Source organism: Eubalaena glacialis, chromosome 13, assembly GCF_028564815.1.
Source record: "Eubalaena glacialis isolate mEubGla1 chromosome 13, mEubGla1.1.hap2.+ XY, whole genome shotgun sequence".
NCBI classification, from domain to species: domain Eukaryota; kingdom Metazoa; phylum Chordata; class Mammalia; order Artiodactyla; family Balaenidae; genus Eubalaena; species Eubalaena glacialis.
This window is the reverse complement of record NC_083728.1, coordinates 90635229-90694065: the sequence shown is the minus strand read 5'-3', so window position 1 is coordinate 90694065 and position 58837 is coordinate 90635229. Positions and strand designations below refer to the sequence as shown.

The following is a 58837-nucleotide window of genomic DNA, read 5'->3' as shown; positions in this document are numbered from 1 at the left end:
TTAAATACATTCATAATGTTGTGCAACCACCATCACCATCCATCTCTATAGCTCTTCATTTTGTAAAACCAAAATTCTATACCCATTAAACAATAACTCCCAATTCCCCATTCCCCCCAGCCCCTGGCAACCACCATTCTACTTTCTGTCTCTAGGATTTTCACTACTCTAAGTACCTCATGTATGTGTGATCATGCAGTATTTGTCTGTTTGTGACTGACTTATTTCACTTAGCATGGTGTCCTCAAGTTTTATCCATGTTGTATCATGTGTCAGAATCTTCTTCCTTTTAAAGGCTGAATAATATTCCATTGTGTGTATTATCACTTTTTTTTTATAAATTTATTTTATTTTTATTTATTTTTGGCTGCGTTGGGTCTTTGTTGCTGCACGCGGGCTCTCTCCAGTTGCAGCAAGCAGGCTCTAGGCGCGTGGGCTTCAGCACTTATGGCTCACAGGCTCCAGAGCGCAGGCCCAGCAGCCGTGGCGCACGGGCCCAGCTGCTCCATGGCATGTGGGATCCTCCCACACCAGGGCTCGAACCCATGTCCCCTGCATTGGCAGGCAGACTCTGAACCTCTGCGCCACCAGGGAAGCCCTATTATCACGTTTTGTTTATCCATTCATCTGTCGATGGACACTTGGGTTACTTCCATGTTTTAGCTATTGTGAATAATGCTGCTATGAACATGGGTATCTGACATTCCCATCAACTGTGCACAAGTGTTCCAGTTTTTCTACATCTTTGCCAATACTTGTTATTTACTGTTTTTTTTTTAACATTACCCATCCTAATGGGAGTGAGGTGGTATCTCATCGTAGTTTTTTTTTAAAAATAAATTTATTTACTTTATTTTTGGCTGTGTTGGGTCTTCATTGCCGCGTGCGGGCTTTTCTCTGGTTGTGGCGAGCGGGGGCTACTCTTTGCTGCGGTGTGCAGGCTTCTCATTTCGGTGGCTTCTCTTGTTGTGGAGCACGGGCTCTAGGTGCGTGGGCTTCAGTAGTTGTGGCACACGGGCTCAGTAGTTGTGGCTCGCGGGCTCTAGAGCACAGCTCCTAGACCAGGCTCTCCATGCTCCTCAGCATATGGAAGCTTCCCGGACCAGGGCTCAAACCCATGTCCCCTGCATTGGCAGGCAGATTCTTAACCACTGGGCCACCAGGGAAGCCCCAGTGTCATAAAGATTTTGCTGTGTTTTCTTCTAAGAGTTTTATAGTTTTAGATCTTACATTTAGGTTCATTTTTGTATATGGAGTTAGATAAGGGTCCAACTTCATTTTTTGCATGTGGATATCCACTTTTCCCAGCACCATTTGTCAAAAAGACTGTCCTTTCCCTCATTAAATGGTTTCGGCGTCCTTGTTAAAATTCATTGGACCAAGTATTTGAGGGTTTATTTCTGGACTCTTTTTTTTATTCCATGTCTGTCTTTATGCCAGTACCATACTATTTTGAGTCCTGTAACTTTGTAGTAAGTTTTGAAATTAGGAAGTATGACCCTTCTAGCTTTGTTTTTGTTTCTCAAGATTGCTTTGGCTATTCGGGGTCCTTTGAGATTCCATATGAATTTTAGGATGGCTTTTTTCTGTCTGTAAAAAACATCATTGGGGGACTTCCCTGGTGGCCCAGTGGGTAAGACCATGCGCTCCCAATGAAGGACCCAGGTTCAATCCCTGGTCAGGGAACTCCATCCCACATGCTTGCCACAACTAAGAGTTTGCATGCTGCAACTAAGAGCCCACATGCCGCAACGAAGATCCCATGTGCCACAACTAAGACCCAGCACAGCCAAAATAAATGATAAATATATATAAAAAATCATTGGGGTTTTGATAGGGATTGCATTGAATTTGTAGATTGCTTTGGGTAGTATTGACAGCTTAACAATACCCTTTTCCAATCCATGAACGTGGAATATGTTTCCACTGATTTATATCTTCTTTCAGCAGCATTTTGTAGTTTTCATTGTACAAGTCTTTCTCAGCATATGCTTTTCAGTTTCCTCTATGTTGTTTATGTGTGTTAAAGGTTTATTCCTTCTTATTGCTGCATGGTATTCCATTGCATGGATGTATCATAATTTGTTTATTCACTCACCAGTTGATGACACTGAGTTGTTTCCAGTTTGGGGCTATGATGAATAAAGCTGCTATGAACATTAAAGTACACGTTTTTGGGTGGATATGTGTCTTCATTTCTCTAGGGGTGGAATTGCTATGTCATGTATTAAATGTCAAACTATTTTTCAAAGGAGTTGTACCATTTTACTTTCCCACTGGCAATGAATGGGAGTCTCACCAGGTGCTCCCCCTTCTCATCAACAACCTTTTGAATTTTAGCCATTGTAATGGATGTATAGTGGTATATTGGTGTGGTTTTAATTTTCATTTCCCTGATGGCAAATTATGTTCAGCATCTACTCTTGTGCCTGGTGGCCTTTTTATATCTTCTTTTGTTCAATTTTTGTTCAATTTTTTTGCCCATTATTTAAGTTGAGCGGTTCATCTTCTTATAATTAAGTTGTAAGAGTTCTTTTTATATATTTTTTAAAAATTTATTTATTTATTATTTAGTTATTTATTTTTGGCTGCATTGGGTCTTCTTTGCTGTGTGCGGGCTTTCTCTAGTTGCAGTGAGCGGGGGCTACTCTTTGTTGCGGTGCGTGGACTTCTCATTGCGGTGGCTTCTCTTGTTGTGGAGCACGAGCTCTAGGCACACGGGCTTCAGTAGTTGCAGCACGCGGGCTCAGTAGTTGTGGCACGTGGGCTTAGTTGCTCTGCGGCATGTGGGATCATCCCGGACCAGGGCTCGAACCCGTGTCCCCTGCATTGGCAGATGGATTCTTAACCACTGTGCCACCAGGGAAGCCCTCTTTTTACATTTTTGATGTAAGTCCTTAGTACTGTGCATATTTTCTTTCAAATCTCATACCTCTTTGTTCTCTCTTAACTTTTTTTTCTCTTGATACTCTTTGGAAGAGCAGAAATTTTTAGTTTTGATATATTTCTTAAAATTTCCATTCAACTTAAATATTTTGTTACTTCTCTTGTGATCTCTTTGTTGACTCATGGATTATTTAGAATTGTGTTTTAAATTTACTATTTGGGGGAGTTTTCTAGATATCTTTCTCTAATTGATTTCTAATTTAATTTTTTGTGGGTAGAGAGCATATTCTGTATGCTGTCAACTTGAGAAAATTTATCAAGACTTGTTATATGGCCAATGATAGGGTCTATTTTAGTGAATCCATGTACATTTGGAAAGAATGTGTATTCTTTTGTTCTTCAGTGGAGTGTTCTGGTCATGTCAACAGGGTCAGCATTAAAATCTGGATCCTTACTGAGTTTCTGTCTCTTTGTTCTTGCAGTTAGGGAGAGGGGAAGTCTTGAAATCTCCAACTAAAACTTTGGGTTTGTTGACAGCATATGTTGGGTCTTGCCTTTTTATCCAACCTCACAATCTCTGTCTTTTAATTCAAGTGTTTAAACCATTTTGATTTAATATAATTATTTATATGATTGGGTCTAAATCTACTGTCTTGTATTCTTGCTAATTGACCCTCTTATTCTTTGTTCCCTTTCCCTCTTTTTCTGCCTTCTTTTGGATGTAACTGAGTAATTTTGAGATTTCCATTTTATCTCTACTGTTGGCTTATCAGCTATTCCTCTCTGTATTAATATTTTAATTATCTCATTAAGGTTTATAACATGTATACTTACCTTATCACAGCCCATCTTCTAATAATGTTGTACCCTTACAATCATATACTTCCATCCCCCACCCCTGTCTTTTATGCTTTTACTTCCACATATAATTTGAACCTCAATTCTACTCTTTCCAAAATCATGCCCTACAATTTCTGGCTGACTGAGTTTCCTTGAGTCCTGATCTTTATCTCCTGCACTCAATAAGGGTCCTGGGCTCTGATTAGGTCTCCCCTCCTTGTGCCTATGGTCCGGAAATTGCTTCTGGGCAGAAGCTGGGGTAGTTATAGGGCTCATTTCCTTTGTTATCCGTCTCTCAGGCATCCAGTCCTGTGCTTCATGCTGTCCAATGTCTGGAAACTGCTGTTTCATATATATATGTGTTCAGTTTTCTAGTTTTTTACTGTGGGAGAATGACTCTGGTTCTTGTTACTCACCAACATAGGAGGTGGAAAGCTCAGCACTACTTACTTGAATCTTCTCCTGATTGATAATGTTTTTGAAATTATGGATTTTTTATGGTCCTTATATTATTTATATTCATTTAAAAATAAGTAACTATTAACATGCAAACATGTGTCAATTAAAATAATTTTGCTTAGCACCAGTGGTATATGTACCTGCTTTGGAAAACCCTGAGCCAGTCTAGTCTCAAAGTGTTATAATAGGTGGAAAACAGAGGGTGAGTGTCATGCCCAATGTCACACAGACTGTTAATTTCAGATTCTGATCTAAAACTCAGGAGGGAGACTTCCGTGGTGGCACAGTGGTTAAGAATCCGCCTGCCAATGCAGGGGACATGGGTTCGAGCCCTGGTCCTGGAAGATCCCACATGCCATGGAGTAACTAAGCCCGTGCGCCACGACTACTGAGCCTGCGCTCTAGAGCTTGTGAACCACAACTACTGAGCCTGCGCGCCTAGAGCCCATGCTCTGCAACAAGAGAAGCCACCACAATGAGAAGCCCGCATACCGCAACGAAGAGTAGCCCCCGCACGCCGCAACTAGAGAAAGCCCACGTGCAGCAACGAAGACCCAACGCAGCCAAAAAAATAATAATAAATAAATAATTTTTTTTAAAAACCAAAAAACTCAGGAGGTTTTTCAATTTCTAGATAATTTCTACTGTACACCCCACCCCCATTGCATTTTCTTCTGCTTTCTCTAGCTCTTTCCACATCCAGATTTGAAAAGGAAGCTTCTAGGGGAAGAATCAGATTCTACAAACATGTACTGAGTACCTACTCTTTGCTTAGTCATCATTCAGTCATCATATCAAATGTAATTTTTCTCATGAAAACTTTTTCTGACAATTAAGGTTAGATCAGTTTCCCCTTTGAAACATTCCTTCATAGCCCATTTACAATTTGTAGTTATGTATGTATTAGTGTGATTATTTGATTAATGTTTTCTTCTCTACTGTGGTCACTGTATAAGGACAGGGGGGCCAGGTCTGGTTTTTTTTTTCTTTTTCTTTTTTTAAACTTTTATTATTATTTTTTAAATATTTTATTTATTTATTTATTTTTGGCTGCTTGGGTCTTAGTTGCAGCATGCGGGCTCTCTAGCTGAGGCGCATGAGTTCAGTAGTTGCGGGCTCAGTAGTTGCGGCACGGGCTTAGCTGCCCTGCAGCATATGGGATCTTAGTTCACCCACCAGGGATCGAACCCACGTCCCCTGCATTGGAAGGTGGATTCTTAACCACTGGACCACCAGGGAAGTCCTTTCTTTTCTTTCTTTTTTTTTTTTTGCTCACCACTCTTCCTCTAGCGCTCAATGCCTAGAATGTAGAAGGCACTCCATAAATATTTGTTGAACAAATATAGTAAAAAAGAACATCAATAAAGAAGCTGTAAACCACTCAAAGACTCAAAGAAGTGCCTGTATAAGATCTGATCCAGACTTCCTGGTTGGGCTCCAGAAAGCAAAAGAGCTGGAGAGCATGTCCCCAGATTGGTTGAAGTGGCCCCACTATGTGGGGTTTTGTCCTGTAGGCCCCTCCAGTGGAGATGTTGCCAGCTGCCTTTCAGTCTCCACCTTGGAAGAATGCCAGGGCATCCTCAAGGACCCCTAATTAGCCAACATCACCAGGGTACCTGAGCTTCAATATTGACCTGAGGACTTCCCTGGTGGTCCAGTGGTTAAGACTCCGCGCTTCTGAAGCTGTGGGTGCGGGTTTGATCCCTGGTCGGGGAACTAAGATCCCACATGCTGCTGCATGGCAAGGCCAAATATATATATATATATATATATATATATATATATACACACACATACTTGAGATCCAACCATCACAGATGACCCATCAGAAATCTAAACTTGTGAGTATCATGGGACTCAAGATGAGGGGGAAAAAAGATTAAGAACAAAAGAAGCAATCTTTACACATACTGCTAACCAGCAGATGAAGGGGTAGTCTCATCAAAGAAGGGCCACAGGGATTGGCATCCTGATAGCAATCCTGGGAATTTTTCTGCTCATCTGCTGTTGGTATTGTAGAAGATGTAGTGGATAAAGAACCTTGAAGGACAAAAACCTTCTTGCTGGTACTCAAAGTACCTTGACAGGAAGAAGCCCACGTGATGGGCTTGCCCACCAGGACAGCAAACTCCCTTTTCAAGAGAACAATTGTACTCCTGTGATTCCCAATGATCTACCTGCCCATGAGAAACTCTGAAGAACAGTTGCCATCACCTTATTCACCTTTAGAGCCAACAAGTCACCTCAGAGGTGCTGACCTGATTTCCTTCATGCTTTTGCTTGAATTTAACACAGGTGTCTAATGTTCTTGATTAGCCTTTAAAAAGGAGGAACAATGTATATCATCTCTAATAATAAGCTTAGTGTCAGATTCTTAGTAGGGTGATGTTATAGGCAGAGTTGTGTTCCCCAAATATCCATATGTTGAAATCTTAATCCTCAGTACCTCAGAATGTGACCGTATTTGGAGATAGGGTCTTTAAAGAAGTAATTAAATTAAAATGAGGTCATTCAGGTGGGCCACAGTCCAATATGACTGAAGAGGAGATTAGAACACAGAGGGAATTGGGTATCTCCCTTCCTCCATGTAGAAGGCTAGAGCCAGCTGGAGCTGGTATTTCTCCTTCCCCAGGTCACTTAGACCCTGATAAAACCCCAGCCGGTTAGGCTCTGGTTAAGCAGTTTCTCCTGAGAGCAGGTCTTGTTAAGAAGAACAGAACTGTCTGGTGTCTTTTAAAAGGGTTACTTTTCCTCTCCCCCTGCAGGAAGCATGGGGTTTGGGGGGGGGGGTCTCTTCTATATTCACTGTGAGAACCTGGTCAGGATCCTGGAGGTAAACTCACAAAAGCGTGGGGACCCCCACCCCCATGATGGGGTGTCCCTGGAGTTTTTGACTCTCAGACTCATCCACACTGGAGCCTCCAGCAATTCATCAATTACAGTCCAGGTTTTCTTGCCCCGGAACTGGCTTCCTTGGAGGTTTCTGCTTGTGGGTTTCTGCTCTGGTAAGTTGTGATTCTCTGTATTCACCCGACTGTCTTTCTAATTTAGAGGGCAGTGGCTTGCCCTGTGACCTCACTTCTTTGAGAGATCTAAGAAGAGTTGCTGATTTTTCAGTTTGTTCAGTTTTTTGCTTGTTAGGACGGAGTGGCAACTCCCAGGCTCCTTACATGTTGGACCGAAACCGGCGAAGTCCTGTCCATCTGTTGTTTTAGGCAGTTTGTCCGCCTTTATGTGAATCTGCAAGTTTGTGGGGATCTGATGGAGTATAGTTGGTGGATTGTTTCCTCATTATCCTTGTTGGCTTTGTTTGGTTCTTTAGAAGTGGGAAGATTGAAAACCAACCCGTCACCTTGCTCCCACCACATTAAAATATATATATATTTCAATGTCTAATGTATGCCAGGAATTGGGCTAGCCACTGGTGATGCAGCAGCAGATAAGAAAGACCCTATCCCTCCCTCCTGGCATTTGCCTGCCCACCTGGAGGGAATCCATTCATTCTTTAAGTGCCAACCTCAAATGTTCCTTGCTTGCTCTGTAAATCTCAGCTGATCATATGCTTTGATGGGGAGACACCACCCTGCTGAAGAGTTCTTGGTTCTGAATTATACCAAGGTGCATCCAGAAGGTAGAGCAGGACTTCCCTGGTGGCGCAGTGGTTAAGAATCCGCCTGCCAATGCAGGAGACACGGGTTCAAGCCCTGGTCCAGGAAGATTCCACATACCGCAGAGCAACTAAGCCTGTGCACCACAACTACTGAGCCTGCGCTCTAGAGCCCGTGAGCCACAACTACTGAGCCTGCACTCTAGAGCCGGTGCTCCACAACAAAAGAAGCCACCGCGATGCGAAGCCCGCGCACCGCAACAAAGAGTAGCCCCCGCTCGCCGCAACTAGAGAAAAGCCCGCGCGCAGTGACAAAACCCAATGCAGCCAAAAATAATAAATAAGTAAATAAATTAATTTTTTAAAAAAGGTAGAGCATATACCAGAAAGAGGTGTCACTCCCATCTTTGCATGTCATATTAAATTACCCTCTGACCAGGAGAGCTGCTGTGAGGCCAGGAGCTGAAGGCGTTTTGACTGAAGAGAAAATACTTTCCTGTTAGAATCTGCAGCTCCAGGTGATAAAAGAGAAGTTCATTCCTTGTGTGCCAACCTCAGAAGTAGACGGATGATACAATCTCACTTATGGAGACACATAAGTGATAAATGAATGAAGGGTGCTTGTGTCAACATGTCTACACTCGTCTCTGGCCAACTCTGCTTCCATCAATCAAACAACCCCCCTTTGTTCCTAATCGTGTAGAACAAAGCTTCAGATTTGAAATCAGCTTCAGAATCAGCAGCCACAATGGACACTCCCAGGCTTATCCTACTTGTATCAACACTCCATTATAAATGATATAAACAAATGATGGGTACAAGGATATGAAGGCTATCTGAGCAGTAAATGACATTTTTTTAAGGTTTTGTTTTCATTTCTGTTTTAATCTAAGGGGTTAGATTAGTGAGCGCTATTGCCACCGGGCTCCAAAGGATCATGATTCTGTGATTCTGTGTTGCTATGGGGATGGGATTATATGACTCAAATGCACAGCATGTTCCGTTGCTAAGGTAATTATGGGCATCTTCACCCTCTTTATCAGGTCCTGCTTTGTCACAGATATTAGCCATGGGATAAAATGAGCTTGTGGCCTCGGGTGCCACGAGCGAGAAGTGAAAATCAGCTCTGTGGAAGGTTTTAGAGGAAGTGGAAAATTCCATTCGCTGGTTGACTTGGCTGGCCTCTTGGTGACAACCAGCAACATGGATGGCAAGGTTACTACTGCCTTCAGAAAGCTAGTTCCAGGGTAGGAGACAGTGATTGCCATTTCCCAGGTGCCTGGTGGTATGATGATTAAATGCCTTCCTCAGAGCCACCGGCAAGTAGGGACCCAGAAGGCTTGAGTGCTCCAGAAGATATCAGACTTGTGGTGCGAAGGGGGGTGAAGATTGAGTGAAAACGGGCTGAGGGAAACTTTTGTACTAATGGACAATCGTATATCCTGCTGGGTTTTATGTATCTGTAAGGACATGTATCCACCATTGTAGCATCATATGGAATGACTTCACTGCCCTAAAATTCTTTTGTGTTCAGTCTAATCATCCCTCCCTCTTCCCTAACCTCTGGAAACCACTGATCTTTTTACCGTCTCTGCCTCTTCCAGAATGTCATATAGTTGCAATCACATCATACCGTAGCCTTTTCAGATTGGCTTCTTTCACTTAGGAATATGCATTTAAGGTTCTTCCATGTCTTCTCATGCCTTGATGGCTCATTTCCTTTCAGTGCTGAATAATATTCCCTTGTCTGGATCGACCACAATTTATTTATCCATTCACCTACTGAAGGACATCTTGGTTGCTTCCAGGTTTTGGCAGTTATGAATAAAGCTGCTATAAACATCTGTGTGCACATTTTTGTGCAGACGTAAGTTTTCAACTCCATTGGGTAAATACCAAGGAGTGTGACTGCTGGATCATATGGTAAGAATATGTTTAGTTTTATAAGAAACTGCCAGACTGTCTTCCAAAGTGCCTGTACCACTTTACATTCCCACCAGCAATAAGTGAGAGTTCTTGCTGCTCCACATCTTTGCCAGCATTTGGGGTTGTCAGTGGTCAAGATTTTGACCATCCTGAGATGTGTAGTGGTGTCTCATTGTTGTTTTAATTTGCAATTTTTTTTTTTTTTTTGGGCTGCGTTGGGTTTTCATTGCTGCACGCGGGCTTTTTCTAGTTGCTGTGAGCAGGGTCTACTTTCCGTTGTAGTGCGTGTGCTTCTCATTGCGGTGGCTTCTCTTGTTGTGGAGCACGGGCTCTAGGCGCACAGGCTTCAGTAGTTGTGGCACATGAGTTCAGTAGCTGTGGCTTGTGGGCTCTAGAGCGCAGGCTCAGTAGTTGTGGCACGTGGGCTTAGTTGCTCCGCGGCATGTGGGTTCTTCCCGGACCAGGGATCGAACCTGTGTCCCCTGTGTTGGCAGGCAGATTCTTAACCACTGCGCCACCAGGGAAGTCCCAATTTGCAATTTTCTAATGGCATATGGTTGCAGGGCAGGTCTAATCACAACAAATTCCCTCAATTTTTGTCTGAGAAAGTCTTTATTTCTCCTTCACCTTTGAAACATAATTTTTCAGGGTACATGACTCGAAGTTGGTGGGTTTTTTTCTCTTGACACTTCAAATACTTTACTCTTGCTTGCATGGTTTCTGAGAAGTCAGATGTAATTCTTGGCTTTGTCTCTCTATAGGTAAGCTGATTTTTTCCTCTGGTTTCTTTCAGGATTTTGTTCTTTTATCTTTGATTTTCTGATGTTTGAATATAATATGCCTAGGTGCAGGATTTTCTTTGTTTTTTGTCATTTGTCCTGATCGATATTCTCTCAGCTTCCTGGATCTATGGTTTGGAGTCTGACATAAATTTGGGGAAATTCTCAGTCATTATTCCTTCAAATATTTATTCTTCTTTCTCTCTTTCTTCTCCTTCTGGTATTTCCATTATTCATATGTTATGCCTTTTGAAATTGTCTCAGTTCTTGGCTATTCGGTTCTGCTTTTTCATTCTTTTTTTTCTCTTTGCTTTTTAGTTTTTAAGGTTTCTGTTGAGATATCCTCAAGGTCAGAGATTCTTTCCTCAGCCATGTCCAGTCTATTAATGAGTCCATCAAAGGCGTTCTTTATTTCTGTTACAGTGTTTTGATCTCTAGTATTCCTTTTTCGATTCTTTCTTAGAATTTCCAGCCCTCTGCTTACATTATTCATCTGTTCTTACACGTTGACTACTTTTCCCATTAAAACCTTTAGAATATATATATATATATATTTTGTATCTAGTCATTATTTTTTATTTTTTTTAACATCTTTATTGGAGTATAATTGCTTTACAATGGTATGTTAGTTTCTGCTTTATAACAAAGTGAATCAGCTATACATATACATATATCCCCATATCTCTTCCCTTTTGCGTCTCCCTCCCTTCCACCCTCCCTATCCCACCCCTCTAGGTGGTCACAAAGCACCGAGCTGATCTCCCTGTGCTATGTAGCTGCTTCCCACTAGCTATCTATTTTACGTTTGGTAGTATATATATGTCCAATCGTAGTTTAAAAAAATTCCTTGCTGGGACTTCCCTGGTGGCACAGTGGTTAAGAATCCGCCCGCCAATGCAGGGGACACGGGTTTGAACCCTGGTCCAGGAGGATCCCACATGCCATGGAGCAACTAAGCCCGTGTGCCACAACTACTGAGCCTGTACTCTGGAGCCCGTGAGCCACAACTACTGAGGCCCGCAGTCCTAGAGCCCATGCTTGGCAACAAGCGAAGCCACCGCAGTGAGAGGCCCGCGCACCACAACAAAGAGTAGCCCCCGCTCGCCGCAACTAGAGAAAGCCTGCCCGCAGCAACGAAGACCCAACGCAGCCAAAAATAAATAATAAATAAAATTAATTTAAAAAAACACAAATAACCACCCCATATTAAAAAAAAATTCCTTGTCTGATAATTCCAACATTCCTGCCATATCTGACTCTCCTTCTGATGCCTGGTCAGTCTTCTTAAAGTAGTTTGTTGTCTTTTTTGTTTGTTTGTTTGGTTAGTTTTTGGTTTGGGTTTTTTTGTTTTGGGGGTTTTTTTTTTGCCTTTTAGTATGCCTTGTAATTTTTTGTTGAAAGGTAGATATGATGTACTGGGTTAAAAAACCTGCTGTAGGGAATTCCCTGGTGGTCCAGCCATTAGGACTCTGCACTTTCACTTCGAAGGGCCTGGGTTTGATCCTGGGGAGCTAAGATCCCACAAGCCCTACAGCACGGCCGAAAGAAACCCCAACCAAATGAAAAAGTAAACAAACAAACAAAAACCTGCTGTAAATTGGCCTTTAGTAATGTCATGGTAACTGTGGAGGGAGGAGAAGTGCTTATAGTACAGTGATTAGGATTCAGTCTTTTTTTAAAAAAAATTATTAGCACCTTTAATTATTATTTATTTATACATTTTTTTGGCTGTGTTGGGTCCTCGTCTCTGTGCGAGGGCTTCCTCCAGTTGCGGCAAGTGGGGGCCACTCTTCATCGTGGTGCGCGGGCCTCTCACTGTCGCGGCCTCTCTTGTTGCGGAGCGCAGGCTCCAGACGTGCAGGCTCAGCAGTTGTGGTTCACGGGCCCAGTCGCTCCGCGGCATGTGGGATCCTCCCAGACCAGGGCTCGAACCCGCGTCCCCTGCATTAGCAGGCAGACTCTCAACCACTGCGCCACCAGGGAAGCCCAGGATTCAGTCTTTTGATGAGTCTGTGCCTCTGGACGGTGAGCCTCACAAGTGGTTTTTAGCCCCTCCCGCCTCACCTCCTTCAGTGGGTTAATACAATTGGAGGGGCTGGAGTTGGGTATTTCCCTCCCTTGGGTCAGTTAGGTTCTGATAAGACCCAAGCAACTTAGGCTGTGGTTAACTAGTTTCTCCTGAGAGCAGACCTTGTTAAGGAAACCAGAATGCTCTGGTGTATTTAAAAATGGTTACCTCTCCCCTTCCCCTGCAGGAAGTATGAGGTGATTTTTCTCCTGTATTCACTGTGAGAACCTGGTCAGGCTCCTGGAGGTAAACTCACAAAAGCGTGGGGAACCCCCCCCCATGATGGGGTGTCCCTGGAGTTTTTGACTCTCAGACTCATCCACACGGAGCCTCCAGCAATTCATCAGTTACAGTTCAGGTTTTCTTACCCTGGATTGGTCCATATGGAGGTTTCTGCTCTGGTAAGTTGTGATTCTCTGTATTCACCTCTCTTTCCAATTTTGGGGGGCAGCTGTTTGCCCTGTGACCTCACTTTTCAGATGAATCTAGGAAGATTGTTGATTTTTCAGTTTGTTCAGCTTTTTACTTGTTGTGTGGATAGAGTGGTGACTTCTAAGCTCCTTACAGCTGCCATGTGTTTTTCAGATAAACAGTTGACTTGTTGGGGTTTTGGAAAAGTGGGAACACAATAGCCTTGGGGGAGGATTAATCCACCTCTGGAGATGTCGAAGGAAACATTAGTTTTAATGGAAGACAGTGCAGGTTTTAAAAGAAGGAAGGCAGATTTTTATCTAGGCGCCTGAGACCCACAGGAGTGGGGTTATGCAGAGTTTTTTCAAGTTAAGGATAAGAGATTTAGCTATTTAAATTTTTCTAAGAGGAGATTTCATTATGGGACATTGATTTCTCAGTTGAAGCTTAATGATAACAGGGGTTCATATAACTGAAATCTGGGGCTTAATAGTGTTGGCATTGTGTTATTTTAACTGTGCTGTCATTGGTTAATCGTTAAATTGTTATTGTCTCAAGAAAGTATGGGGCTACCTTATCATCTGGGTGAGTTTCCATGTTTGGAAAGAGACTTGAGACCGAATGTGAGATTTGGAGCTGCTCTCCTGGGCAATATTTCTCAAAGAAATGAGTGAGAAACCCTGTTGGTTTATTTGCTTGTTTTGTATTATAATTATTACAATTTTTGATAGAAGTATAGTTGATGTATAATATTATACAAGTTACAGGTGTACAATATAGTGATTCAAAAATTTTAAAGGTTACACTTCATTTATCATTATTATTAAATATTTGCTATCTTCCTCATGTTGTACATTATATTCTTGTGGCTTATTTTTTACTGAATAATTTATACCTCTGAACTCCCTACCCCTATCTTGCCCCTCCCCCTTCTCTCTTCCCACTGGTAACCGCTAGTTTGGAGAAACCCTGTTTAATAGTTGCTTTAGGGATTCCAAGTTCAGCTCTCCAAATGGAGATGCTGAAGGAACCCCATCAGTTCCCGTGGAAGATGGCCCAGTTTTTGGCTATGAGTAAAGGAAAGCAAACGCTACCTTGCAAGCCATGTATTCAGGATTCAAGTTGCCTATTACCTAAATCTCTAGTCTGATGAGGCTGTAATTCCTTGCCCAATTTACATAAGCTACTGGATTGGATTAAACCAGAGGTTCTTAACTGGGGGCAATTTTGCTTCTTCTCCCTCCCCTGAGGATATTTGGCATCATCTGGAGAAATTTTTGGTAGTAAAATTGTGGAAGGTGCTACGGGCATCTGGATGCTGCTAAGCTTCTGCAATGCACAGGACAGCCCCCAGCCCCCAACAAAGAATTATCTGGCCCCAAAAGTCAATAGTGCTGAGGTTGTAAAATCCTGCTCAGTGGTATATATCTGAAGGTGGAATTGCTGGGGCACGGGGTATATGCATGTCCAACTTCACTAGAGAATACCAAAATGTTGCCCCACGCAGTTGTATTAATTTCCTCCGGTAGTTAGTGTTCCAGTGATTTTACAGCCCTGCTCATCCTTGGAATTGCCAGTGACAGTCTGGTGTTTATAATTTGCATTTCCTTGATCATTACTGAAGTCGAGCACCTTTTTGTGTCCTTAATTGTCCATCTGGGTTTTCTCTTCCTGAAAGTGCCTTCTTAAGTTTTTTTGACCTCTTCTTTTTTCTATTGCATCATCTGCTTCTTTCTTATTGATTTGTAGGCATTCTTAATTCTGCAGATGTTCTTCTAAGTTATACATATTATTGATATCTTCTCCGACTCTATGGCTAGTTCATTCATCCTCTTACCGTGTCCTTACGTTTGATACAATCTTACCAATCATTATAGTTAATGGTTTTTCTGTTTTTCTTAGGAAATTCTCTTCCATATTCTAAAATCATGAAGATATTCTCCTATATCTTCAAAAAGTAATATAATTTTGTCATTCTCAACTAGGCCTTTTGGATTTTTGACCTTCTCTACTTTTGTTTATTTTCTTTTTCTTTTTTTTAAAAACATATTATTTATTTACTTTTGGCTGCATTGGGGCTTCACTGCTGCGCACGGGCTCTCTCTAGATGCGGCGAGCGGGGGCTACTCTTCATTGCGGTGCACAGGCTTCTCATTGCAGTGGCTTCACTTGTTGCAGAGCATGGGCTCTAGGCGCACGGGCTTCAGTAGTTGTGGCACACAGGCTTCAGTAGTTGTGGCACGCAGGCTCAGTAGTTGTGGCTCACGGGCTCTAGAGCGCAGGCTCAGTAGTTGTGGCACACGGGCTTAGTTGCTCCGCAGCATGTGGTATCTTCCCAGACCGGGCTCGAACCCCTGTCCCCTGCATTGGCAGGCAGATTCTTAACCACTGTGCCACCAGGGAAGTCCTATTTATTTTCTATTGTATCAGTTTATCCTCCAAACTTATCATTTTCTTTGTATCCTTTTTCTTTCTATTAATTTCTTTGGGTTTAGTTTGATGTTCTTTTTCTAAAATTCCTAATATGGAAGCATAAAAATAAACACACTAAAATAATAAAGGCAACTTCTATGTTGAAGAAGAAGAAGAAATTCTGCAAGTCAGAAGAAAATGAAATGCTTCTTTTTAAGTGCTGAAAGAAAAAAACAAAACAAAATAAAATCCTGTTGATGTAGAATTGTATACAGTGAAAATATCTTTCAAAAATGAAGATGAACTTTTCTTTCCAGTGAACATAGAATAACAAGGACCAGATTTACTCTTTCACTTGAAAAAAACAAAACCAGACAAAATGTATGAAACAATTATTTGTGAGACATTGGACATCAGGAAATGAACAGTGATTCCTGAGAGCTGGGATATTAATGAAGGAACTGTATGCTTGCACCAGCTTACAGCCTTGGGAGAGTTTTCAGGCTTGGGCATAAAGAGGGTAACCCAGGTGAAGTCCAGTGGACTCCCTGAGTTGAAGGACTGAACCTGAGAGTCCAGGGAGACCAAAGTAGTTGGAGTTCTCAGGACAGAGTGCCAGAGAGGGCTATAATAATAACAATGTCATATAATATCATTTGAAGATAGATTATGATAAATTAAAATGGATACTATGAATCTAAAAGAACCACTAAAATAAGAAAACAAAGAGTTATAGCTAATAAGCTGACAAAAGAGATAAAATGGAATTTCTATAGACTGAATGTTTGTTTCCCCAAAATTCAAGTGTTGAAACCTAACCCCCAAAGTGATGGTATTAGGAGGTGGGGGCTTTGGGAGGTGACTAGCTCATGAGGGTAGAGTCCTCATGAATGGGATTAGTGCCTTATAAAAGAGACCCCACAGAACTCCCTTGCCCCTTCCACCATGTGAGGACACAGTGAAAAGACCTGCATCTATGAACCAGGAAGCAGGCTCTCACCAGACACTGAATATGCTGGGACCTTGATCTTGGATTTCCCAGCCTCCAGAACTGTCAGCCACCTGATCTATGGTATTCTATTACAGCAGCCCAGATAGGCTAGGACAAGAATTATAAAAAATATTCAATTAGGGACTTCCCTGGTGGCACAATGATCAAGAATCTGCCTGCCGATGCAGGGGACACAGGATCAATCCCTGGTCCAGAAGGATCCCACGTGCCACGGAGCAATTAAGCCCATGTGCCACAACTGCTGAGCCTGTGCTCTAGAGCCTGCATGCCTAGAGCCCGTGCTCCTCAACTAGAGAAGCCACTGCAATGAGAAGCCCACGCGCCGCAAGGAAGAGTAGCCCCCACTGGCCGCAGCTAGAGAAAGCCCACGTGCAGCAACAAAGACCCAACACAGCCATAAATAAATAAATAAATAAAATTATTAAAAATATATATATATTCAATTAATCCACAAGAAGGCAGGAAAAGATGAAAAGAAGAAAGAACAAATGGGATGAACGAAAACAAATAGCAAGATGAGAGATTTAAACCCAGCCATATTAATAATCATATTAAATGTGAATGGTCCTTGTATGATTTTATATATGATTACATGGAGGCAGGGGAATTATATGGAAGAATAGATACTAGCCTATTTATATTTGTTACTTTGGAACGTAGGGGCTGAGGAATTAGCTTTCTCTATATATTTGTATGGTTTGATTTGTTACACCGTACGTTTATTATGTTCTTCAAAGAAATTGAAAACATAAAAACCTATAATCTGAGCAGTTAGATTCCCTTGTCTCCAGCTCTATCCAGCATATCCAGGTAAGCTATTACTGCTTATCATTTCCACCCCCAAGATTAGATTTTGTCCTGTAGTGAAATGGGGTAAATGGATAAAATTCATTGCTGTCTATAGTCCAACTCAATGAGGTGGGGGGAGATTCATTGTTCATGTCACAATCTGCTTCATTTGTTTGGGTGGCATTCTCCATGATATTGCGAATCCTCTCTTATCTCCTACGGCAGAGACTGCTAGTTACCTCCCTATATCTATTCTTTGCTTCTTTAGTAACAGAATCCCTGATTTTTGGCTGGGAATATTGCCCTCCCAGCATAAAGACGTTTTTTTCCTGGTCTTCCCTGTAGATAGCAGTGGTCATATGACTGAGACCTGTCCAGTGGGATGTGAGCAGAAGTGACTCATGCCTCTTCTGGATTGTGCCCTTAAAAGAAAGGACATTGTACACACTTTTCCCTTCTTACTGCTGTTTGAGATACAGATGTGGTTCATGGCGATCTTGAATCATGGAGAGGAGGAAAATGCCCTAGAGATGGTAGAGTAGTCATTTAGAAGAAGCCTAGTCTTCTAAGTTTCTTAGATGGGCTTATGAGAAATAATTGTCTATGATTTTTTTAAGGCACTATTGTTTTAGTGTCTCTATTACAGCAGTTTCATCCATCTCCTAAGCAATATAGCTCCATCCATTTTTAGTTCTCATTTTATAATTAGGATTGGAATGATCCCCTTCCCCATTTATTTTAAAGTAGTTTCCATGTAATCTTTTTTTTTTTTTTGAGCATTGGTTCTTTTTTTAAAAAATAAATTTTATTTATTTATTTATTTATTTTTGGCTGCATTGGGTCTTTGTTGCTGCGTGCAGGCTTTCTCTAGTTGCGGCGAGCGGGGGCTACTCTTGGTTGCAGCGCGTGGGCTTCTCATTGCGGTGGCTTCTCTTGTTGTGGAGCACGGGCTCTAGGCGCGTGGGCTTCAGTAGTTGTGGCTCGCAGGCTCTAGAGCGCAGGCTCAGTAGTTGTGGTGCATGGGCTTAGTTGCTCCACGGCATGTGGGATCTTCCCAGACTAGGGCTCGAACCCGTGTCCCCTGCGTTGGCAGGCAGGTTCTTAACCACTGCGCCACCAGGGAAGCCCAGTTTCCATGTAATCTTGATGTTAGAAGATGATACCTGTAAGAGTTTTATTTTCTCTCTCATCAGAGAAGAAGAGAAAAACAAATCTAAAGCTTTCTCTTTGGGAAAAAAATAAGCGATAAATCCCTGGTTGTGCTAATCAATACAAAAGAGATACCAATTCTTGGAAAACTCTCTAAAAATACATCTGGAAATTTTAAATAATTCAAAGTAACAGACATGATAAATAACATAGTAAAAAACTTGAAAGTACTGAATTAAAAGACAATTTGGAAGAAAAAAATATATTACCAAAGTTGATTATACAGGAAAAGAACAACAACAATAAAAAGACATAAAACACTCAAACAATTATCCTGTAAAAGGTTCTGTACTCAAAAGGTTCACAAATGAATCTTTCCAAACTTTTTTAAAGAGATGATTTCTATTGTTTATAATTCTCTCTAGAACAAACCAAAAGGTAGAAAACTATGTAGCTGAATCTGCAAAGGACTCAAATCCCTGATGTCCAAACCTAATACAGGAATTAGAAACAAAAGGAAAAGCAATCCCATGTTACAAAAAAATAAGATTACTTTTTCCTTTTTTTCAAAAAGAGCATGAGCTGAACCTAACAGCGTATTTTAAAAGTTCTTACAGGTTGTTTCCAATACTGCAAAACATTAATTGATATGAAACTTACTATTTGAACATATTAGTAAGTAGCTTAAATGATCATTTTATAGGTTTTTCAAAATCACATAATGACGTTCCTTACCCCTAACATCCCCCTCCAACACACACACACACACACACACACACACACACACACACAAGATACATGTCACAGAGAATATTTCAGACCAATATTGTATTTGGTTGTTTAAACTCTGCAGGCAGTTCTAGCAACATTGTAAAATAAGAAGTCAAATTTATTAACACTATTATGTAATATAGGATATCCTAAAGTTTTAAGCTTTAGTAACTTTAGCAGTATAAATGTTAGAAGCATATGAAAAGCATCATTTTATTTTTTAATTTTAATACTGTTTTATTTAACTCAGTGTGTCTAAAACATTGTTCCTTCAGCATATAATCATTATGAAGTTATTAATGACATATTTTACATTCACTTTTTTCATATCAAGTGTTCAAAATTCAGGGTATTTTACAATTAAAGCACATCTTATTTATTATTATTTTTTGCTATTACATGTATTGGGTTGGCCAAAAAGTTCGTTCGGGTCCCCCCCCCCCCCCCAATCTTTACTGGAGTATAAATGCTTTACAGTGTTGTGTTAGTTTCTGCTGTTCAACAAAGTGAATCAGCTATATGTATACATATATCCCCATATCCCCTTCCTCTTGAGCCTCCCTATCCCATCCCTCTAGGTCATCACAAAGCACCGAACTGATCTCCCTGTAATGCATATCTTAATTTGGACTAGCCACCTTTCAAGTACTCAATAGTCACATGTAGTTAGTGGCTACTGTATTGAACAGCACAGATCTATACAATCACAAAGGAAAATTTTCTTCCAATACCCTCTGACCCTCCACTTGAAACCCATTACACTTTTCAACAGCTCTAGGAATCCGAAAGTTCTTCTTCGTGTTGCACTGATAATCTGAAAAGCATCATTTTAAGTTTAAATTCCTGTTACCTTCACTTAGTGAATTTTGAGTAATAAATTTTAATAGCAAATAATGAGAGGAAAGAATGAGAGGAAAGCCACACAATACAGTAGCTAGTCAAAATAAGCAGAATCTACAGAAAAATATTTACCATTAACTGTATCTTTGAAACTACATGAAGACCAACCAAATGAAAACAGGCAAGGCTATTTATGCAGAGCTTGTTAGAGCAAATGAGACAGTCACTGTCACTTGTTTCAGTAGAGACTCAAAGACAGGCAGAGGAATGCGAGAGTTTTACAGTGGAAAAAGGAAGATATCTGGTATGCCCTCTTTGGAGGTTCTTGGTATGGGGAAGCTAAAGGCTGGCTAACTAGATGCAGGGCATCCTATGAGCTTGGTTAGGGGAGCATGTTTTACTTTCTTTGGTTGGTCCTAACTGGAAGCAGGTACAAAAACCAGGGAAGCTGTCAGTTATTGATCCAGTCCTGGTCATCTGGAGCCAACCGCTATAAAAGTTACTGTTTAGCTTCCTGGAATGTGACTAGAGATAGTGGTCTGGCTTCCTGGGCTTTTTACTGTAGGTAAGGGGGTTGGTTTCTTGGGTAGCTCACGGAAGTGGTAGGTCAGAATTCTGGTGTTAATTATTATTTTTTTGCCTCGCGGTATGTGGGATCTTAGTTCCCCCACCAGGGATGGAACCCCCGCCTCCTGCATCGGAAGCTTGGAGTCTTAACCACTGGACCGCCAGTGAAGTTCCCACAGTTCCGCTTTTATATGTGGTCTGGCCACTGTCCAGTTCATATATTCGGCATCTCATATGTGTGTATGCATATATATATATCGCCATATTCTATCATGAGCTGCAGACATAATACTTAGGCAAGTGTTCCCTGAGACCTGAGAATTATTTCAAGGGTGCCTCCAGAGTAAAAATATTGAGAAAGGCTGCTTCTGATTCCTCTATCCCCAAACGGGGCTAACAATACCTATTTCGGGGATTGTCATGAGGGCTAAAGGGCAGGCATTTTTTACAGAATAACACATCCGACATGGAGCCCCTCAGAGAGCAGACTTTCTGGGACACGGCCTACAGCTAGGACCAGGTTGGACTTTCAAGACTGGGGAGCCCATAACCTGCCCCTCAAAATGGCGCCGGGATGGGAACGGATCTGATCGGATGCGGCGGGAAACCACCAGGGTCACTGCCGGCCCGGCAACACCGTGAAGATGCTGTGTTCATGGCCAGCCCGCAGGTCCATCAGGGCTGCCAAGAGACACGCCTCCTTGCCAATCCACGTCGCCACGCGTGCCCGCCCACGCCAGCTCCCCCGTGGCCGGAAGCGCCTCTGGCTGACCGGAAGTGCCTTGCCGCGGAGGCTGCCGGGAGTTGTAGTTCCACCCCAGTCCAGGGGCGCCTACGCAGTGCAGGGATGTCCGAGTGTGATCTGCGCACTTCCGGACCCCAGGCTGGTCTTACGGCGTCCAGCACCTCGGACCTGGCCGGTTCTGAGGTCTCCGCGGCACCTCGGACTGGTGGTCCCCTCGGCTCCCGGCTGTAGGGAGGGCACGTGTGGCGGAATCCACGGCTGCATAGCCAGGCGGGCCGCTAGGAGGGGGGTGCTCTGTGCGGGGGGTCCGGGGGGGTCCGGGTGGGCGGCTCCGTCTGACATCTTCTGCAGAGGGTCAGGGTTTCTGTCTGGTGTGGGCTGGGGGCCACAGGCTGACTAGGTCTCACTGCTTCTCTGACCTCCCACAGCTCAGCCTCTTCCGAGCCCACCATCCACAGGGGGCTACCACAGGGTACCCAGTGATAGCCTTGGCCTCAAGGAGCGGGGGACTAGCTCTCCCGCGAATGGTCACCGCTTTTTCCCGACGGTGGATTTGTTTCTGACCTTTGACCTGGAGCTTCTCTGCCCACCCAGGTCCCTGAACTACACTCAGGCGTCCAGACCTCCTGTGGGTGAGGAGGGAACTGCTGAGGAAAGGCCCCCCTTCTCTCCGACCCGCCCTCACTCCTGCGGACCCTACATCCAGCCAAGGGTAGGCTCTGAGCTATGAGGGCAATTAAGGAAGTTTGTGAAACGATTGTTATTTCAGGGGTCTACAGTGTCAGTATTCATCTGACAAGCCTTTAGAGTGTCTGGGTCAGGCCCTCGGGAAGCACCGGGTCCCATCCGTGGCTGGGGTCCTATGGAGATGTCACTCCTGTGAACAGATGAGGGCCCTCAGGGTGTGGGTGCCCTGGTAGTTATCTCTACTGGATGAATGGACATCCTGGGAGGGAGGGAGGTTCCTACTGGGGGAGGCGGGGCTAAAGATCAGACTTAAATAGGGTCTGCGTAGGTGGAAGGGGGCAAAAGGGTATTCCAAGCGGAGGGAACCGCATATGCAAAGGTAAGAGGCTTAAACCGAGGGGGTACGGCTGGATTCCGCGCTCTGGAGGAGCCTTGAGGTGGTGAGGGAGCAGATCAAGCTAGCTTAAGGGGTGTGGACTGGGTCCTGTTGGTGCCTGAAGTGTTTTAAGCAAGGCAGTGGCGCGGTTATATTTGTTTTTTGGTCGGAATGTATGAGCGGCTGAATAAGGTAGTGAGAGAAGAGTAGAGGCGTTGTATCTCAGATTTGTGAAGCCTTAGCAGCGCCGGGTCTCGGGAGTGAAGGTGGGGTAGTGTGAGCGCATCTGTTTGCAGGCAGAGAAAGTTCAGTGTAGTCTGTTCTTTTAAGGCAGTTGGTGAAGAAAGAGAGCAACGTGAGGGTGGGAAGTGATGCAGAAATGATGGAGGATTTGTCTTTCTTTGATTCTTTTTTGTTCAAGTTGGGACAGATTTGAGCTGTGGGGAAAAACTGAAACCGGTACTATAGTTTTAAATCTTGATAAGGTCAAATGTATCAGGTTTTTCCATTATGCCTTGAACTTGGGTTTTATTGAAGGAGTTTCCCCTACTGCAATCCATAGTTCTATATATATATATATTTTTCTACTATTTATAATTAGTTATATTAGGAAATATCTCAAATGCAGCATGCAAAGTAGAAAAAGAAAGAAACCTTTGTGCTTATCATCTAGATTGAGCAAATGTTAAAGGTTTATTTGCTTCAAATTTTCTGAAGAACTAAAACCTCATAAATACTTGAAGGCTTTTTGCATCCTGCCTATTGGCATTTTCCTTCTTCTCACTCAGAGGTAACTTCTGAAATTGCTATGTATCCTTTCATGTTTTTATTTACTTACAAATATGAATGTAGCCACAAACAATATATACGCTTGTGTTGTATATTCATTACTTTTGCCTATATTTCTTTTAGATTTTTTCTTATTTATTTCTAGTGTATTGTCTAGATACAAATCCATTTTGCCTTGTGCACATTGCAAAAATCTTGAATGGAATTTGATTGGACCTAATGTTTCTTTGATGGGTATATTTTTGAGTATGGATCCATTTCACATAATGTTCTGTAGTTTATTTGGTTTTCTGTTGCTTTGTTAATTTGATTAATTTATATTTTTCTGGAAAGTTGTCCAATTTAATTTCAACTTAACGGCATTATTTATAATAGTCTCATAATTAAAAGAAAACTCCAGTATATCTGTAATTGTCTCCTTTTTCATGTCCAAAAATTGTTTCTTTTTTGCCTTTTCTTGTTTTCTTGATCAGTCCTGCCTGAAGTTAGTCTATTTCATTAGTTTAAAATACAAAACAACTATTTTATTAGTTGTAATAAATCCTTTCCAAGAATTGAATTTAGTTTTTTCTTTTTAATTTTTCATTTTGGGCACAATTTCAGAATTACAGAAAACTCATAATAGTAGAATGGTGCAAAGAATTTCTAAATACCTTTCATCTAAATTCCCCAAATACTAACATTTTACCACATTTGTATAGGGGGTTCCAGGAATTGGAGGGATTTCAGGGCCAGTTAAGGAAAAAGATGTAAACATGAAGTGGCAGGAACACATACAAAGATTATTTACGCATGCATGAGGGAGAAAGGGGCCTCTTGCAGCATGAGCCCACCCAGAGGCTGGGACCCAGGGGCCACTTCCCAGAAGAGAGGAGGACGAGGGAACCCCGGGGGTATCTCTGGGTCCGAGCCACTTGGGATCTTTATAGCCACATGGTTTATAGCTATCAGAAACTGGGTGTGGTTTCACAGGGTGGGTAAAGCATGCAGCTTCTAAATGACTAAAAATGTGCTGATATTTGGACTGTGTTTAAAACATTCACATGTGTTGATATTTGAGTTTGGGGCTGCTAGTCTTTTGAGCTATTGGTCTCAGTCTGCTATGAAGACATAAACCACCCAGGGGCCATCTTCGGCTCATTGCTAATACAGTTAGCTTTATCCTGCTTTTCCTCCCCCCTCTATACATATACGTGTGTGTGTAAATACTTCAATGTGCATTTCCCAAAAACAGTAGCATTCTGTCACACAACCACAGTATAATGATCAAAATCAGGAGATTAACATCGATGCAATACCATTGTCTAACCCACGGATCTTAGTCAGATTTTACTAGCTGTCTCAATAATAATTTTTCTAGCTAAAGAAAATCCAGGATCATGCATTGCATTCCCCCCCACATCTCTTTAGTTTCCTTTACTCTGGAACAGTTTCCCAATCTTTCATTGTCTTTAATAACATTGATGTTATTGAAGAATACAGGCCAGTTATTATAGAATGTTCCTCAATTTAGGTTTGTCTGGTGTTACATCATGATTAGATTCAGGTAATACATTTGTGGCAGGATTTTTTAAAAAATCTGCTTAATTATTTCTTTTATTCTTTTAAAATTTCTTCTCATACTTGTCTTTTTTTTTTTACGTCTTTTGAGTTTATTCTCTTTTTCTGTGCTAGCCTCCTGCATTGAATGTCATTAATTTCCAGTTTTAATTTAATGCCTATCTTAGGGCTATAATTTTCCTTTAAGTATGTGTGTGTAAGTATCCACCAATTTTGGTATGTAGTATTTTTGTAGTCGTTGTAAATATTTTTGCATTCTTTTTATTTTCTGATTTTATTACTTTTTGGTTTAGAGAGTGGCATCTATGCAGTATTGATTTTTAAAAGATTTGTTGAGGTTTATTTTTTAGCTTGTCAATTTTATAACTATATCAGATGCACTTTAAAAAATGTATATTCTCTAACTATTGAGTTCATTCTTCTGTCTGATCCAATAGGTCAAGCTTTTAAATTGTTATTCACATCTTATATATTCTTACTATTTTTTTTTGTATCTTAGATCTTCGTTTCTAAAAGTATATACTAAACTCTTTTTGCTGTGATTGACGATTTGTCAGTTTCTCCTTGTTGCGTCGCGTCAGTGTTAAAGTGCATTTGAGCTGCATATGCATCGTGTACATTTGCTGGGGACACGGACCTAAGATCTAGTTGACTTCTGGTCATTGCTTTGTCTCCTTCCAGTGGGTCGTTCTTTCTTGTTTTTTGTCTCCAAATTTTTAAAATGAATGCCGCGCATTGGGTGTGGGAGACTTCTGCTGGGCCGTTTCAGTGTGCGGAGCTGGGAGGGCAGGAGTTTGGTTGCGACAAGACGGGTCAGCAGTTGCGAGTTGCGCAATGCTGGCATTTGTTGTCTCTATGGTTACCGTCGGCCTCGGCTGGCGTGGCTCTGTGCTTGGAGCCGGCTGGTTGCTGGTCCCCCCCTCCGCGGCCGGCTTCCCCCCCACCCCGCGCCCCTTGACTCTCCTCCTGCTGGCACTCCTGCCTGCTCCTCGGTGCTGGCTGGCCTGCTGGAGGAGGGGCAGGGTGCTCTTTGTGTCTCAGTCTCAGGAGGGCCCTGGGGCCTTGGGGATGCTGCCCCTCCCTGCGAGGTTGGCGGCTCTAAAAGTCTGAGCCCAGGACCTATGTCTGCCCCTCTCCCATGGGGATAGTGTGTGTTTGTTTGTTTGTTTGTTTCTTTTTCCTGCCACATGCGGTGGGTCTTACCAGTGCTCTGGCAGCAACAGGGTTTTGCTAACCTTCCCCAGCAACACAGGGCTTTTGTTCCTCAGGAGAGAAATTTCTGGAAGGATGGGGCTTCCCGCGTTTCCAGCAATGGCAGCCACTCCCCTCCTGTAGGCCTTCACTACCCAGGGAGTCTCCGCGTGGTCTCCGGCTCCGCCCTGTCTGTGTTCTCCTCTATATCTGTATAACAAACAAATCACCACACATTTAGTGGTTTAAAGCAGCTCACAGCTCGGAGGCCAGAAGTCCCGGTGGGATGGCCACGCTCTCTGCTCGGGTCTCCAAGGCCAAAATCAAGGCACTGGACGGGGCGGCCTCTTCTCCGGGGCTCCGGGGGAGAGTCCGCTCCAGGAGTTCGGGGTCAGGGGGAGTGAGTTTCTGGCGGTTTAGGTCGGAGGCCCCTGCGTCCCTGCCCGCTGTCGGCTGAGGGCCTGTCTCAGCATCTTCTCACACTCACGTCTGTCTTCAAAGCCAGAGACGATGCACCGGCTCCTTCTTGGGTTTTCGCTCTTCCAGACTCCCCCTCTGCCCCCCATCCATTTCCAACTCAGAGGTAAAGTGTCCTGCTGATATTTTGACCTGAGTCTCACCATGTCGTCTATTTATTTTCAGGTTTTCTTAGTGTCTTTGCAAAGGCTTAGAATCGGACTGTAGCCAGGGCGGCTCTGTCCTGTCTGCATATTCAAGCTTCTTTCTACCCGCTTCTACCTGCAGAGTCTCGGAGGCCGGAGCTGAGCCTCCAGCTGACGGTAAGTCCTCAGCAGGAGAGCAGAGCTGTGGCGATCGGAATAGGTCCCAGTCCTCAAATCCCAGGCATCCCAGAATAGAAAAATTCTCGTAAGGAAGGTGACCCGGGGAGCAGCCATCTCCTTGGTAAGAGGGATCCCTCTCTCATCCCGCTCCGTAGCTTAGGGCTGAAGTTGGAGGCTCACAATCTGGGGCAGCCCCCCGAAAAGTGCCCCTACAACAGCCCAGGACCCGCTTGCAGGCAGAATTTGGGTGATGTCATTGCCTTAGGGGATCATCTAGGACTTGATTTAGGGGAAGGTTTGGTAGGAGGAGAGGGGGGGTCTCCTTTAGGGTGTGAGAAGCATGAACTAGCAGGGAAGGGACCCCCATGGCTCTGAGGGTGACCCCCCCAACCACCAATTTCTCTCCACTCATTCGCGTTTACTCTCATTCTCTGCTGTCCATCCAGCTAGATGTGTAGCTCCTCCCATCCCACTGTCACCTCCACACCTGACTTCTAGTGACCTGTAACCCCACCCCCCCTTCTAGTTGAGTCAAGGCTCAGACGTTGCTTTCTTAACCTAAGAGTATTTCGTTTTTCCTTCTCCTGTTAAAGACGAAAGAAAATGGGCGTGAGAGAGGTGTTCAGAGCCACCCAGCTTACTAGAGGCCGAGCCAGCACTAGCCCCCAGGGCTCCTGTCCGGAGGAGGCTGGGCGGGGCCCTCATCGCTAAGCCCCGCCCCTCCCTACCCTCCACCCCTTCAGACCTTCTCACGGATTTCCTCTCCTCCAGGGGCAGGACTCTGATAGGAGGTCATGGAGAGAGAACCCAGTAAGATGATATATGTATATTTTTATGCCATACTTAAGTATTAAACAATGAGCACGTTTACTGTTGAAAAAATTAGAAAATGTGAAAAACAAATCCTACCGTGTGAAGGTAACCATTGCTAACATTTTGCGTGTTTTCTATAGAATTTTTTTCTTTACATGTTTATGAATACCCATTCCATGACGATGAAGCAGGAAATGGAGTAGAGGGTCACAGACCACTGTTTTTGACCCACGCTGTTGGGCCCGTCTTCCTGTATTAGCTTCCTGGGGCCGCCATCACAAGTACCACAGACTGAGTGGCTTACACAACAGAAATTGAATCTCACACAGTTCAGGAGGCTGGAAGTCTGAGATCAGGGTGTGGGCAGGGTTGGTTCCTTCTGAGGCCATGAGAGAGGACCTGCTCCAGGCCTCTCCCCGAGCTTCTGGAGCTCTGCTGGCAATCCGTGGTTTCTGCTGCATCACCCTGACCTCTGTCTTCCTCTTCGCATGAACTTCTCGCTGTGTCTGTGTGTCCAAATTTCCCCTTTTCATAAGGACACAGCCATATTGCGTTAAGATCCACCCCAGTGACCTCATTTTAACTCGATCGTCTGCAAAGACCCTCTTACTAAGTAAGGTCATGTTCTGAGGTCCTGGGGGCTAAAACTCCGACATAGCTTTTGGGGGAACACAATTCAACCCATTGTACTTCCCCTCCGGGATGCTATCTCAGGGAACCCCATAGCTGTTGGGTCACTTCAGGTTATAATAGAATAGGCCCCCCTCAGTTGCCAACTGTCTGTGAACATCTTACTCTCATGTCCAGTTTCCAGCTTCTCCCTCCCCCGTGTGGAGCCAGAGGTCTGGGACCTCCCCGTGGGAAGGGCATGTGATCTGTTCTGTCTCTGCTCCTCAATTCTTCCTTCTCATTGGATTCCCTCCTTTCTCCTCCAGGGTCAGGGTATGAGGAGGGGAGAGTAGAGGAAAAAATAGCTCAAATTTTCCCCTGCTTGGTGTTATTTGTAGCTCTCACCTGCCTAGTGCTGGCTGCCCTCCACTCCGCAGGAGGCCACGTGATGGCCCTTTGTCGGGGTGCCCAGCCTGGGACACCAGCAGTGGCTCTCTGAAGACCTCCATGCTCTTGGCTCAGTGGTCCTGCCCCTCAGGACCAGCTCTCTTCACCCTGCCAGCAGCCTGCTTCATCAGCATCCCTACAGTAGGGCTCAAGCCTACTTAGCTTCCCCACCATCCACTTGGCTCCCCCAGGAACCCTCCCATCCTTGATCCAGCAAACGCAGGCCGTGCAGGTGGCTTCCGCCCCTGCGCCCTCCCCTCCCCTGGCTGCCGTGGGGAGCCTCTGACTTCTGAATTCTTCAGCTGGAAAGCTGGCTCCTGTTTCTGGGTTCCTGCATGCCCTAAACATTCAAAGGAGCCCCCCTCTGGGGAGTTTCTGCAGCTGGACATACGCCAGCCTGGGGGTGTAGTTCTCCCTTTTTCCAGGCTCCCTCCAGAACCCATGAACAGTTTTCTTGGAGCACACCCCCTCTTGGCTTGCAAGGGGAGCAATCCCCAACTAGGACGGGAGGCAAGCCCCACGGTACACTCCCTCAATAGACAGCTCTCCTTCGATAATTTCCCTCCCCCAAAGGAAGGAATCTGTTAGGGTGTGTCTGGAAGCTCCTCCTTAGAATTTGGGGTATTTGGGATTTAGCTAAAATTTCCAGGCACGTGGGAAAAAATCCCATCCATTCTCCTGTTACGCATCTGTGAATCATATGCTATGTATCCTGCTTTTTTCACTTGCTGGTATTGTTGGAAGATCATTCCATGTCAAATATTTATAATATTTTAAGTTGATTCATAGCTTGGCATGCTTTAATTGTATCATAATTTATTAACCAATCTCTTATTTTTAAGCACTTAGGTAGCCTCCAATTTTTAAAAAAAGACACCCTCAGAATTCTTTATGGAGTTTCTGTAATTCTAGAGTTTTAGTGTCTCTGCAGAATTCTTGGATCAAACTCCAGTGTGTCTCTATCCTGAGTAGGAACTTACCTAGGACCAACCTCGTGTCTATTCAGGAGAGATAGGTGTGGGGTCCAGTTGATGCTTCCAGCCACAGTAAATTTGCTCCTGAACCTTCGTGTTCCTGTTCCCTGGGAAAATGAGGAAAGGAGGAGGAGGGCTCAGGAGAAGTCATCAGATCTTGTCCCATATTTGGTAAGTGGCAGAGCCAGACCGGGACCACTTCCTGGGCAGAGATCAGCACAGTTCAGCCCAGAACAGGTCTTAATAATAAAATTTACTGTCGAGAAACTACAGCTACGAGAGGAGAAGCAAACAAAACTTAGCAGGATCCACGGATAGAACTGAGCGCCCCAGGTTAATAGACCTCCAGTTGCCTTAGCTAAGTGCCATTGAATGGACTCCGCCTTCTAGAACCCATTTTTATATTTTCCTGTGAATTTCCTCAACACCAGGGGCAGGAATGGTGATAGAAGCTTTGGGTTAGAAGATTAGTAGGCTACAGATATTTTTAAAATGATCATTTTAAAGGCATGATCATATAAGAAATGCCCATTTGTCATAGAAGAGCTTAGAAAATTCATCTAAGTACAAAGAAAAAAATGTAAAATTGGGCATTATCCAACTATGCAAAGCTAACTACTACTTGCATTTTGTCTTACATCATTTCAGAGACTATTCTGTGTGAGAGTGTGTGTGTGTGTGTGTGTGTGTGTGTGTGTGTGTGTGTGAGATCAAATAGTTTTCAACCACCTTTTTCAGTTGCCAGTATACGATCAATAAATTGTCTTCTATGGTTTTATTTTTATTAGCTACATGATGTTTATTTCCCTTTGGTTGTGGTATATTCATTTAACTCGTCCTCTATAGTTGGATATTTAGTTATTTCTGTTTTTTCAGAGTTTTACCAGATTGTAATAAATATCTTGGCCGCTGAATCTTTGCCCGAACTCATGACTGTTTCTTCAGAATAAATTTCTATTAATTAAATTTCTGGGTAGTGGCAGGGGAGGGTAGCAAATTGCACACTGATTACTGCGACACAGGGATATGTATTCATTAAGTAGAAAAATAATTCAGGTTCAAGCCTCAAAGTTGGGTCCCCATCACATTCCAAGGTGAGGGCTTTGCTCTGATAAATGGGGTTCTTGGGAGGAGCCCCCATGCCACCCCGTGCCTGGGGTGTTAGAGCAGTTGATTCTGAGGCTGGAGGCAAGCTTGGCCTCTCATGTCCTCTTCTCCCCCCACCCCAATCTCTGCCTCCACAGGTGTCTGCTTTTCCCAGACCAGCAAGGAAGGACCATGTGCCAGGTGAGTGTGGCATTTCTTTCAACTGCGCTTTTTGTTTTACCATGGATTTCAGGATGCTTGTAAGAATTAATCCAATCAAACACAATGCAAACAGAAATCAGGATCCGTGAAAATAGGAAGAGAGTGGACGATCAAGGCCATGGGAAAGGCAGGGTGGGGGCAGTACAGAGGCTGTTGGGGTTTATTAGCTGCCCTCTAAATTTATGCCTGACATGCCTGGCACTTTAAAAAGACAGATTCCATCCCATATATGACTTGTGTTGTCTGGGACAAGCATATCGCCTTCTCAGGGGAAATAAAGCTTTTTAGGATATTTAGACATTTATGTGATGGGTCTCCATACGTGAGATATAGCAGGCAGATTCCTCAATAATAGCAACATTCAATTAAACACAACAGCAGATCTCCTGTGACTTTTTTTTTTCCAGTATAAAGAGTGGATATTGTACCAGTGCAGAAATCTGTGATTACAGTTGTTGGAGGAATCCAAACACTTAGGTCTGCATAAACAGCTGTGTTACGGTTCACACTGACCTAGATAAAACACTGCATGATCTAGAGGAACGAGTGAGTGGCATGTTCTTCAAACTGCTGTTCATAATAATTTTTGACACAGATGGAGCTTCAACAGCTCAAAGCTTCCGTCTTCGGCAGGGGCAGGAGGGAAGATTGTGCGAGCTCGCCTGCCTCCTTCTCTCTCCGTGACTTAGACCTCACTCATTGCCCTTGACCTCCCTTGCGTCCTTTCTCACTGGTCGTCATTATCTTTCTTCAGACATCATGATATCGTTGTGTTCTGTCAGCCGGTCATTCTCAAATGCCTCTGTTCCTAAAGGGCCTCCCTCTTTACCCCGGGCTCTAGGGTTGCATGAACGTGAAGTGCACTGGTCAGAATCCTGGAAGTTACAAGAGCCCGAAACCCAGCTAGAGCTAGTTGAGGACAAAGACAAAAATCTAGGCAGCACCCCAAACTGGGAAGAGCAGGCGTGCAGCTGGGACTGGGAGAGTTCCGCCCAGGGACCCAGATCTCACCAGGTGTCTCTCTTGTTCCCTTGTCCCTGTTTCTGTGACTCCTTTTCTCATGCCGACTTCATCCGTATGGCCGGAAATAGGGTGACCATCAGCTCTCACATCTCACATTGACAAGTTCTGCCACAGAATGGGACCAAGTCTCCTTTCACAGGGCCAGTTTGAAAGATCTTTGGGAAAGATTGGGATTGGTCCAGCTTAGTTCAAGGGCTGAGGGGCTGGGTCTGCAGAGGGGTGCTCCCAGGAGCACCATATGCTTGGGGTGGGGAGGAGGGAGGATGTTAGTCCCAGAGGAAGATGAGACCTGCTGGATAAACATTGCAGCTGTCCACTCCAGGAAGGCAAGCATTCACAGGGTGTTGGTTTTGAGCTCAGGGACCTGTCTTTTTTGCTGCAGAATGCTCTATCTACAGGTGCTTTTTTTTTTTTTTAATTGAAGTATAGTTGACTTACAGTGTTGTGTTAGTTTCAGGTGTAGGGACCTGTCTTGATGGGAGTGTCTGTGCTTAATAAAGCTAGGACTATCTGGATATCTGATACCAGGAACATCTGGGGACAGGACCAATCTGAGAGGTTGAAAACCAGGTGGTGACTCCACAGCCTCCTCAGAGGAGAGAGCTGACTGCAACATGAGGCTGTCAGACCTGTATGTGAAGCTGGAGGTTTCATTTGGTGTCTTCTGGGGGAAACTATTGTTTTGTAGGAGACCAAGTCTCACTGGGAGCTTCTCCCTGTTACGGCTATGTGTGATAAAGATAATGACAATAAAACTTATAAAACTATCTGTTGAGCACTTATGTGCCGGTCTCTGTGTTTTTCGTATATTGTTTCATGAATAAACCTGTGAGATAGATATTACCATTAACTCCTTCCCTCATTTTACAGATGAACAAACTGAGGCTAGAGATGTTAAAATCCATTAGGCGATGGAGTTGGGATCTGAATGCAGGCAGACAGACAGACATAGAACTGGGCCCTTAATGATTAAACTGTAGTTTTATCTACCAATAGCAAATTCCCAGCAAAGGAATCCAGTAGTATTGATGTGTTCTAGACATGCATTGTCCATCACGGTAGCCAGTAGCCACAGGTAGATACTGAGCATCCAAAGTGTGGTTAATGTGACTGTGGTTCTGAATTTTTAAATTACATTTCAATTTAAAAACTGAATCAGAGTAAATATTTTTTCAGGAAACACAACTTTGTTTTGATAGGACTACATTTCACCAAAGTGAAATTGAAAATAGTGTCTGAATTGAGATGTACCTTAAGTGGAAAATACACACCAGGTTTTGAAGATGTGATATGATTAAAAAAGAATGAAAACTATATCAGTGATTTTAAAATAATTGTGATATGTTGGAATTATATTTTGGATAGATTAGGTTAAAGACAGATTAAAATTCTTTTTTTTTTTACTGTTTAAAAGTGACTACTAGAAATTTTTATTTTTTTAAACCACTTTGAGGTATGATTGACATTCAATCTGTACATATTTAATGTACACAATTTGATGAGTTTACAGATAAGTGTACACCCATGAAACCATCACCACGGTTAAGGCCATAAACTTATCCATTGCCTCCAAAAATTCCCCTCCCCCCACCTTTATAACTTTTTTCTTTTGAGGTAGGAGCATTTAACATAAGATCTATCCTCTTAGCAAATTTTTAGGTATACAGTACAGTATTGTTAAACACAGGTATGATGCTGCACAGTAGATCTCCAGAAGTTTCTCATCTTCCATATCTGAAACTTTGAATCCTTTGACCAACCTCCCAATTTCCCCCTCCTCCCAGCCCCTGGTAACCACCATACTACTCTTTAATTCTATGAATTTGACTATTTTGGATTCCTCATAAGAGTGAGATCATTGCGATATTTGTCCTTCTTTGTCCGGCTTATTTCACTTAGCATAATGTCCTTCAGGTCCATTTATGTTGTCACAAATGGTGGGATTTTCTTTCTCATGGCTGAATATTTCATTGTATATATATACCACATTTTCTTTATCCATTCACCCACTGATGGATACTTGGGCTGTTTCCATCTCTTGGTTATTGTGAATAATGCTGCAATGAAATGGGAATGTAGACATCTCTTTGATACCCTGCACTAAGATAACATCATCTGCAAACAGAGGTACATTTATTTCCTCATTTCTGATGTGGATGCCTTTTATTTCTTTTTCTTGCCTAATTGCTCTGGCTGGACTTCCAGTACTGTGTTGAATAGGAGAGGCAAGAGTGGGCATCCTTGCCCTGTTCCAGAACTTAGAGGGAAAGCTTTCAGCTTTTCACCATTGAGTATGGTGTTAGCTGTGGGCTTTTCATAAATGGCCTTTATTGTGTTGAGGTAAGTTCCTTCTATACCTAATTTGTTGAGAGTTTTTATCATAAAAGGGTGTTGAATTTTGTCAAATGCTTTTTATGCATCTGTTGAGATGATTATGTGATTTTTATCCTTCATTCTGTTAATGTAGTGAATCACAGTAATTGGTTTTCATATGTTGAACCATCCTTGCATCCCAGGGATAAATCCTACTTGGTCATGGTTTATGATTCTTTTAATGTGCTGTTGAATTTGATGTGTTAGTCTTTTGTTGAGGATTTCTGCATCTGTGTTTATCAGGGATATTGGCCTGAGTTTTCTTGTGGTGTCTTTGTCTGGTTTTGGTATCAGGGTGATGCTGGCCTCATAGAATGAGTTTGGAAGGATTCCCTCTTCTGTTTTTTGGAAGAGTTTAAGACAGATTGGTGCCAATTCTTCTTTGAATTTTTGGTACAATTCACTCATAAAGTTCCTGGGCTTTTCTTTGTTGACAGTTTGACAGTTTTTTGGTTACTTCTTCATTCTCTTTATTTGTTACTGGTCTGCTCAGGCTTTCTATTCTTGATTCAGCATTATTAGGTTGTATTTTTTTTTAGAAATGTATCCATTTCTTCTAGGTTGTCCAATTTGTTGGTGTATAATTGTTCATCATAGTCCTTATGATCCTTTTTATTTCTGTGGCATGAGTTGTAATGTCTCCTCTTTCATTTCTGATTTTATATATTCCAGTCTTCTCTTTTTCCCCCTTAGTCTAGCTAAGGGTTTCTCAATTTTATCTTTTCAAAAAACCCTGCTAATTTGGGCTTAGTTTGTTCTTTTTCTAAAGGTGCAAAGTTAGGTTGTTTATTTGGTATCTTATTTTTAAAAGTAGGTGTTTATTGCTATAAACTTGCCTCTTAGTACTGCTTTTGCTACGTCTCCTAAGTTTTGGTTTGGTATGTTTTCATTTTCATTTGTCTTGAGATATTTTCTAATTTCCTTTTTGATTTCTTCTTTGACCCAATGGTGTTTAAGAGTGTGGTTATTTAATTTCCATGTATTTAAAATTTTCCCCATTTTCATTACTATTATTGATTTCTAGCTTTGTGAATAATTTCAGTCTTCTTAAATTTGTTAAGATTTGCTTTTATGTCCTAACATATGATCCATCCTGGAGAATGTTCTGTGTGCTCTTGAGAAGAATGAGTATTATGCTGCTGTTGGGTAGAATGTTCTGTATATATCTTTTAGGGCTATTTGGTCTATAGTGTTGTTCAGTTCTGCTCTTTCCTTGTTGGTTTTCTGTTTGGATGAGAATGGAGTATTTAAGTCTGCTACTATTATTGTATTACTGTTTATTTCTCTCTTCTGATTTGTCCATGTTGCTTCACATATTTAGGTGCTTTGATGGTCTGTGCGTATATAATTGTTACATCTTCCTGTTGAATGGACCCTTTTATAATTATATGACTTTCTTTGTCTCTTGTGATAGTTTTTGACTTAAAGTCTATTTTGTCTGATGTAAGTATAGCCAGACCTGATTTCTTTTGATTACCATCTGCATGGACTATCTTTCTCCATCCCTTCACCCAATATGTGCCCTTATATCTAAAGTGAGTCTCTTGTGGACAGAAAATTGTTGGGTCTTGCTTTTTTATCCATTTGGCCACAGTATGTGTTTTAATTTGAGGAGTTTAGTTCACTTATATTTAAAGTAATTATTGATAGGTAAGGACTTACTATTGCCATTTTGCTAATTGTTTTCTGTTTTGTAGTCCTCTTGTTCGTCTCTTCCTCTCTTTGTTGTACTTTGAGGATAGTTTTGTTAGTGATATACTTTGATTTTTTTCTCTTTATTTTTGTGTACCTACTGTAGATTTTGTTGTGGTTACCATGAGCCTTGCATTGAATATTTAATAGTGTTAACAGTCTATTTTAACCTGATAACAACTTAACTTCAATCGCATACAGAAACTCTACACTTTACTTCCCCCTCCACTTTGTTATGACAGATTTTACTTCCTTTTATATTGTTTCCATTAACAAATCTGAGATAATTATTCTTACCCTTTTGCCTTTTAACTTCTAAACCAATATTTAAAATGATTTACACACTAACATTATATATATATACATATAAAATACTCAGTATAAATTAAAATTGTAATTTTGGTCCTTAATTCATTCAGAGAGAGAGAAGAGGAGGGTGAAAGGGAAGGGGAGCCAAGCCCTGTTCTGTGTACGTGGAATCCTTTCTCTGCTTTCCTGTTGTTGCCACCTTAATTTTGACCATATCACATGTTGATGATTATAATTGTACCCGAACTTTATTTTTATTATTATTATTTTTTTGGCTGCACCACGTGACTTGCAGGATCTTAGTTCCCCAACCCGTGCCCCCTGCAGTGGAAACACGGAGTCCTAACCACTGGGCTGCCAGGGAATTCCCTATAATTGTACCCGAATTTTATTCATTCTCTCCCTCCCAGTGATTCCCACCTCAGTGATGCAGTGATCTTCCACATCAGTTTGTCTTTGGTAGCTCCCCTTCTTAAATACTGTGATGGAGTCCCCACTGCATGTATGAAAAACCCTTTGTTTGTCCTATGATCTGACCTCTCTCTCTCTCTCTCACACACACACACACACACACACACACACACACACACATCCCCCTTATACTCTATACTGTCATTCCCTACTGTCATATATTTGCAGTTCCTACCAGATTTTCCTTGCCTTTGCGCAGGCCATGCCTCTTGATAGGAATATCCTTCCAACATCAGAACACAATTTATTTTTCATGATTCTGCTCACATGTGACCTCCAATGAAGCTTAACTTGACATCAGGATGTTGAATTTGACTGCTGTCTTCTTTGTGTCTGTTCTGTACTTAAATGTACTTCCATCATAGCCTTCAGTGTATTGTTACCACACAGCAGTCTCTTACATTCATCTCACTCCACCAGACTACAAATGCCCTAGAACAGAAGCAATGTGGCATTGAGCTTTCAACCTCAAGCACCATGCAGAACACCAGTGACATACCTGGTCTTCCGTAGATGCTTGTTCACTGAATGGATGGATGGATGGATGAATGGATGAACAGAGATCCAGAAGTGAGATATTTTCTAATGATCTTTTTTTTTTCTCTCCCACAAAATGTCGTACAAAGTTAGGGGCATGCTAAGCTTCCTATATAACTTAACATGGGGAAACCTGACCTCCGAAGGTGGTAAGATCCATCTCCTCTACACCTTTGCCATAATACTCTGTGCTGAGCACTCCAGATTAATCAGGAGTGTGCTGTTCCAGGGGTCGTTATCATTCAGAGACGTGGCTGTGGGCTTTACCCGTAAGGAGTGGCAGCAGCTGGACCCTACGCAGAGGACCCTGTACCGGGATGTGATGCTGGAGAACTACAGCCACCTGGTCTCCGTGGGTGAGGAAGGCTTCCTGTTTCCCCCCTGCCCGCTGCTTATGTCTGAGCTCCTTTCTTTTCTCAGTTATGTAAGACCCTGTTAAGTACTAAAAATGTTTGGCCTTGGGTTTCAACCATCAGTAAGTCTTGTTCTCATCTCACCTGGATTATTTGTGAATTTTCCTCCCAAGTGGAATAGCTGTTCTTTGGCTGAGATGTAAATGTTCATTAGGCAGCCTGAGCCTTCTGCTTCCTTGGATGGCCCAGGTGGCTCGGCATAAATCTTGTAACTATTTCTTATGAACAGGCTGTCAAGTCACCAAACCAGCTGTGATCTCCAGGTTGGAGCAGGGGCAAGAACCGTGGATGAAGGAGGAAGAGATCCTCAGATGGAGCTTTCCAGGTGAGAGAGAACCAGCCTGGAGGGGAACAATGGACATGAGATTCCAGGAGGTCACAAAGCGGAACCTCAGATTTTTTTTGTTTCACACATCTGTGTTAAAAGCCTTGGATCTTTGCAAGCAGCTATGGACATCTGACCCAAGACCTTGAAATGCCCAAATGATTCCTGCTACCTGCATACATCACACATCACTGCATGATCACTCTCCTTTCCCTGGATTTTAGAGAAAGACATATTCTTTTAAAGTTTATCCATTCATTCTATTCCGCTGCCCCCTTCTAAGACCTTGCTTTCTCAGTCTTTCTCTAGAATCTTCAGGCTTACGCTTGTCCCCATGGTTATAAAACAGGCTTTCTCATGCTTTCAGGGGTTCATAGATTTGTCCTATTTTAAAATAACTGTTATTTTGTGCCACTCATTTTTATTTTAGTTGTCTTTTCTTTCAATGCCTTAAAAACTTATTTTCTACCTTTTGTATGACTTTAAATTCATCTTCTTTCAAGACCATGTAACATGTCCCCATTTTGTCTGATACGTTATAACTGAAGCTTTTCCCCCATCTCAGTGTGATCCCACGGGGAGCTGAGCCTTTGTTTTATTCATCTTTATTTCTGCAGGACACACATAGTATATATTGACTAACCCCCTCTACTGTCTAGGACAAGGATCCTTTATCAAGCATTTGTTCAGGGCAGTTGTTATTAATCAGGGGTGTACACCAGACTCACTGGGGGAGCTCTAAAAATGCCCCCTGGCTGGGTCCCAACCCAGAAAATCCTGCTGGGGAAGATCAGTAGGCATTGATTTTGTCTCTTAGGAATTCAGCAGTGGGGCTCAGGGAACATAAATATTTCTAAACACAGGAGTTCCATGGTTCCACTGGGTATTAGTGCCCAAGGTGAAATAGCGGGGTATTTGTGGTTTAAAATGTAAGTAAAGAAAAAGCAAATAAAGATCTAAGCATAGGATGAAGAATCCAACAGTTAAGATTCTCCAAGTAGATTCCACAGTGCTGTGGAAACCAACTTGCCCAAGGAATGTCAGTATGGGTTTAGTGGAGGGGCTGATCTGCAGGCATATGGGAAGGGGACACGTAGGGTTGGGTTGTCGGCCAGATTTGGTTTTAAGGAACCAAATGAAGAAAACGGTCATCTGAGCAATCAGAGCACAACAGGGAATCTTCCCGGGGCAAGGGTGGCTTGCATTCGGGTCTACGGTACTTATCTTGTGTCCATATACTGGACATCGTGAAGACCACGTAGATCCATGTGAGACTAAATCGCTGCAGAATGGACCTCTGACTCTAGGAGAATTCCTTTAACAGTTAAAGAACTTGATGCTTTGAGAAAATTAATTTGATGTACAGAATGGAGGGGAAGTTAAGGTGGGAAGGGCACAGGAAGTGCAGGTGAGAGAAAAGCCTATTTGCAACCTAGGAATAAAGTGAGGGGAACTCACACTTCGTTCACCCCGAGTCCTTTGCTCATATTTCCTAAACACCCTTCTCCCTAGAGTCCCCTGAAAACTCTGGTCTGTCTTTAGTCTTCGTTCATAATTCCTAAATACCCTTATCTCCTGATGGGACCTCCTTATTATGTCTTCCCCTTACCTAGGGATGCTAGAGCTAGTACTGGCCTGTGATGGCCAATGGTGGCAGAATCCTCTGGCTCTGCATTCTGTAATGTCATCTTGAAATTGGTCACATTGGGGAATGCTTTCACCATGGAGATTGGTAATTGGTACAGATCGGGGTTTCTTTTCCTCTTGGTGACCTGGTTCATCAGCACATCAATGCCTTGAGTCCACTATCCTCTAGTTTTTCTCTTGTGTGTGTTTTCACCTTCTTCCCAATTTAATGTGTGGACTTGATAATAGCAGAGCTTACGTATATTCACCGTCAGGGTTTTATCTGTTTCCATTTCTCATTTTTTTTTTTCTTTTCAGAAGCCAAGGGAGTAGGAAGTGTTTGTAGTAGGATTATGATTATAATTATTTAATCTGGGCAATCAGGTTTGAAACCACAAAGTTAATCCTCCTTCCAAACATTTCTGAAATAGTTTAGTTCTACGATGTGATCCTGGAAAGATAACACGTTTGTGTCCTTATTTATTATTTCCCTAGAAGTTTTGCAAGTTGATACCCAAGTAGATAGACAACGGGAACACCAAGACAAACTTTTGAAGCAAGTTGCACTCCTAGACAAGAAAAAATTGACCCCAGAAGGGCACAACGCATGTAACACAGTTGAAAAAAACACCTGTCCGAATACAAACGTTGTTTCTTCAGGACAACAGGTCCCTAAGTGCGAGTCGTGTGGAGCAGCCTTGCCGGGTAATGCAGGCGTTACTCCTAACGCGTACCTTGCAAGAAGGAGATTTGAATATGATGCACAGGGGAACTTATTTCTCTATTCTAAGCTGGAAACTCCACATTCTGGGGCACACCCACGTGAATGTAACCAATGTAGAAATGCTTTAAGCCGTGACCAAGCCCTTAATGCTGATCAGAGAACCGACAGTAACGAGAAACCCCACAAATGTACCAAATGTGGGAAAGGCTTCTCCCATAAATCAGAACTCATCACCCATCAGAGAGTCCACAGGGATGAGAAGTCCTCTGGATGCAACGACCAGGGGGATGGCCTGAGGGGGGAGAAGGTTTGCCTCAGCAAAAAACGTCCGGGAAATCACACAGACGAGAAACCCGGCGGAAACGGCAAATGTGGTAAAAAGCTCTCCCCAGAAACAAGCCTCTCCATACCCGAGGCCATTCTGGCTGGAGAGAAGCCTTATAAGTGTTCAGACTGTGAGAAAATCTTCTCCCACAAGTCACGTCTCATTGAACACCACAGATCCCACACAGGAGAGAAACCCTACGGCTGCGAAGAATGTGGGAAATCTTTCTCCCGGAAGTCATGCCTCATTATCCACTACAGAATCCACACAGGAGAGAAGCCCTATGGCTGCAGCCAGTGTGGGAAAGCCTTCTTCCAGAAGTCACACCTCATCCTTCACCAGAGGACTCACACCGGAGAGAAACCCTACGAGTGCAGCGAATGTGGGAAGGCTTTCTCCCAAAACTCCTGCCTCATCATACACAAGAGAACCCATATGGGCAAGAAGCCCTATGAATGCTCTGACTGTGGGAAAACGTTCTCCCAGAAGGCGAACCTCATCAGACACCACAGAATTCACACCAGGGAGAAACTGTACGGCTAAAGTGACAGAGAAGGTTTTCATCAGGAATTCCCAACACATCTAGGAATGAAAACCCTGTGGATTTTGTGAACGTGGAAAATCCTTCAGCAAGAAGTCCAATGCCACTGTGGGCAGACCTTCCTACCAATTTGGAGAACTAGGAAATGCTTATTCTCTTAAAACTAAGGATAGAAGTGTAATGACGCTCTAGAGGGATCTATTTTTATAGGATAAACTTAACTATGAAGTGTATCTGTGTCTACATTAACTGTGGCTATTGAGCTCTAAGTGAATAATTTAAACCATTAAGACAACAGATTGAATAAGCCACAGAACAATCCCAGGGGTATGTGGGGACTATGTTCCTGGAGATGCTACATAAACAGAATTTTATTTTACTTATTTTTGAACTGCATTTGTAGTTGAACATAATTGTGAACTTGTAGACACAGATACCATAATATGTAGGATGACATCTATCAAGAGTTTCCACACTAAATTACACCCTTTTGTCTTTAATATACGTTATAACTGGGATTTACTTCTCAACCGGAAGTCCATACACTGTACCACATACCATTTGGTTTTTTGTTTGCTGGCAAGTATTACAGAGCCCCCCTGGATCTGGAAACCAGCAATTTCATGACATCCCCTGATCTCTCTCCATCAACTAGTTTATAAGTCATGTTAAATGAGTAAGGTTGGGACTCCCTTTTCTGGCAGTATTGTGGACAACCTAAAGTGAAAAACGTTCCACTGTAAACCACTTGAAATGATGGACAATAACAGGTAACATTCTTTTAAATGCATAATTCAGCTTGCAAGAAAATCAGTGAGGTTTCCAGGTGCCAGTTCCAGAGGGAACTGAAAAGTGTGTGAGTTGATGCTGTAAGCTGCCCTGTAGGTTTGTTTACCCAGAAGCTTGGGTGTTAAAAGCTATAGGCAGAAGGCTTGGCACTGAAATACCTCATAAATTGAGAAATTTCAAACACCTGTACATACAGGGAAAGGATGGACCAGAGAAAAACCTGCTCATTTGCTCAGGAAGCTTGTCTGTCTCTCCCTGGGCTCTGGTAGGGAAGGAATTTACCCTGATGATTCACAAGCCGTGACCTGCACCTCTTACGAGTTAGAATTGTGAATTTGCCCTATTCATGTCCTGGTTGAAAAACTGAACAATTAACATAGAAATTTGTCCTGGTCTTTGAAACAACTTTACAGAAGCAAACACAAACTATTCTTGGAGGAAGACACCCTCAACCTGTGTTTCTCAGGGTTCTGACATACAAACCCAAGATGAGTTCATAATCCAGAATAATAAAATGTGAAGAACGTCAACAGACATTTTAACAAAATAAAAACCTCAAGTCTTTTAAGGTGATAGAAAAATCTGAAATTCTATAAAAATGACTGTCTTGAAAAATGATGAAAAACAAAAAATCAAAACTGCATGAAAGCAAAGACACAAAGAAAGATAACTGGCTTATTTGGAAAAAGAACCACATAGGGTATCTAGAAATGAAAAATATAGTCACTGAAATTTAAAACTCAATGTTAAAATATTCTACATGTCAAACAGTAGATTATACTCAGCTGAAGAAAATGGGAACAGGAAGGCAGAGCTATAAGCCAATTCACAGAATTCAGTATATAGAGAGGTGGAAAATGTGAAAGAATGGGGGAAGAGACATAAAAATGAGAAGAGCAGGGACTTCCCTGGCGTCCAGTGGTTAAGACTCCAAGCTTCCACTGCAGGGGGCACGGGTTCGATCCCTGGTCAGGGAACTAAGATTCCCGCACGCTGCAAAGCACGGCCAAAAAAAACCCCCCCAAAAAAACAAAAAAAAAACAAAAAAGAGAGAGAGAGAAGAGCAAACAGGAGCTCCTGAAAGACAAAATGAAAAAACGGAAGAAAAGTAAATATTCAAAGATATATTGGCTCAGATTTAAGAAAAGATGTGCATTAACATGCATATGTGTGTGCAATATATATGTGTATATATATGCATATATAGACATGCAATATATGCCTAGCTGAATAACTAAAAATAAGTTCACATCTAGATGTACTCGATGTATATCCGTCCAGAGTTTAGCCCGTCAGAGTTTAGCTAAGCTGCTCTCTAGTATTGCTGCCTCGTCATCCATCGTGTTTGGTCAGATGGCTGCGGGACCTTAAGCTGACACTAGCCCCTTGTGCAAGGACATGCCCTATAGCAGCCGCTCGGCCACAAGCAGATGTAAGTCCCTGGTGTGACTACCCTGCAGCCCTTGTGATCAGTAGCTCACCTGCCTCCCAGTGCCTGTAAGCTTTACGCGCCCCTTAGCCAGGACCCCCGTGAGCTTACCAAAACCCTGCTCTTTGGGTTTGGATTGACCGATCTGGTCCTAACCTAGCAACCCCAGAGCACTCCCCCCGTGGACCCTAATAAAGGGATGTGTGCCAAGTCCAGTCCCTGTCTGCACTCTGCCTTGACCTCCCCTGGGGCCCCTCCAGGCATGCTGTGTGCTTGGTCCAGGCCCTGTGAGTAATAAACTTGCCTATTTCGACTTCTCTGTGGTCTGTTGCTGAACCCACTCATCGTCCTGCACCCTGTGCTCCACTTAACAAGTGTTAATTTCATGAAGTCTTCACAGATGGGAACAGGATGGTAGAGTCTTGCAATTGGCTGGTGGAGAAATGCCTTTGGCTGGCCAACGGGCTGTGGAAGTGTCTCCCACCCGTTGCCACCCCGCAGAGGGTGAACTCCCCCAGTGGGTGTTAGACTTTGGGTGTATTTCCCCACTCCAGGCACAGACCCAGCTGCCGACTGTTAGGAGACTTGGCCACGGTTTCCGAAAGGTCCTGTCGGGGCAGGTGAGGGCTGAGATGCACCCTGCCACGAGCACGCAGCCACCACCGACTCACCAAAGCGCTGGTTCTAGGCTCCGAGGTCCCAGCTCCGGTGATCCTGCTGCCTCTGCGCTGGTGGGGGTGAGCCCGATCCTAGTGAGGCTGATTGGGACACCCTGAGGGGAAGCAGCTACCTATGAGTCCGGCTGCCTGGGATTCCACTGCAGACCTTTATGGTAACATCCTCAAGGCCAAGTCAGTTGTCAGGGTGGCAGGTAATAGAGAATTAGAAGCTGAAACTTGAAACTGTATTGCATCTTCGAAAGTTGCTGAGTGAGTGAATCTTGAAAGTTCTCATCACAAGAAAATAAAATTTGGCAATTACATGAAGTGATGTTCACTACAGTCATCACGGTGATCATTTTGCAATGTACACAAATCGCAAATCATTGTGTTGTACACCTGAAACCAATATGATGTTATGTGTCAGTTATCTCTCAATAAATAAATAAACTGAAACTTGAAACGATGCGTCTCAAGACTCAAAATATTTTGAAAGACTTTGTACAGCAGGAGGGAGAGAAAAGGGGCCAGTCAGCCGTTGAAAGTGTCTAAACCTGGCCCGGAGCTGCTACTCCCCACCACAGAATTCGGCCGAAGACCCAAAATGCCACGCCATGCGGGATTTTAGTTCCCCGACCAGGGATCGAACCCGTGCCCCCTGCAGTGGAAGCGTGGAGTCCTAACCACTGCCAGGGAATTCCCTGCATAACCTTTTAAAAGAACCTGGGGATGGAGGGCCACCATCAGAAGATGCAGGCTGGGCCTCTACCCTGACTTACCTCAACGCCAAAGCAGCTGCAGCCACCTGTGCTCAGCAACCTGACAGCTCCCACCAAGGCTCCCCACCAGGTGGTCAAATGCAAAGGTTTCTTTGGTTGTGGTCATCACTCTCAATCATGTACAGTGTGGATAATAGGATTGCTGGTGGCCCTCAGGCCTCACCCGGTCTCAGGAGATGCGCTGGAACAAATCAACCACAGATACCAGGCCTGTTAGACTGCCAGCCCTAAGTGTCTCTTGAGTGAGGACTTCCTCATAGCTGTAGGATTTGGGGAGGAATTGACGGGGGGCTTCCTGTGTGCCTCGGCACCAGCCTCAGGGAGAAGCAGAAGGTAAGAACAAAGACGGCACAGACAGATGGACAGAGACCCCCTTTCACGAGATTTCTTTTTTTTTTTCTGTCTCTTCCTCCTGTCTTTCTTTTTTAAATTGAAGTATAGTTGGTTTACAATGTTGTGTTAGTTTCAGGTGTATAGCAAAGTGATTCAGTTATACTTACGAATCTATCCTTTTTCAGATTCTTTTCCCTTATAGGTTATTATAAAATATTGAGTATAGGGACTTCCCTGGTGGTGCAGTGGTTAAGAGTCCCCCTGTCAATGCAGGGGACACGGGTTCAAGCTCTGGACCGGGAAGATCCCACGTGCCGCGGAGCAACAGCCTGCATACCTAGAGAAGGACTGCGCGCAGCAACGGAGACCCAACGCAGCCAAAAATAAATTTTTAAAAAATTGAGAATAGTTCCTTGTGCTATACAGTAGGTCCTTGTTGGTTGCCTATTTTATATATAGTAGTGTGTATCTGTTAATCCCAAACTCCTAATTTATCCCTCCCTCGCTTTCCCCATTGGTAACCCTAAGTTTGTTTTCTATAATCTAGAGATGATCATACTAAGTGAAGTAAGCCAGACAGAGAAAGACAAATACCATATGATATCGCTTATATGTGGAATCTAAAAAAATAATGCAAATGAACTTATCTGAAAAACAGAAACAGACTCACAAGATTTCTGAGGCAGCTGATAGTCATTCTGGTGTCCCACGTTGCCTGCACAGATCAATTCTCCCCCGCCTTCGAATCAGTTTTCGTAGACGTGCGATTTCTCCAGCCAGGAGGTTAGGTAGGCAGTATTTACCAGCACGGATCCTGGCTCTAAGACTTCTAGTTCCTGACCGACCCTTCAGGAGGCATTTTTAGGAAAAGTTCCCTCTCACGGAATCTGGGACCCTGGCCTTGGGGGTACAAGCAGAGCTATCAAGTTTTCCGAATGCAGTTTATTATGTCAAGACACAAACGCGTTGCTTCTAAGGCTCCCTGCATTGGAAAGTTGGGTCCAAGCTGCCCAGCTGAGGTTTTCACAGCCAGCTCTGATGCTCTAAGACCCCAAAGAGGAGTCAGTCTTAGAGATTCTTGTCCTTGGCAGGACTCGAGAGCTGTGTCCCCGCCCTACAGCCAGTGTGTGCGACCCCAAAAGAACTCAGAGCTTGTCTATGGCTTATTCCTCCAACAAACATTTATTAAGAACAGCCAGGGTCATGGATCTTAAAATGTAAGAACAGGATCGGCAATCTGGCTTTATGGGGCTCACAGCCTAATTGTGAGTGGGGAAGTGGGGGAGTGGGGGAGTGGGTAGGTGATTGGGAAGTGAAGCAGATGCTAAAATTACATTTTAGAGTGACAACTGTTGTAACTGAGAGGAGGAAGGAAAGGGTGCCATTTCAGTCTGTTTGGGCTACTACAACAGAATACCATAGAGCTGGAGGCTTATAAACAACAGAAATGTATCTCTCACAGTTCTGGAGGCTGGAAGTCCAAGATCAAGGTGCTGCCAGCTTCAGTGTGGTGACAACTTGCTTCCGGGCTCGTAGACAGCTGCTTTCTTGTTGGGTCCTCACAGGGCAGAAGGGGCAAGGGACCTCTTCCGGGCCTCTTTCATAAGGGCACTAATTCCATTCAGGAGGGCTCCACCTTCATGACCTAATCACTTCTAGAGACCCCACCCCCTAATAACAAACTAATAATGGGGATTAGATTTCAACATGTGAATTTGGGTGGAGACACCTTCAGCCTACAGCAGGTACAGTATCTAGACTGATCACTGAATAATACAAGGGATTTTCATAAGTGGAAACAGAGTGTACCGGGGCAAAAAGCAGCATGAGTGAAGGCATGATGATTTGAAGGCTTGTCTTACTTTGTGAATAGCTTGAACCAGCCACAGTTCATTTCACGTACAACAAACTACACGGATCTTAAGGATGCATCCCCGTGAAGTTTTGCACATACATACACCCATGTAACCACCACCCAAGTCAAGATATAGAACGTTTCCAGTACCCAGGCAACCTCCCTGTACCCTCTGTCAATTCAAACCCTTCCCCCAGTTAACCACTGTGATGACATCAACCGCCACAGATGAGTTTGTCATTGGCCTTTATTTCAATGGAAGCATCCAGAAGTGTTCTTTGTGTCTTGCTTCTTACACTCAGTATTACATCTGGGTGGTCCTTATTTTTTTGCCAGTAGCAGTAGTTCATTCTTTTTCATTGCTGTGTAGTATTCCATTGCATGAATAGGCCACAAGCTGTTTGTATCTCTTCTATGTTCATGAACGTTTGGATAATTTCCAGTTTTTGTCTATTATAAACAGTGCTGCCATAGACCCCTTACTCACTCCTCTTCAAAAGAGTCTGTGTGGCTATGATTCAGAGCGGTGGTTCTCAAGCAGGGGTGATTCTGTCCCCAGGGGATGTTTGGCAATGTCTGGTGACACTTTTGATCATCACAACTTGGATGGGGGAGTGGTGTGTGCTACTGGCATCTCCTGGGTGGAGACAAGGGGTGCAGCTAAGTGCCCTACAATGCACAGGACAATCCCCCCCCCCCCACCAGAGAGAACTCTCCAGCTCAAAATGTCAATAGAGGAACTTCTCTGTGGTCCAGTGGTTAAGACTTCACCTTCCAGTGCAGGGGGTGTGGGTTCGATCCCTGGTCGGGGAGCTAAGATCCCACATAGCTCACGGCCAAAAAACCAAAAACATAAAAGACTTTAAAAAAGACTTTAAAAATGGTCCACATCAAAAAAAAAAAAAAGTCAATAGAAGCAAAGAACCAGGCAGGAGCCTGATTTTGGAGTCCTTGTCTGCTGCACCCAGGTTGTGTCCAGTAGGCTTCGGGGAGTCACAGATGGTTCTGGAATGTGAGGTTTCCATTCGGGGGTGGTGGAGAGATTTCAGAACAGACTCCACCTGGCATCCAGCATTCAGTGACGTCAGCCTGGTGGAGGGCGCCTGGTGTCCTGGGGCCGACCACCCGCTGCAGTGCCCCCTGCACGTCCCGGTTCTGCAGCGTGTAGATGGCCAGGTAGAGCAGGGGCGTGAGGTTGATGTAGATGAATGAGACCAGGCTGTCCTCCTCCAGGGAGTGGCTGCTCAGGGGCCTGGCGTACATGGCCGTGGCGCAGCCGTCGTGGAGCATGGCCAGGCCACCGTGAGATGGGACGCCACCGTGTTGAAGGCCTTGCGGTGGCCCGCGGCCCCAGCAACCCCCCAGGATGACCAGCAGCACCCTGGCGTAGGAAAGAGCATCAGTCCAGAGGCAGCACCGGCAGCAGCAGGCAGGCCGCCAGCAGGACGTGCTCCTGCAGGTCCCGGTTCCCGGAGGCCAACACCAACACGGCCGGGAGGTCGCAGAAGACGTGGTGGACTAAGCCCCCATGGCGGAAGGGCAGCTGGAAGATGGCTGTGGTGAGGCCCAAGGCCAGGAGAGAGCCCCCAACACAGCAGGCGGCGAGAAGGCACCAGCAGAGCCCCGCAGTTGTGAGCCGAGGGCGGCAGACGGCCGGGTAGTGGCCCAGGGCCATGGCCGCCAGCAGCAGGCAGCCGGAGCCACAAAGAGGCCCATCTGGGTGGCCCCCAGGCGGCAGGAGGAGGCCGGCCAGCGCGCGCAGAGTCAGCACCGGCGTGTAGGCCGCCTCCTCGGCAGACAGGGCCCGCAGGAAGAAGTACGTGGTGGGTGCTGGGCGGCGTCCACCACAGCCAGGCCCTGGATCAGCAGGTTTCCTGCCAGTGTGGCCAAACCGAGTGGCAGGAGGAGGGCGAAGGGCAGCACCCGGGGCCCCAGGGGCCGCCCGGAGAAGCCCAGGATTACAAACTCCTGTGGGGCGGTCCAGTTTGACGTGGGCCAGTGGCTCGTGTCGGGGCCTGGTGGAGGATGGACGCGCAGCCTGGAGAGGAGCGTCAGGGCCTCTGCCTCTCCTTGGCCCGGAACCCTGCGCCCAGCCTTCCCTGGCCCACCCGTAGCTTCCCCTCCCGCCACCCTTCCCAGGGCTTCAGCGCTTTCTCCCCAGTCCAGTATTTTCTACCCCTCATCTCCTGCAGCCCAACATCTTTCAGGAACTGAGATGTTCGGAGCCACTGCCCATTCTCCCTTCCAGCCTCCTGCGCCCCGTGCATTCCAGGGACCCAGGTGTCTCCGTCACGCCTGTCCACCACCCTGAAGTTCTGGCCAGCCTTCACACCGGCCGCACCAAGGAGCCCGGCCTCCCGGGTTCCAGCCTGTAGTGATGACAACGGTGGGGTGGGGTGGGGGCTGAACCCCAGAAGAGGGCTGAAGGGGTCCCCATTTCTGCTGGCCGACCCTGAGTAGCACTAGCGTCTCCGGCTCACAGAGGCTCCTCCTTCTTCCCCTGCACTTGGCACCCCTGGGGGAGACCACAGCTCCCAGCTCTTCGCAGATAGACTCGTGTGCTCCTCTCCTACCTACTCCGGCCTTTGTTTTCTCTTGTATTTATTTTCCATTTCTTCCTCTTGGCTGGATTCAGGACAAACCCATGGTACTCCGGGGCCTGTGCCTCTTGGGCTCAGTTACAGGAAAAAAAATGACCAGGGAAGATGGTCCACCCCCTCCACGTTATGATGAGCAGCCACCTTCCTGAATGATAGCATCCTCTTCCGTGACTTAAGCCCTACATCTCTCTCACGACCCACTCCCTTCTCTTAGCTGCATTTCCACCGACACTTCCAATCCAACCAGTCCTGAACTAAATGCATTCTTTCCACCCCAAACTTCCCCTCCTTCTGTGGGAGGAGCTTGCCGAGTGCCAAAATTGGAAACCAGGAAGGCATGGCAGGTGAGTTCCCTCTCCTGCTCCTTCAAGTACAACAGGGCACCATGTCCTGCTGGGCACATCTACAGCCTCCAGAGGCTCGTTTCTCCCATGACTCCTGCTTTCTCTTTCCTGAATGACCACAGCAGATCCTACCTGGCCCTCCTGCTCCCAGCTGCTTCCGTCTAACCGCTTTTTCATACCACCAACAGGAACAACCCTTCTAAAGGATGGATACCAATTCTTTGCTTAACTCTCCCTTCCTTACCTTCAGGTTTAAGTCCAAAGTCCTCAGCACAGCACGATGCCCAGCTTCACATCCTGCTCGTCGGATCCCCTGGAGTTCCGGTATTATCTACCGAAAAAAATGGGAAGTTCTGTTCCTCCTCCAAGGCGGAACTTACAAGCCACATCCTGGGTAAAGACTCCTGTCCCCCAGGCAGGCTTCGTGTCATCCTCTCATTCCACGGTTATTATGGCAACGCCACTAAATTCAGCCTCCTGGAACCAAAGATCTGAGTCGCACTTGTTGTTCGCGGAATGACCGTAAGTGAAGGAGTTACTCAATCCTCATTTCTCCCACATATATGCCTCCTCTCAGTGTCCCTATTATGTCCCTAACCTGGGTTTCTGGCCCTGGAGCCTCAGAGGCCCCGCCCCTTCACAACAGCCAACTGCCGCAACTTCTGTGGGCTCCTCCCCTAAAATGCTCCTGGGCATTTAAAATCCACGTTGCCGTCAATCTCAGATGGGGTACATGCAGTCAATCATCTTCAGGGTCAATGCCCCCCCAAAAACACCCTACTAGAATCATGTTCATCTCTCCATCCAGCCATCAAAGGTCAATTGTCCTGCCATCCCCTTAATTCACTCAACAAGAGACACATTCTTCTCTCTCTCCGTACACTCTGATCCTGAAAATGTCACTCCTTCGAAAGCTAATTCAAGCTGACCTTTCCTAAGGAGCCCTATCCGGCTGGGGCCAATCACTGCTTCAAGGCACTTACACGCATAACAACATAGCGGACATCCATCGACACACGTCAAACTGCCAGATCAGGCTGATGCTGATGCTGATGTGGACATTCCAGCATCCCTTGAGCTGTCCCTTCATAGTTAACCGATGGTTCCTCTCCTCCTGCGCTGAGGTCATGTTATAGAATATGCACCAATAGCCGCTGCGCTGTGAACCATGAAACCCTTGACCATCCACTAGCCGGTCATGAGGCACCACTGCCTGTTTCCTTACCTGTAACATAAGAGAGTTGGACCAGATGACCTTGAAAGTTTCTTCCAATTCTGATATTTTATGATTCTATCAAAAGTTGTGTTTGTACTTATGCTTTTACTCCCAAGCTAAACCATTTTCAAAGGATATTTTGATGTTTTAGGAGTCCGTAAGGAAGCTGCAAGAGGTCAGTTTAATTTAGAATCAGTAAAGGAAACAGCAGATGTCGATGTATGGATCTTAGACGGGCCTTAGGCCAGTGCACATATCAACACAGCCCTTTCTAGCTACACCTGTGGGTTTGTGCGTCTGTTTTCACACAAGTGCACAGTGCATTTTTGGATGTGTTCTGCCTCATCATTCAATTTTGGGGGGCAGTGCTCAGACAATAGGGATGTTGGGGGGCTGAGTAAGGAGGTTTGGTTTCTGGTCCTGTCTGTGATACTGCCCGAGTCACCTCTTTTCTCTGTGGCTCCCGAAAGCACCCCAAGATACAACGGTCTAGTTCCTCTGTCCTCTTGCAGCCAGGATGGCTCAGGGGCACACACCGGCTTTCCCGTCTCAGCTCTCACTGGCCAGCGGAGAGAGCTCGGAGAGAGTTTTTAACCTTTGACAGCATCAGCAGCCTCCCCGACCCCAGAGGATGGTTTTAATGATGGAGAGAAATAATGTGGGGCAGGTGTCTGGCCCAGCACCCCCTGCTATAGGAGGTGTTACTGAATGAAAAATACCAAAATATCAAGACATGCTTAGTCCTTTCGCTTGTTTCCTGCTGCCTGTGTATTTGGTACATTCTGCCCTGGATGGAGAGTCACCTGGAGAGATCGAATAAGCAGTGGAGCGAGGAGAGGCCATGTGTGGACCAGCGCGGCAGCACTCGCCATAGGTCAGCAGCACCTCTCCTGTCTGCTCTGATTCCAAGACCCAGAACGCCGGCAAGCTGGCGCCTGTGCCTCTCTTCCCCAGCCCCTCGCCCCGGCTCTCCCACCACTGGCTCCTGTAAAGCGGTCCAGAGACGCTGCCTCTGCCTCTCGCTCTTCACCGGCACTGCCCCACAGGCCTCCACACCATTCCCTCTACACACCGATGGGAGCCAGGGAACAGCATCGAAACCACCACCACTGCGGGGCCGCTATCACTGCTATTTGTCGAGTCCTCACGAGGGGCAGGCGTGTCCCCAGTGCTCTGCGTGCACAGTATTATTTAATCTTTGTGATCCCACTATGGAGTTGTAGGCGTCATCATCACGGTTAATTTACAGGTGAGGAAGCCAAGACTTGGAGAAACTGACCCACGGAAGGCGTCACCCAGTATCCCCCTGAATCAGGGTTTGTCCCCAGGTCTGGCTGGTTCCAAAGTCTGTGCTCTTAAGTGAGGGAGCCCGCTCTTCTCTGGGTCTCTCTCACCTGTCGGTCCCCCCCACCCCCAAATGAGGGGAAACAGAAAGGGACTGAAGAGAGAGGGAGCAGCAGACTCAGAGGCAAAGAGGCAGGAACAGAATGAGACGCACGACCAGAAACGGGAAGGGCCGCACCTGCTGAGGCGGCAGATGGGTTGGCGGTGAAGACACCTGTTGCTCGGCAGCGTCCCCAGCGCAGGTGGTTCACCAGGCTCTGGGCTGACAGAGAGACAGAAAGAAAGAGAGGGAAAGAAGGAGAGAGACAGAGATAGAGACAGACACACACACAGAGAGAAACAGAGAGAAAGAGATGGAGGAATGGAGAGAGACAGAGACAGACAGAGAGAGACAAAGAGAGACAGAGAATCCCCTACGTCCCCCGAGCCTTCTGGACCTCAGACTCCCTCCTCCCAGGTTTCCTCTCTACTGCAAACGTGGATTTGAGTCGGTGAATTCTAGCACGAGCTCTGCACTCAGCCCCCGCGACCTACACCCACAAGGCACCATCTTCTATGGCGTCCCAGGAAAAAGGAGACCAGAATGTGGAGATTCATTTAGAGGAGACATCCAGACCCCAAATTCCAGCCGAATTCAACCCTTAGCTCCTCGGTTGGCTGGGTGCATTGCCCACCCTCCGATCCTGGAGGGAACAGAGTCTTAGCAATGACTCCTGAGAAGGGAGAGATCCAGTCTGGGTTGAGGAGAAGGTGGCTTGAATTCTGGTTGGAAGAAGTGCACGTTCCAACCATCACAACATGGACCCAGCTTACCTTTCTGGCCTCACCCTCACCTTACTGGCAAGCCGCAGAGCGACCTGCATGTGCCCCGGTCACTCCTTTCTCCCTGACCTCATGCATCCTTCTCCATGTCAGAATGTCCTTTCCCCACCTGGAAGTCTACTCATTCTTCAAGACCGAGATCAAACACCAGCTTCTCTGTGAATAAAAATAATAAAGTAGCAGTGTGGACCGTAGAAGCGTAGTCTGTGGAAGCCCACAGACTCCACCACCTCATTCCCCCTCTTCTCCCATCATCTTCCAGCTTCTGTTCCCAGGGACTCTCAGTAAGAAAACAGTCACTTAATAGGTTTCCTAGGGCCCACTTAAGGGTCGGGCAGGATCCAAAGCCCCACGGCCTCATTAGTAATCTTCTCCCCCCACTGTGGTACCTAAGGAACTTGATGGTCTCAGAAGGCTGGGGGCTGGAGGGGAACTTGGGACCCTGAACTGGGATATCCTGGGAGATTCTGAAACTTCTGGGCAACGGGGATAGGAAGCCACTGCCCTCAAGTGATAAAGAGACAGTCTGCAGCAAGAGCTGGGGGTAAACTTGAACCCGGGGGAATGAACAGCACAAAGCAGGTTGGGAGACAGCTCCCTGGAGAGAAGAGAGGAAAGTTCCTGCTCTCTCCACATTTCCCCAGAGTTTGAACCAAGGGGTGGCCAGGAGACTGAAGATCTCAGGAAGGACTGACTGGTGTAGTTGGTGGGGGTAAACATCCTCATCCTCATCCTCACCATCACCATCACCACCATCATCACATGTTCAGCATCAAAAGTGCTGGACAACAAAACCCAACAACACAGATTTCTGCGTTCTCATTGCCTATTTGCAGAGAAAATCATAGCATTGCAGAATATACGGTTTCCTATCCTGCTGTTCCTATTTAATATTGAATTATACACATTTTCCACATTGCTACATATTCTTTGTAACAGTCTACTTTAAGTGTTCATTTTATTTCTTTTTTAAAATACAAAATACCTGGTTCAAATTTCAAAGGGTAGAAAAGTATAGTCTGTCGCCAAGAACCCTGACTCCAAACTCACCCAGAGGCAACAGATTTTTATCAGGTTCGTATTTCTCCCTACAGAGATATTCTAGGTACATACACATGCGTGTGTGTGTGTGTGTATGTGTGATTTGCTTTTTAATTGACAAAATATGAGCACTGTCCCCAAACTATTATGTATATGTCTTCTTTCATTTAGTAGCATATCTTGGGAATCATTCTATATTGGTAAATTTTTAGTTTACTGAACACTTAAGTAGTGTAAAGTAGCTACCATACCCTGCTCTATGGTGATACAAAAATACTGATCCATTCAATCCTCACAATAAAGATGTGAGGATTATTATCCCCATTAAAGCATAAAGATGTGGAGTAACTTTTCCACGTTTGCACAGCTACTGAGTGGGGAGGTTGGTTTTGGACTTAGGTGTGCGCGCAAGCTTTTAGCTACTCTGCCATGCAGTCTCCGACTCGCTTGTAGGGCCTCAGCGCAACGAAGAGTGTCCTTGTTCTTTTATCGCGTTGTATCACATGCTATTTTATCATCTTGCCATAATTTATTTAACAAGTCCCTGTTGAAGGACCTTTAGACGGTTTCTGGTCTTCGGCTATTACAATTGATACTGCAATAACTATCCTCATCCATATGGTATTTGGCACCTAGGCAATTAATAGGTCAAAGGATCTGTGCATTTAAAAATTTTTAAGTTATTTTGTTAGTAACTGACATTTTATTCTCCATAGTTATTGTAGCGCTTTGTGCTCCCATCTGGAATACATGAAAATACCTGTTTCTCTACACCTTCACAGTGTTATTAGATTGTTTTGTCATAGATAATTTGGTAGAAATGCAGTGTCTCAGTATAATTTTAATTTGTACTTCTCTATGAGTGGTTGACCTTTTCATGTTTTTTTAAAAATTTATTTATTTATTTTTAAATTTTTGGCTGCATTGGGTCTTCGTTGCTGCACGCGGGCTTTTCTCTAGTTGCGGCGAGTGGGGGCTACTCTTCCTTGTGGTTTGCAGGCTTCTCATTGCGGTGGCTTCTCTTGTTGCGGAGCACGGGCTCTAGGCACACGGGCTTCAGTAGTTGTGGCTTGCGGCTCTAGAGCGCAGGCTCAGTAGTTGTGGCACACAGGCTTAGTTGCTCCGCGGCATGTGGGATCTTCCCGGACCAGGGCTCGAACCCGTGTCCCCTGTATTGGTGGGTGGATTCTTAACCACTGTGCCACCAGGGAAGTCCCTCCCCTTCCTCTTGAGAGCACACACACACCACCAGCGAAGTCCCTATAAGTAGTTTTTAACGTACATATTAAAGGAATAAAACTTTGTAACAGAAATTGTGGATCTTTTTCCTGGTTTGCTATTTGTCTTCTGATGTTGTTTACAGTGGGTTTTGTCATGGAGAATCGTGTCATTTCAATGCAGTCAGATTTATCAATATTTTCTTTTATAGCTTCTGAGTTGTGTGTCATACCTGAAAGACTCCCTATAATCAAAATGAAAACTTGTTTGCCTATGTTTTCTTCTTAAACATATATGGTTGATTTTTAAAAAATAAAAAAATAGTTAAATGTTTAATCCATATGCAATTTATCCTATAAAATGAGGTATATGAATCTAATTTTATTTTATTTTATTTTTACCACATGTTAGCCATCATTTAAAATATACATTACAATTGATATATAATAGACCTACAGAAAAGTGCACAAAATAATGGTAGAGTTGAGTGAATTTTCACAAAGTGATAAAATAGAATATTACCAGAATTCCAGGAACCCTCCTCATTCCCCTTCCTACTGTTGCCCTCCCTCTTCCCTAAAGGAAAACAGTATTCTGTTTTTTAGCACGTTATATTAGTTTTGCTTGTCTTTGAACTCTAAAGTACATATTCTTTTGTGTCTGACATCAAAGAAAAACTTAAAGACAAATAGTTAACTATCAGCATGCTGTTTACTTGTATACAATGGAGACCAAAACCATGGGTTGACTTCTAAGTAACTAAAAAAAACCCACCAAAATTTTAATAAAAGAGAGAGAAAGGGGAATTCCCTAGTGGTCCAGTGGTTAGGACTCTGAGCTTCCACCACTGGGCGCCTGGGTTTGATCCTTGGTCAGGAAACTAAGATCCTGCAAGCCAGATGGCACGCCTGAAAAAAAAAAAAAAGACAGAGAGAGAAAGGAAAGAATAAATGCTACAGACAGTCTTGGAACAGTGATTCTTGTTTGCACTTTTTTTTTTCAGGTACACTGATTAGCTGTAAATTAGCAAGGAAGTCAGAACAATCTGTCTTTAGATGGATTGATGAGTGGTATCAGAGAAAACAATTTCAGTGGCTTGTAGATTCACCAGAAAATCTTGAGAGTTTAGCTGTGGAGAATAAGGACAAGCTATCTTTCTGTAACACCTTACCTGCAATAAAAAATTACCTGGTATGCAAAGAAGCAGGAAAATATGATCCATAATGAGGTGAAAAATCAATCAGAACCAACCCAGAAACAACACAGATGATAGATTTAGTAGACAAGAACATTACAACAGTTATTATAACTGTATTCCATATGTTCATGAAGCTAGAGGAAAGATAGGACATGTTTAGGAGGAACATGGCATATATAAAAAAAGATGAAAAATGAAACTTGTATAGGAGAAAACAACCATGTCCTAGTGACAAATACACTGGATGGGATTAACAGTGGATTAGACAATGCAGAAGAGACTCGTGAACTTGAAGATATTGCCATAGAAACTATCCAAAATGAAAAGAAAAAGAAAAGAACTAAATAAATTTCAAAATGTAATAAAAATTAAATCCACAGATCCAAGAAGCTCAACAAACCCCAAGCACAAGAAATATGAAGAAAACAATGAAACAGCTTTAAATCAGTGACAAAAAGAAAATATAAAAATATCTAAATAAAAAGATACATGATACACAGAATAATAAATATAGGAGTGACAGCCAACTTCCTGTCATAAACAATGCAAGGCTGAAGACAGTGGAGCAACATCTTTAAAGCACACACAAAAAAATCTGTACCCAGTGAAAATACCTTTCAAAAAAGATGACAAATTTTAAAAAATTTATGGATGTAAAAAAGCTGAAAGAATTCATTACCTGCAGTAAATCTTCTAAGATGTGTTGCAATTGATGTTGGCAAAAATATCTGTAGAGCAGAAAAAGGCTTAGCCTGACAAATGTACAAAGCTTGTGAAAATATAAGTCAAACCCATAGCCAATAAATACTCAACAGTGAAAAGCTGAAAGCCTTCCCACTAAATTCTGGAACAAGACAAGGATATCCTATCTTACCACTTCTATTCAACATTGTATTGGAAGTCTTCGCCACAACAATCAGACAAGAAAAAGAAATAAAAGGTATCTGAACTTGAAGGGAAGAGGTAAAATTGCCATTTTATGAAGATGACATGATACTCTATATAGAAAACCCTAAAGACTCCACACAAAAACTATTAGAACCAATAAATGAATTCACAAGGTAGCAGGATACAAGATTATTATACAGAAATCTGCTGCATTTCTTGATACTAACAATGAGATATCAGAAAGAGAAAGTAAAAAAAAATCCCATTTAAAATTGCATCAAAAAACACCTAGGAATAAACCTGACCAAGGAGGTAAAAGATTTATATACTAAGAACTATAAAACATTAATAAAGGAAATTAAAGATGATTCAAACAAATGGAAAGATATCCCATGCATTTAAAATTGCATCAAAAAACACCTAGGAATAAACCTGACCAAGGAGGTAAAAGATTTATATGCTGAGAACTATAAAACGTTAATAAGGGAAATTAAAGATGATTCAAACAAATGGAAAGATATCTCATGCTCTTGGATTGAAAGAATTAATATTAATTAATTCTTGTTAAATGGCCATACTACTGAAAGCAATCTACAGATTTAATGCAATCCCTATCAAAATACCCATTACATTTTTCACAGAACTAGAACAAATATTCCTAAAATTTATATGGAACCACAAACGACTCAGAATTTCCAAAGCAACCTTGAGGAAAAAGAACAAAGCTGGAGGCATAACCCTCCCAGACTTCAGACAGTACTACAAGACTACAGTAATCAAAACAGCATGGTATTGACATAAAAACAGACATATAGATCAATGGAACAGACTAGAGAGCCCAGAATTAAACCCACACACCTATGGTCAATTAATCTTCAAGAAAAGAGGCAAGAATATACAATAGAGAAAAGATACTCTCCTCAGCAAGTGGTATTGGGAAAGCTGGACAGCCTCATGTAAATCAATGAAGTCAGAATATTCCCTCACACCATATACAAAAATAAACTCAAAATGGTTTAAAGACCTAAAAATAAGACATGACACCATAAAACTCCTAGAGGAGAACACAGGCAAAACAGTCTCTGACATAAATCGTAGCAAGTCTCCCAAGACAAAAGAAATAAAAACAAAAATCAACAAATGGGACACAATCAAACTTAAAAGCT

General features: G+C 43.9%; 3 protein-coding genes across 4 annotated transcripts in view; 2 read left to right on the top strand and 1 right to left on the bottom strand.

The window, feature by feature from the left end:
* Positions 1 to 21860: 21860 nt before the first annotated feature.
* Positions 21861 to 40425, top strand: LOC133103889 (putative protein ZNF815). The gene is given in 8 exon segments (XM_061209485.1): positions 21861 to 21973; positions 26507 to 26643; positions 27240 to 27456; positions 30751 to 30776; positions 37432 to 37558; positions 37845 to 37940; positions 40062 to 40339; positions 40341 to 40425. Coding segments are annotated over 6 exon segments (621 nt in total). The 5' UTR covers positions 21861 to 21973; positions 26507 to 26643; positions 27240 to 27440; the 3' UTR covers positions 40419 to 40425.
* An 11-nt stretch (positions 40426 to 40436) lies between these two features.
* LOC133104260 (gastrula zinc finger protein XlCGF49.1-like) lies at positions 40437 to 41158 on the top strand. Its single transcript, XM_061209891.1, has 2 exons — positions 40437 to 40457; positions 40532 to 41158. Exons 1-2 carry the CDS (start codon positions 40437 to 40439, stop codon positions 41156 to 41158), a joined length of 648 nt encoding a protein of 215 aa, XP_061065874.1.
* A 3061-nt stretch (positions 41159 to 44219) lies between these two features.
* Positions 44220 to 58837, bottom strand: part of LOC133103888 (olfactory receptor 10AC1-like) — a 19732-nt gene continuing 5114 nt past the window's right edge. For both annotated transcript variants that reach the window (XM_061209483.1, XM_061209484.1), the window contains exons 2-7: positions 53338 to 53482; positions 50928 to 51169; positions 50189 to 50275; positions 45816 to 49038; positions 44813 to 44993; positions 44220 to 44432 (exon numbers count right to left, since the gene is read on the bottom strand). In XM_061209483.1, the coding sequence (XP_061065466.1) occupies positions 48400 to 49038; positions 50189 to 50275; positions 50928 to 50954 (753 nt within the window). In that variant the 5' untranslated portion in view covers positions 50955 to 51169; positions 53338 to 53482 and the 3' untranslated portion in view covers positions 44220 to 44432; positions 44813 to 44993; positions 45816 to 48399. The remainder of the gene's footprint in view (positions 44433 to 44812; positions 44994 to 45815; positions 49039 to 50188; positions 50276 to 50927; positions 51170 to 53337; positions 53483 to 58837) is intronic.

What these genes read in the sequence shown, in the direction of transcription:
- LOC133104260 (XM_061209891.1), top strand. Translation starts at nt 40,437, where the DNA reads ATGCTGATCAGAGAACCGACA. An exon ending in TGCTGATCAGAGAACCGACA is followed by an intron (nt 40,458 to 40,531) that starts GTAACGAGAAAC and finishes ATCACCCATCAG; the next exon opens with AGAGTCCACAGGGATGAGAA.